The sequence below is a fragment of the Protopterus annectens genome, chromosome 2.part1 (genome assembly GCF_019279795.1).
Source record: "Protopterus annectens isolate FY-2018-M chromosome 2.part1, PAN1.0, whole genome shotgun sequence".
In the NCBI taxonomy this organism is placed as follows: Eukaryota; Metazoa; Chordata; order Ceratodontiformes; family Protopteridae; genus Protopterus; species Protopterus annectens.
In genome coordinates, this window is record NC_056729.1 from 1,297,193,127 (window position 1) to 1,297,265,215 (window position 72,089).

Sequence of the window (72,089 nt, forward strand, 5' to 3'; positions counted from 1 at the left end):
CTGCAAGACTATGGAGCGCATCATCATGGAACTTATTAACAGAGACATTGGGAACCTCCAGACACTCGACCCAACCCAGGTCAGCTTGATTGAGTGCAGATCATGCCTACTGAACCTGTTTGACAACTTACAGTCACCTAGACTTTAGGTGAGGGGTATGGTATTTCACACATACTACCTGGACCTCACCAAGGATTTTGACACCATTCCCCACTCAGGTATTATTTATAAACTCACCAGCCAGTACATACAACTATACATCACAGGTTGGGTTACCAACAGACTTACACACAGAACCAACATGGTAAGCCTAGCAGCCTCCAGGTCCAACTCTTAACCAGTCACAACTGGTGCCCCACAGGACTTAGTCCTGGGACCCCTACTGTTTGCCATATAATTCTCAGAGGTACAGGCAAACACAGGTGGACTACAGCAGACCATGTTTGGCGATTACTGCAAACTGGGAGCCATAATTGACAGTCCAGCTGCCACAGAGGTCCTTCAAGGAGCCTCACATAGACCAACACAGGGTGTCAAAGTCATGGCCTCCAGCTAAAGGCCACAAACTGCATGGTCATTCCATTTTGGGAAAACTAAACACCCACATATTAACACATGAGTGGCAGCCATTTTAATACAGATGAGGTAATGGGTATGTGGGGACTACATTAGATAGTGATCTCTCCTTTGACAATCATATCTCCAAAGTAGTTAGGGTGTCAAAGTCATGGCCTCCAGCTAAAGGCCACAAACTGCATGGTCATTCCATTTTGGGAAAAATAAACACCCACATATTAACACATGAGTGGCAGCCATTTTAATACAGATGAGGTAATGGGTATGTGGGGATTACATTAGATAGTGATCTCTCCTTTGACAATTATATCTCCAAAGTAGTTAGGACATCCTTCTATGTAGGCCATATGATTACTTAAGGGTTCTCATCTAGACATCTTCTAAGCAAGAAACCTTTTTCAATTTCTTCCAAACCTTCCAAATACCTACATAGTCACCAGAAGCTATTATTCCTATATGGTGACATTCATCCCAATCCCGGCCCAAATAATCACCAGCCTGCCATCCCCATAGTAAATCAAGCTAATTCTACAATTCATACCCCCAATCAGAACTCTCTCCAAATAGCCCACCTAAATATTCGCAGCCTAAACAATAAAACAACACAAATGCATACCCTCCTTGACCTATATTCCTTCGATATCCTTTGCCTAACTGAAACCTGGCTAAAAGCAGATACCAAGGATAATGACATACTACCTCCAGGATATAACATCATTAGACTTGACTGGCACACCAAAAAGGGTGGAGGTGTAGCTATACTTTGCAAAACTGAACTACTGGTTACCCTACTAGATACAAAACCACCCTTACAAAACAATAGTGAAATCTTAATCACCAAACTACAAATTAATATTAACAAATCCATTTATATCATTTGCTGTTATATCCCCCCAGGTAACAATATTAATACCCTTGAAAACTTACTGCACTGGCTCTCAAACTCCTTCCCTCAGGAAACTATACTTCTAGGAGACTTTAATATTGATTGGAATTCCTGCATCTCCCAAAAACCCACTTCTCACATAAACCTCTATGGCTTTAATCAAACCATTACTGTCCTCACTCGAATTAACAAAACCAGCTCCAAACAACGCATCCTTGACTGGATTCTAGTCAATAGCAGCTCTATGATTTATACTACAGGCACACTACCTGACAATATCAGTAACCATTTAATCACCTTTATCACCAGACAAAAAATCCCCATCTCCAATAATACTCAAGTTAGAACTACCAGGAACAAAAGCAATTTCAACCAAACTAACTTCCAATTAGAACTCAAAGCATGTAATTGGTCTCCCCTAAAATACTTACCTCTAGACGATGCAGTCTCATACTTTAATAACAAATTCCTTCAAATCCTCAACCTCCATGCCCCTACTAGATTAATTAAAATCAAAGCAAAGCCTGCTCCTTGGCTAACAAAAGAAACCAACCAAAAAATGTTGCATAGAAATAGAACCTGGGCCAAATGGCGTAGTACTAAAAACCCAGCTGACCACCAAACCTTAAAACCACTTAGGAATGCAACAAAGAAACTTATATTCCTTGATAAAAGAAATTATTATTGGAAATTCCAACATAGCCAATGCCAAAACCCTCACAAATTCTGGACAAGTATCAATAAACTACTACATCCAGGTAACTCTAAAACACCCACTCCTTCTATCCTCACTCAGAGCACACCTAACCAAATCACTGATACTTTCAAAAAAATTTTCTCAGACACTGTCACCTCTCTTGCTTCAACTTTATCTCCACAGTCCATGCCAACACCTTATTGCCTCAACAAAAATCCCCCCTCTTTCAAACTGAAACCAGTTTCAATTGATCTTATCTTTACTCTTCTTACAAAACTCAAGCCTTGTACCCCCTCAGCTGACATCCTCCCAGCTGAATACCTACAAATTGCAGCCAAAGTAATTGCCCTTCCTGTCTCCATCTTAGTTAATCAAACCATAACTGAAGGCTTTATTCCAACCCTCTGGAAAGTCTCTCATGTCATTCCTCTTCACAAGGGCGGTAACTCTTTTGAGCTCCCTAACTTTCATCCCATAGCCTTACTTTCTCCTTTAGCTAAAATCTTGGAAAGATTTATACATCATCAACTACTTGACCCATCTTCTCAAAAACAACCTACTAGCAGACTGCCAACATGGTTTTAGACCCTGTCACAGCACTACTACAGCATTCTTGTCATTCACAGACCATATTAATAAAAATCGGAACAACAACCTGCTGTCCTCAGCACTATTCTTAGACCTCAATAAGGCCTTTGATATGGTCAACCATTCCCTCTTACTAAACATCCTCAAATCATTTGCCTTGGATAGTCAAGCTATCCAGTGGTTTAAATCCTACTTAGAAAATAGACAACAAGCAGTTCTTTGGGATAATCAAATATCATCTCTTCTTCCCATCACAATTGGAGTGCCACAAGGCTCAATACTGGGACCTCTCCTCTTTTCTATTTTTATTAACAAACTAAATATGTCCCTTCCTCAATTCATATGTATACAATATGCCGATGACTCAACTCTGATATGTTCAGCATCCTCCCCAATTACACTCCAGACCACCACTCAACAAGCCTTCACAGCAGCTGAAAACTGGTTCTATCAGCATGGCCTCTTACTAAATCCCAAAAAGACTAAATTATTACTTTTTACACCATCACAGAAATCTTTCACCTTTACCTTCGATATAATGTTGAACAATGGCACAATAATATCCCCTGACTCAACTACCAAACTTTTAGGTGTCACAATAGACCATAATCTCAACTTCGATGCCCATATTAACTTAACCATCAAGTCAGTCATTAGAAAACTTGGATCTCTCTACAGGCTCAAACCCTTCCTAGCTACCTCAGCCAGAAGTACTTTAGCTCAGACACACTTGCTCTCTACCCTTCTTTATGCCTCACCTATTTTTACAAACTTATCAAAATCTAATTTCAATAAACGAGCAGTATCTTATAATAATATTACAAGATTTGCCACAGGAGCCCCTTTTAGAACCCATCATTGCTCTAATTTTAAACAACTAGGCTGGCTGGAACTACAAAATCAAATACGACTACAGCAACTTACCATCACCCACAAAATCTTCTATCAACCTTCTAATACCACAACACTTAGTACCCTTATTACTCCTTATAAAAATCTATCGTCCCTGCGCTCCGCTACAAAACTACTAGCGGAACCCTATAAATCCAACAACAAAGCTGGAGACTGCTTGTTCGCCAGCTGTATTGGACCTATCTGGAACAAGCTTCCAAGTGAACTCACCACTATTACTTCTCTACACACTTTCAAGAAGCACCTAAAAGCTCTGCTCAAGTCTCAATGGCACTGTCCTTGTACAAACCCTGACTAAACTATTATTCCCTCTACCCTTTTTCACCCCCTCAAACCTTTTTCTAGGTTAGTATAGTATTTGTGTTTGAACCTTCAAGAAGCAGCTAAAACCTGTGCTTAATTCTCATTAGCTCTATCCTTTACAAACCCTGACTAAAACTTTCTATTTTCTCAACCTTTATATTCACCCTTAATTTAAAAAAAAATATATATATATATATATATATATATATATATATATATATATATATATATATATATTCTTGCTTGCTTATTTTCAGTACTGTAAAGTATTTTTGCTAGTAATACTTATGAACCAGTTTTTTTCTCTGTAACACCTAATTTTGTATAATATTTCTTATTTGAATGTATAACAACACTTGATTTTACTAACCCATTTTTATTGTGGAGTTTTCTCCCCGGGTCGCTACTGAAAATGGACATGTATCCAGCTAGACTAGCCCGGTCAACAAATGTAAAATAAAATAAATAAAAATAGACATACTGAGGTTATTGTGCCCCTTTACTCATCACTCATCAATCCCATCATCGAGTATGATAACCCTTTTGGGATGTACCTCAGAAGACACATCCAACAGCTGGAGGGTCCACGAACGTACCTCGCTAAGAGGATTACTGGCCTCAGACATGTGTCCTATGCTGCCAGACTGAATAAACTCTTGCATTACTCAGTGGCATCTCATTTACTCAGAGATGAACTTTGCTGGCCAACAAAGCCATGTCCAAGTCAGGTTTAGTGGATATGCTCCACCTATGGGAATTCATGTCACAGTGAGCCACACACTGTAATGAGCTACACCTTGCCACAACCATAACTGGAAGATGCTGGAGTGACAGATTCCTGTCACATGTACTCTCCATGCTTTGGAACTACATCCCTGATTACATTATACGGAGCCCCTCACTAACACTCCAGGGAAACCTTGCAGAGTGGATGGGGAACAGTGGATACACCCCAGGGATCCCGCAATTGGCTTTGCTCCACAGAGGGACAGTTAGTTAATCAATGGGGTGGCGACAGCTGACACATTTTGGCTAGGCTTATGAATGGCCTCGGACAGTTAGCCAAGTACCTATCTATGTACCTATGAACCTATACATACAGTATCAGCACATGCTGATAGCTTAATTTACTGTTCAGGTGTTGACTTACCTTGTGTCAATAGCAGTTGTGTGTGCAATAGTTGAGGCCTGCCTATGGAGGATGCACACAGTAGACCACCTATACATGACAATTTACAGGTGGTCTTGTGTGTGTGCCATCCATGTTTACTGTGTGTGCAGGTGGAAAAGAGTGTCAGCCCATAGGTGCCTACACTGTCAGTGTGTGTGCTATACATTCCCTCTTTGCCAAGGCATGGGCATACTGGGCACGCCTCCGTCTGCCTACTGGGGCTGGCTCAGGGTGTTCGTGGTCTGAGTCCCTCTGTGCCTGTGGGGCCCATGTCAATGATGGTGGGCTGTGAGGGCCTTCGCCATTCTGTCCCTGCTGCAGCTGTTTCTGCAGGATCATATTGTGTAGCATGGCACATACTATGAAGATCTGGGCACACATGTCTGGAGAGTACTGCAAGGCTCCACCAGATATGTCCAAGCAACAGAACTGTGATTTCAGCATCCCAAATACACACTCTATGATGATTCTGTTTGTGTGTGTGCCTCATTATGGCATTCTTGCATGTGTGTGTGTGCATTTCTGATGGGAGTCATCATCCACAGTTCCAGTGCATAGCCAGCATCCCCCACCAGGTGGCCATATGGGATGTCCCCCTGGCAAATACCTGATACAGCTGTGAGGCCTGCCAGATGTGGGAGTCGTGATAGCTTCCAGGGCTGCCAGCACACACACCCATGATAATGCCCTGGGCATTGCACACGACCTGGCAGTTGATGGAGGGGGTATCCCTTGTGGTTTATGTATCGCCTACCCTGCTCACTGGGTGGTGACTTGATGTGTATGTGCGTACAGTCTATTGCACCCAGTACCTCTGGGTATTCTGCCACATGGTGGAAAAGATGCATATTGCTGGCCAACTCCTTCTGCATTCAGGGAAAGTATATGTGCTCATTGGCATTTGGTAACATGGCATCCAGGAACTGGTGGAGTACCCTGGATGTTGATGCCTGTGAGATCCCCAGGATATCCCCAGTTGGCCTTTGAAAGGTACATGTGACTAGTATTCTCAAGCTTACACATACCTCGGTGTCCACTGGGATGGGTTCCCCTCTGTTATTTCTGGCTTTGATGCATGGCAGGCACAGCTCAGCAAGTTGCTGTATGGTGTCCCTGTCCACCCCCTAATGCTCTACTATCTCCAGATCATTTCGCCCCTGGTAGGTTACCCTGGGGCTGAACACTATTCTCCTCCTCCATTGCCTGAGGTGGTTGTCACCATCATCCTCCACACCACCTTCAGTTTTCAACACATGCTGGTGAATCAAAGCTATGGCAGCCCCTAACATGTACATATTAAAAGTTCCCCGTCTGTATACACCAATGGTGCAGAGTGTATGGGAATACACAAGTGTGTGTGAGGTGCTTTCACACTTTATACTATTGTGCTATGGATGCTGCTGATGTCATTGGGTGTGTATGTGCAATTCCAGCTGCAGGGTATCTTAATTATGGGTTTTGCAGTGAGTACTGCAATTGTGGGGCCTTTGATGTTGAATTATGCTTGCCTGATGTGATTCATCTGTTGCCCTTTAATTCACTTTTCAACCCGAATCACCTCCCATTGTCAGACATGCATCCAGCTGCCAGATTTCTTGTTTTGTACTTTCCCTACCCAGGAATGTGTTGCATAATGTGTTATGTAGCTGATCTACTGCAATTTTGCTTTGTTCTGCTGTGACAGTACTGTTTTCTTTGCAGTACAGCACCTCCCCTTTCCTGTAATGCAGGTAGCTGCTAGCAGCCTTGTTAGCTGTTGTCAATGGCCCACTGTGGGTTCCTAGGTGTTAAATACTCATTTGTACTCCAGTTTCCATGCTGCAGCATTTCCTTATTTTTTTCCCGTATCCTTCCTGTTTCAGCTGTGGTGCGTGCCGCGCACAGCCATTTATGGGTTTACAGCACATTTTCATCCACGTTCACATGCACATTCAGTTACCTTGTGTGCTCTCAGCTAAGCAAAGCTATGGCTACTTCAATAAACCCCTATCCTGCAGCTTTGCTTAGCAACAGGCAAACCGGATTAGCAATGCTCCAGTGTGCTTACAGCAAAGGTGACACACCCCTCTCTTGATGTCATCTTTATCTCCAGGGCACACCTCGGTGTTGTAATGCTATGCTGTGAGGTACATCCTTACACCGGCGGTGAATTTGTGATTCACTATTACTCCTCTTATTTGCATGGCATTGCCTACTAATTCCTAGTTACTGCCCAGAACACTGTCACAGCCCCTTAGCAACCCTTGCACCATGGTGTGGTGTAGCATGCATGCCACTGACTATTATGGGGAAATTATGAAAAGTGTTACATTGCAGTTTTATTCCATATAATTCTATTTTCATTGTGATCCCGTTTACGCACCGATGCCCTGAGCTTTAACTTCATGTTAGTGTGGGCATAACATTAAATGTTCTTTTTTATATTTTGTGCATGTTTTTTTTATGCCAATGGCTATATATTTAGCCATTGGCATATATTAACAGTATAATACATGTGTTTGGTCCGCTGTCATGGTTCCAATTTTATGTTTGCAAAAATGTAAACCATTTTTTTCGATTTACATTTCTGCATGCTTACACTATGCCTGCACCACTTCCTGAATTGCTATATACCTTCATTTGCATGCTACACTGCTGCACATGCATACAGGTGCCGGGAGCTGTACGGGCGTAGCGTACGTGGGGTAGTGCATGTGGGAACAGTTCGTACCTGGATCGCTCGGCGGCCATATTTGGTGTTAGATCACCGACGCTACACCTGCACCTGGCGCAAGCTTCATGAATCCCGGGGAAAGTGTCTCCTCTTGCTTCATACTGCATTCAGTCACACAAGCATAACTCTCAACCTCTTAGCACAACAAATCTGGAGAAAGCCCCAAAAATAGGGACACATTTTAAATATTGCTTTTATAAACTTAAAAAGTTTACCTCTTATATCATACAGTAAAGTGACTTATCCTATCTTGTACGTTTATTAGAAATTAGTGTAATTTTCTTCTCTTTAATAGTTATTACTTAGTATTTTAACATCCTTTCTTTGTATAATTGTGCATGAGACATATTTGTATGTTACTATTGAAGCTTTTCTCCCCGGGCCTCTACTGAAAATGGAAATATATCCAGTTGGACTAGCCCGGTAAACAAATGTAAAATAAATAAAACAAAATAAATAAGTTCTCCCAGTCAGGGTGCTTATGGTAGATTTTGCCCATTCTCTAATATATTTTACATTATATCCATGCATTTACAGCCTTAATTTTCAGAAGGATATAAAGTCTGAAACTCAAATACTTGTCATTACTGAACTCACTCCTCACTGATTTGCCACAAACCATCATAAAACTACAAATTTTATGAGGAACAGACAAAAAATGTGAGGCAAAAATCTGGATGCTCTGCAAAAATTTGGACAGTTGAGAGCTATGCACAGACCACTCTCACTCTCTCTTAATCTCTTTCACACAAACAGTCTCTTCTCCTTTCATACATGCATTCATTCACTCAAGATCATTATCACTCTCTCTCAATCTCTTTCACATACACAGTCTCTTCTGCTTTTATAGACGACTTCATTCACAAAAGATCAGTCTCACACACAGTCTCCTCTGCTTTCATACATACATTCACTCACACAAGACCGCTCTCACTGTCTCTCAATCTCTCACACATACAGTCACCTCTGCTTTCATAAACTCATTTACTCACACACGCAGACAGAAACATAAACACACACATACACATACATACAGACACAGATGTCTTTCTGTTTAGTTCATTTTTTTACACTCACTAAACAGCAAAAGCACTTCTTAGTGAGTGCAAAATAATGGTGGCCATTCCATTTTCTAAATCCAAGCTCCACAGCAGCAGCTTGATATGCTGCTGTGAAGCTGCAAACTCATTTTTCAGCGGGCATTACTTGTACACTAATACCCTGCTGCTAGAGAACGTTCATTCTCCATCCTTATAAATAGAACCATAAACGAGGGAATCATCCTAGACATCTGGAAAATCTCCCACATAATCCCTTTACATAAAGGTGGTAACTTTAATGATTATTCCAACTACAGGCCTATAGCCCTCCTATCACCCTTAGCAAAAGTAATGGAAAAATGCATTCACCGTCAGCTAATAGACCACTTAACCCAACACAACATACTAGCTAACTGCCAACAAGGCTTTAGGCCATTTCATAGTACCACCACTGCTCTCCTATCTTTCACTGACTCCATCAACAGAAACCATAATAACAACATCCTCTCATCAGCACTCTTTACTGATCTGTCAAAAGCTTTTGACATAGTAAACCACCCCCTACTCATAAAGACCCTTGAATCCCTTTCTCTAGACCCCAAGACTGTTCTCTGGTTCAAGTTCTACCTTAACAATAGACAACAAGCAGTTCTCTGGGATAATAAGCTATCTTCCCACCTGCCGGTCTCCCTTGGAGTCCCTCAGGACTCCATTCTAGGACCTTTTCTTTTCTCTTTATTCATCAATGACCTCTATGTAGCAATCCCTCAAGCCACCTATATAAAATATGCAGATGATTCTATGCTCATATGTTCTGCCAACTCTACAACTGAACTATATTCTCTAACCCAGAAAGTATTCAGCACAGTAGAGGCTTGGTTCTTAAAATGTTGCCTCCTTTTGAACGCCAAAAAGACCAAGCTCTTACTATTTACGCCAAACAGTAAGTCCCCCCCTATAGATTTCTCAATCAAATCTAATAATGGCACGCTTATATCCCCAGACTCTACCACCAAACTGCTAGCAATCACAATTGACAATAACCTTTCTTTCGATAACCACATTAATGTTGTTGTTGTTCTTCGTCTTCTTTTGGCTTTTCCCGGTTAGGGGTCGTCACAGCGGAACTCCGGTCCGCTAATGATTGGCAGTAGATTTTTACAGTCCTGAGGTGCTAGCCCGATGCCCAACCTTCAACGAAGGCATCCTATTTACACATGTCTTTTGAATGCCACTCGACCACAGGGAGGACATGCAGACTTCACACAGAAGGCACTCCAGCCGAGAATCGAATGGGAGAACCTCTTGCTGTGAGGCAACAATGCTACCACTGCACCACCACGGCTTCTTTGATAACCATATTAATAACACCATTAAAACAGTAAACAGAAAATTAGGCTCCTTATATAGAATAAAACCCTTCTTAACTCCAACAACCAGAACTACAATTGCCCACTCCCATTTAATCTCAACTCTTCTTTATGCTTCACCCATATATACTAACCTAAAAAAATAATCTTGTCAAACTGGCTAACTCCTATAATAATATAGCCGGATGTGCCACTGGGAACCCATTTAGAACTCACCATTGTTGGAACCTACAGCAACTAGACTGGCTAGAACTAAAATATGTTTTGATACTTTCCCAAATTACCATTGTGCATAGGATATTGTACCAACCAAACAACACCCCTATACTTTCTAACCTTATTACCCCCTATAGAAATCTCAACTCCTTACGCTCTTCTAGCAAACTACTTGCTACCATAAGCAAGTCTAATAACTTGGCTGGTGGCTCCTTGTTCTCCAACACTGCAGGAAAAAAGTGGAACCTTCTGCCAACTGATCTAACTTTACTCCCCTCACTTCCACTCTTTAAACAAAGGCTTAAGAAAAATCTTAAAACACACTGGCTATGCCCTTGTTGCAACCATGACTAATCTTCTGCTTTCACTATTGCTATCTCTTCACTGCCTCCTTTCACCAATCAATACTGCTTACCCCCCTTAAGTAGTTATTATCACTAGTAAATTATAATTACTTAAGAATTTAATCTTGAATGCACTGTATATTACCTCTTATATCATACAGTAAAGTGACTTATCCTATCTTGTACGTTTATTAGAAATTAGTGTAATTTTCTTCTCTTTAATAGTTATTACTTAGTATTTTAACATCCTTTCTTTGTATAATTGTGCATGAGACATATTTGTATGTTACTATTGAAGCTTTTCTCCCCGGGCCTCTACTGAAAATGGAAATATATCCAGTTGGACTAGCCCGGTAAACAAATGTAAAATAAATAAAACAAAATAAATAAGTTCTCCCAGTCAGGGTGCTTATGGTAGATTTTGCCCATTCTCTAATATATTTTACATTATATCCATGCATTTACAGCCTTATTTTTGTTCAAAACAAGTAGAAAATCATAATACATTTCAGCAGAAGGGCAGAATGGATGGCAGCAGACACCATATGAGGTTTGTTGCTCTTTGATGTCATACTAGTCAAGGGCTATGCCATGTCTGCAAAATATACTGCAGTCAGTGTAAGGGCTAAAAATAAATTCTTCACTGTCTGGTTAAGATGCACTATGGACATCCAAGAATCATAAAATAAAAGAAGGTGGGAAGAAACTGGGTTGATGAAGTAAAGTACAGAACTGAGCACCAGGAAAACCTGCAGAAGAGGGAAGCAGGAGTGTGGGGTAGTGATACTATCACTACAGGTACATTCACTGCCATGTTGTATAACAGGAGTGAAAAGTCAACAACTGAAGGGAAAAATCATGGCTTAAGTATCACGCTGGTTCACAGTGACTAACTAGTGAGTGCTTAAGGTAATGAATTGCTGAGCTTTAAATGTACCCAAAAAATGATTTAGCTCCGATATTAAGTAACTAAGTAACCTCCAAATTTACTAGCTATGTGCAATCACAGCACAGTGAATAAAATGTAATTACAAAGCCTGCATGCCAGTCCCACTGTCTAAAGACATTCCCCTTTGTAACTGGCATTATCTATACTTTGTATCATATATGCCTATCAGCTCATTATACAGCCATCAGTTTTAATACATATATCACACCTTATCTATACTTTGTATGATATATCACGCCTATCAGCTCATTATACAGCCATCTGTTTAATACATATATCACACCTATCAACTCATTATACAGCCATCTGTTTTAATACATATATCACACCTATCAACTCATTATACAGCCATCTGTTTTAATACATATATCACGCCTATCAGTTCATTATACAGCCCTCTGTTTTAATACGTATATCATGCCTATCAGCTCATTATACAGCCATCTGTTTTAATACATATATCAAGCCTATCAGCTCATTATACAGCCATCTGTTTTAATACATATATCATGCCTATCAGCTCATTATACAGCCATCTGATTTAATACATATATCACACCTATCAGCTCATTATACAGCCATCTGTTTTAATACATATATCACGCCTATCAGCTCATTATACAGGCATCTGTTTTAATAAATATATTACACCTATCAGCTCATTATACAGCCATCTGTTTTAATACACATGCATAAAATTAGACCTGTTAGTAACAGCCTGCATTTAATTGCTGGAACCTGTATTCTGAAAGACTGCTTTCCAATCTATCTGCGAATATAGACAGCTGAGTATATTATTTTTGGTTTTAGAGTTTGTACTGTTAATTGTTGCTTAGATCTCTGTTGAAACTGTTTTCTCCCTTTTCTGAGAGACTGCTTTCCAATCTATCTGCAAATATACAGAGCTGAGTATATTTTTTTGATTTTACAGTTTGTACAGTTAATTGTTGCTTAGATCTCTGCTGAAACTGTTTTCCCCACCTCCCCCTATTTTCTGCCATGTCTTCAGTTGGTATAACTGTTTTTCACAGCTTGTGGTTATCTAACTCAAGGATCACTTGCATAAAATTATACCTGTTAGTAACGTCATGCATTTAATTGCTGGAACCTGTGTTCTGAGAGACTGCCTTCCAATCTATTTGCAAATATACAGAGCAGAGTATATTTTTTTGGTTTTAGAGTTTGTACTGTTAATTGCTGCTTAGATCTCCATTGAAACAGTTTTCTCCCTGTTCTGAGAGACTGCTTTCCAATCTATCTGCAAATATACCGAGCTGAGAATTTTTTTTGGTTTTAGAGTTTGTATTGTTAATTATTGCTTAGATCTCTGTTGAAACTGTTTTCTCCCTGTTCTGAGAGACTGCTTTCCAATCTATCTGCAAATATACAGAGCTGAGTATATTTTTTGGTTTTAGAGTTTGTACTAAGTGTTACTTAGATCTCTGTTGAAACTGTTTTCTCCCTGTTCTGAGAGAGTGATTCCCAATCTATCTGCAAATATACAGAGCTGAGTATATTTTTTTGGTTTTAGAGTTTGTGCTGTTAATTGTTGCTTAGATCTCTGTTTAAACAGTCTTGTTCCACCCACCCTCCCTATTTCTGGCTTGTAGTTTAAATTTGGTGGCTTTTGCAGTTGCCCGCCCCACTATAGATTCGATCTGGGACACCCCCCTAGTCCCATCTCTTTATCACATTCTACCTACTAAACTCTTTCTGCACTTGCTTTTAGTCCTTTTTAATTTAATTGCATTTTTTAAACTGTGTTTGGTCTAATATTGCTACATACTAAAGTGTGCTAGCTTGCACTGCATGTGAATTGTTTTTACTACTGTTTTAGCTACTTTTCTGTAAAAAAAAACAAAAAAAAAACTGTAAGCATGTTCCCTAACTTTCCTGTAACTAGTGTTCCAGATACAGATTTGCTGTGTCCAGGACTGTATGTAAGCTTCTGAGCCCCCCAAGCCTTTCTGTGTTGGAGGGAAGCCTTCTAGCTTATCAGTGGGAGTGGTAAGCACTAGGTAACCTGTATACCACATAAGGAGTGGTTCTGGCCCAGAAATTGTAGTTACTGGCCGTTTGGGAAATCTCTTCCATCTCTCTCAACTTTCTGATTTGAAAGCCTGCATTTGCACTTGTTGCTGTCCTGTAACTCATCTAGTGCAGATACAGATTCTTAGTTTTAGCACTTAACTTTGCTTATTCATGCTCAGCACTTGTTCAGAACTTGTAAGCACTAAATAAGCTACTAATTACTATAGCACTCAACCTTCCTCATTACCTAGAGGAAAACTGTTTTTGTACTTACTTTTCTCACTTGCTTAGAGAAAAACAGCTCTTGTACTCACTTTCCTCACTTTTCTAGAGGAAAATAGTTTTTTATTCAGGCATGTCCAAGGGTCAGCTCCCAGTGTTCTCTCCTGTCTAGCTGATGAATCTGGGCATCTTGAGACAATGTAGAAATTGCCTCATGTACACGTACAACCCTCTCCTCCTACCACCCAAAACTACAACCTGTGAGAGATGCACTTATCTAGCCAAACTGGAGGTAAAGTTCTCTCCAACCAAGACTGAACTTGACAGTCATGAGGAGAAGGTAAACATTTGCACCACACCACACTCATCACATAGTCTCACTAAATCTACACCACCAAAATCCACACATAGTAACACAAAAACATTTGCGGAGGCTCTCAATAATAATCTGTCTAAGCAACAGAGACCTCCAAAGCAGAAATGCAGGCAACCTCCATCCCCCAACACAACCCAAATGACACATAGCCCACAGACTCAGTGTGCCACTCAACCACAGCCAATAAGGCAAAACAACATACCCAACACACTAGTCATAGGTGACTCTATAGTCTGGCACACTGATGTCCCACTCACCAGGCTAAACAAGTAGAAGGTTACTGTCAGCTGCCTGTTGGGTGCCAGGATCCATCACATAACCCACGCACTCAGGTCACTCCACAACAAGTACAAATATGACTCTGTCATTGTCCATGTTGGTGTGAATGACCTGAGACGTACCTCTCTGAACTACATGAAAAGAGACATGGAAGAGCTCTCTGATCTTGTAGCTCAGGCAGGTATGACCATAGCCCTGAGTAGCATTCTGCCATCGCCCAGAATGATACCGCAGTACAAGGACAAAATGATTGACTTCAACAATTGGCTAAGCTTCTGGTGTCATTCTAAGGGGATCCAGTATCTGTCTGCTTGGGATGACATAGTCGACAGACCACAATGCTTTGCCACAGATGGCCTCCACCTGTCACCCCTGGGATTCCAGATACGGGCTAAGGCTTTTGCTGCCCCTATAGTGCCTTTTTAGGCAAGGTTCAGATGACAAATTCACCACCGTAACAGGAACAGACAAGCAAAAACTGAGGGTAATGCTACTTAATGCTATAAGTCTAAATCTCAAAATGCACTCACTCGAGGGACTCCTTAAAATGGAGAACATCGATATCTGTGCAGTGACTGAGACCTTGTTCAAGGCTCCAGAGAGCACCCCTGTACTACCAGGCTATAACTCATACCACACTTTTCGGCCATGTAACCTGGACCGAAACACCAAAGGTGGAGGTGTGACCATATTCATTAAGGATATCCACACCTCCAGGCTAGTTACTCAGCATAATGCATCCGAGGTTATCCAAGTGCAACTAACTCTGTGCAAAACTGCAATCCAAATTGTAGCTTGCTACAGATCCCCCACCATGCCCCAGGATTCCCACTCCTCTTTTCTTGATGTACTGGAAAATATTAGGGTTCAACCAAACACCCTAATAATGGGCGACTTCAACTACCCCACCATTAACTGGGAAAACTACTCATGTACCAACTCCTTAGCTCAACGCTTTCTGGAATTCATAAACTCCAATGCCCTGGATCAACTTAGCCACACCCACACCAGGGGCAACAATATCTTAGACCTAGTCATTACCAACATGAGTGACCAGTGTTCCACACCTGAAGTCAACTCCTCTTTGGTCCGATCTGACCATAAACTAATCACCCTTGATATCCACATCCCGCCTCCAACCCCCATTAAGAAAACCATGGTAAAACATTTCTCCAAAGTCAACTTCATGCTTCTTAAGGCAGAAGTTGTGAACTTCATGACACCCATGCAGATGGACAATACAGTTACAACTGCTGAATCCTACACAAATGCAGTCTATAAGCACTTACACAAGTGCATGGATCGTGCTATCCCAAACAGAACCAAGATGCTATCCTCCAAAAAAAGGAAGCCAATCTGATGGTCCCCTGCCATAAACAAACTGTACAACAGAAGGAAGAAACTGTTGCAAAAGAGAGTAAAATCCCATGAGTGGAGGAGCTCCCTAGTCAGCCTCAGTAAGAAGCTAAGATCCCTTATAAGATCCTCCAAAGCTAGCAAACAAAACAAAATCACCACTAATTCTAAGGGCAACCACAAAGCTTTCTATAGCTATGTCAAGAATATCGATGGCAACACCCAGATCTGCTCCGAGTTACAGCACAACGGCACGAAAATTACAGAACCAACTGATATTGCCATCATCCTGGCAGATAGGTTCATTGCTAACTTTGCCCCCCCCCCCCAAAGGGCCCATATCTATACAGGAAGAATGCAGAGTCCCTGTAATCACAACTACGCAGGTAAAAGCTGCACTCTCTAAAGCCAAAAACACAGCATCCATGGGACCGGACAACATTCCAGGCTGCGTTTTACATGAACTTCAGAACGAACTGGCTCCCCACTTAAGCACCATGTTCAATAATAGCCTCGCATCAGGCTTTGTGCCAACTGAATGGTGCACAGCAACAGTTATCCCACTCCACAAAAGGGTAGCCACCACTGATCCCAGCAACTATCGACCTATTAGCCTGACGAGCCTGGTCTTCAAGGCCATGGAACGTATCATCATGGAACTCATAAACAAAGACATTGGTAACCTCCAAACTCTGGATCCCACCCAGTTCGGGTTTGTGAAAGGCAGATCATGCCTCCTGAACCTGATTGACTTCTTTGAGGCAGTCACCAAAGCCGTAGGTGAGGGTAAGGTGATTCACACAGCCTATCTTGACCTTGCCAAGGCTTTCAACACCATCTCCCATTCTGGAATTATAGCTAAACTCACTAAACTAGGTAAAAATCCCTACATCACAAGATGGGTTGCCAACTGGCTCACTGACAGAACTCACACTGTAAAAGTTGCAGACTCCAAATCTGACCTCAAAACAGTGACAAGTGGAGTACCACAGGGTTCCATCCTGGGACCTCTCCTGTTTGGTATCTACTTCTCTGAAGGACAGGCTAACACAGAAGGCCTCTGGCTAATGAAGTTTGCAGATGACTGCAAACTAGGAGCCATAGTCAAGTCCCCAAATGATGTGGACAACCTACAGAAGGGCCTCGCTGAAACAGATGCCTGGTGTCAGAGCCATGGCCTCAAGCGCAATGCCAAAAAGTGCAGTGTAATCCCCGTTGGTAAAAACTCTGCACCCATGAACTACCACATAGGCAGCAATCTACTTAACACTGAATGTGTGATAAGAGACCTCGTGACCTAGGTGGACAGTAGTCTCTCCTTTGATAGTCACATCACCACAGTAGTCAGGAAGTCCTTCTACATGGCACACCTCATCATAAAAGGGTTCTCATCCAGGAAAAAAGAAGTCATTGTTCCCCTCTACTCGTCACTCACTAGACCCATTATAGAGTACAATGCCCCTTTTGGAATGTACCTCACAAGACATCTGCAGCAGCTGGAAGGGCCACAGAAGTACCTCACAAAGAGGATTACTGGCCTCAAACAAATGCTCCACACTGACCGTTTTAAAAAACTCCAGCTTTACTCCATAGCATATCGCCTACTCTGAGGTGATCTCTGCCTAACATATGAAGCTATGTCAAACCCAGAGCTGTTGGACATGCTACACCTAAAGAAATCCCAATCCCTCCAAGCTACATCTCTAGGGACCTAAACCTTGTCACCACAATAAACAGGACATGCTGGAGGGATAGATTCCTGTCCCAGAGACTTCCCATGCTCTGGAACAGGCTACCCATCTATGTCAAGCAAAGTTCTTCATTAGCACTCTTAAAGAAAAATCTTGATGAGTGGATGGGAAATAGGAAATACACCCTGGGGATCACTTCTGTGTCTCTGCTCGACAGTGGCACTGGAAAATAAATTTCTTAGGTGGCGTAAGCCAGGAACCTTGTTGGCTAGACTTACGTAGGCCCTTGGGCCGATAGCCTAGTACCTACCTATGAACCTATGAACCTACATATATCACGCCTATCAGCTCATTATACAGCCATCTGTTTTAATACATATATCACGCCTATTAGCTCATTATACAGGCATCTGTTTTAATACATATATCACGCCTATCAGCTCATTATACAGGCATCTGTTTTAATACATATATCACACCTATCAGCTCATTATACAGCCATCTATTTTAATACATATCTCACGCCTATCAGCTCATTATACAGCCATCTGTTTTAATACATATATCACACCTATCAGCTCATTATACAGGCATCTGTTTTAATACATATATCACGCTTATCAGCTCATTATACAGCCATCTGTTTTAATATATATATCACATCTATCTGTTCATTATACAGCCATCTGTTTTAATACATATATCACGCCTATCATCTCATTATACAGGCATCTGTTTTAATACATATATCACGCCTATCAGCTCATTATACAGCCATCGGTTTTAATACAACAATGGTCAAATTTCAGACCTTTGTAAAGGGAGACAGCAACATATTTCATAATATACAGATATTCTTTTTGATGAGTGGGTATAGGTATAGACGTTGAAACAGTTGGTGATGACACCTGGAAATACTTTACTTTTAAAATGTGGCCTTTATTTTGCCTACTTCAGAATGATGGCTGATATCATTAACCTTGATTGGGAAGTACCAAAGCTGCTTTGAAAGAATTGTTACAGGTTATGGGAAAAGCATACTGGATAAGAACAGCATTATTTTGCTGACTCCATGTGTTGTTATCGAAATTTGAACAGTAGGGGAAGGGACTAAGAACTCTTATTTGGATGACCAATGGTCTTACCATCAGCAGACATGAGAAGTCTTCTTTAATACCCCCTAAATCTGATTTTGTTACAAGGTACCTTCTGGCTATTCACATTAAAATGTTTGATAATTAGTCTTCTGCATTCTGCCAGACAGTCACTTGTACAGTTCCCGGGGCTTTAGATTTCATGTGTCTTTATTGATAACTGTAAGGGAAAGAGCTCAGAAGTACAAAACATTATCCAGATCATTACATTTTAAATGAGCTTTACGATTTATTACAAAATGCAAAAAGCTATTTTTAAAGTTTACCCAGCTAAACAATTTTATGACTGTAATAAACTAGTGTGCCTTGTAACCATAACAAAAACTGACTACTTGTCTTGTGTGTGTGTGTGTGTGTGTGTGTGTGTGTGTCTGTGTGTATACATTTATTTATTTTTTTTTTTTTTACATTTGTTAACCAGGTTAGTCCGACTGGGCAGCAGCTCTTTTTCAGCAGATGCCAAAGGAGGAGAAAAGCTCCAAGTAGTACATGTAACAAAGGTAATCAAATGAACAGAGTAAACTAAAACATTAAGAATTAAAAAATATGTCAAAAAAGTGAGAGAGAGAGAAAAACCATGGTAGAACATGTGTAGTGACTTAAAACATATTAGAGTTCAAAAGGTATACACAGTACAAACAAGAAAACTAAAAATGGTCAAATGCATGCAAAATGAAGTGAAGAAATAAATTATAAATGTACACTATAGACAGGATAATCCCAAGGCACAGATTACTATCCAAGTCTGCAAACTGACTATTAATAGATTTGTAAGAGAGAGAACTGATGGCTGCTGCAGGAGTATTAGAGTAGTATAAGAGGAGGGGTTAAGTTGGGTGATTGCATAAACATGACCATTATTTTCAAAGGCTATCCTTTAGAGCTGTTTTAAAAGAGTTAGAGTTTGGGATTTATCTAACACTAAGTAGTAGTTTATTCCAGGCATTTGCCATTGCGTAGCTGTAGAGAAGTTTGCCAATATTTTTGTTGGGCACATATACTTGGAGAATATGCTGTTCAGAGCTATGGAGGGCACGGCTGGGAGTGTAGAGATGGATGAAGGAAGAGAGAGACGAGAAGCTGGGGTAGTAGGATTTGATGATGAAATTCCAGACACTGCAAGTTTTTTAAGGCTAGGCAGTAGTGACAGCGGTAGGGCTGCTTGGAGGCAAATCTTGCAATTTTATTATAGATGAGTTCCAGTTTACACAGAAGGTTGGATTGGACTGAAAGTGTATGAAAAATAGTGCCTGCATAGAGTAGGGTGAAGAGTAGGATAGCTTGTGCAAGGGAGAACACATAAGCATTTGTGAGGAATTTTTTTATGCCTTTACAGCAGGCCTAACTTTTAATGGGTCTTTTTAATGCACTGCTGAGTATGGAGATTGAAGTTTAGCTGGTCATCGATAATAACTCCTAGAAGTTTTGTTTGCAGTTCAACAGAGATGATAGTGTTGTTTCGAGAGGAGACAGTAAAGGTAGCTTTATGATGTAGGAGAGATTTAGGGAGGAATAGGAGAAATTTAGTTTTCTTAGGGTTAAGTAGAAGTTGGTTGGAAGTTAGTCATTTTTCAACTGAGTGCAGAGAGTCTTGGGTGAGGATATGAAGATGGGAGATATTGTTAGAGGAGATGATTGTGGAATTACTAACATATCATATTATTGAAGAGAGTGGAGAGGAAACGTGGAAGTCATTAATGAAGATATTAAATAACAGGGGTCTAAGGATGGAGACTTGGGGTACCCCTATTTGTACAGGTAAGAAGAGAGAGAAGTTTGATTGCCATTTAACAGGCTGGAATCTTTTGGAGAGGTAGCTGGAGAACCAAGAAAGTGCAGACTTGGAAACATTAAAGGTAATTAGTTAGAATTAGATAGAAGTCATTTGTGGGAAACAGTATCAAAGGCTTTGGAGAGGTCCAGAAACAGACAAGAAACTAACTTATTGTTAGTATTGTGATATGCTAATTATACACATATATTAATGAATACATTTATAGTCAAGCATAAAAACATTGAACACATATGGTCGAAAACAAAATGGTCAACACTGCACTATGCATGCACCAAGAAATGGCCTCAGTGCATGCAATTTAAAACCTAAAAAAAAACAAAGTAAGACATTGTTTTTTACAGGAGGGGCAAGCCCACCTGCACCCCAACCCCTTGCTATTAACTATGAGACTGCACAGTCCCTGGGGAAAGGAATATTCTCCTACCCGGGGTTTGTCGAGCTTGCAAGTCTGTCAATCAACTGCAATACACACACACATAAACACACACACACACACACACACACACACACACACACACACACACACACACACACACACACACAAGCACACACATACATATATATATGTGTGTGTGTGTATATGAACTGAAGTGTTTCCATTAATTATTCTGACTTGACTTCAGTTTTAGTCATCATTCTGCATATTGCCATAAGCTCTGTTATAAAATAAACACGTACTGTAAAAATGATGCAAAGTTTATTGTATTGTAAAACAATGTGCTGTCTTAATATTGTATAAAATGTATCTTGTTACAACTCTGTCTGAGCCTGGGTCATAGCTGAAAAGGGTCAGAGTTATCATTCTTCTTACCCAGTCAACAAATGAAAATAAATAAGCATGTAATCATTTAGTTCAAATTGATGAAAATCTAATGTACGATTAGAATTAAATACTTTTGCTAGCATATCACAATACTAGCATATCACAAAATAGATACTCACCTCAAACTACTGCCCTGGCCCTTACCTATTCCCACTTTCGAATAGTAAAATGAATACAAACGGTATTTCCCTCTCAACAAGCTACAAAAGCCCACATGCCAGCATGTTTTTTTTTTTTTTTTAATTCATTAGACTTTTGAAACAATTATGGGATTTTGCATTTTAATGGCACAGTCTATAAATCTGAACCTTCTACATCGCATAGTGTGTTTAACTGTGTTTCTAAACTTTATAAAACATGTCTGCATAGCACCATTCTTTGAATATAATAAATGATACCATTATCAACCTTTAGAACCTATTAGAACATGTACACCTCCAAAATGATGCAGCTTTCCTCTGCTAGCACAAACATGAAAATAAGTCACACAAGTTACATTCTGGCACATTTTATGACATTCTGGGCTCTCAAGGCCAGACAGCAATTGTTTGTCTCTGGTGTTTTTGCAACAACAGGGGTCTGTATTATAATTGTAACCCATGGGAATTGTGGAAGCAGAAATCAGCTAAGCCATGAAATATTTTTATATCAATTGGCACAGTTTTTGTACTTGAATACTTTTTTGCATTTCCTTTGTGGAAGCAATGATTGTTGCCAGTATAGCAGTCTATTGAGTTTATGGTTTGACCTTTTTTCCCTCAAGATACACATTCTCTGCTATGGGAATCTTTAAGCCATAAATCCTAGTCTGACATTGTGACATGCAATCACTGAAGCTACCTTTTCAGTAAGGTTAAATTTTAGCTGGACAGAATCAAAAATAAGAAGTGTATTGTACAGGTACAGTTCTTCTTTCAGTTAGAAACTACAGTTTTAAAATCCAAGGCATTTTTCTCAGTCCACACAGTTCATGCAATGAATATTTCATTGAAGATTTCATAGAAGTTATCTAGGTAGGTCTAGCCCGGTGAATCTCAAATGAAATACAGCAGTGATTTAATTCAATATATTCACAAAACGTTTTTACACTGTAGAATTTTTTAACAGACCATTAGTACTCCGTGCCTTAGGATATTTGGGCATGCATGCAGAAGAGATGTCTCGACACTATTCACTTTCTATATAGTATCTAGGTACATGCAGATTTATAACACAAGAGTACAATTGTTTAAGGTATTAGGAATTAAGTTCAAATATCATGCAAGTATAGATTAGACAGTCTATGTAATAATCTTTATAACAGATGTGACATTATGTTCACTTTGACTATATATAGTGTCCTATTTTATCAGTTTCCCAATAGAAGAGATACATTTGTTTCCAAGATATTAGGTACTGAGTACAATTTTCATGTAAGTGCACAATAAACAAGTTATGTGTTACATCTGTATGGTCAATGTGAGATGATGTTCACTTTTTCTATAATCAATAATGTTTTCCCCCCTACGGTGGTAAATTAATTGCAAGGCAGATTTTTATAAATGGAATATGTGTAAGTGCCAGTGTTAGAAAGATAAAATAGTTCAGCAAATAAGAAGCTCATAGGAAAAGGCTAAGGTTTATAGAAGACAGAGTGCAGCAGTAGGGTGGTGGTTCAAGTTCAATCCTGCATCATGGCTAATAAAGGAAAATAAGAACTTAATGCTACAGTGTAACAAAACTTGAAAATAGATTCTCAAAAACAGAACACAACATACATTTCATCTTTAAAGGCAACAGGACAGAATACCAAATAAAACATGACAGGCAAACCTGTTATCATCATCATCATCACCAAACGACTTTTTCCCATGTTCTACATGGGTCAGGGTGTCATGTCAATTGTCCCCATCTCTCTCGATTCAATGCCACTTTCCTGCCTTCTTCAAGACTCATGTCTGACTGTCACAAATTTTCTCTCACATAATCCATCCACCTCTTTGCTGGATGCCCTCATTTCTTCTTACCTTCTTCCTGTCTGTGTCAAATTTTCCTCAGCACATTGTCTTCTGCATTTCTGCACACATGCCTGTACTTCTGTAATCTATTCTCTTTGACCTTTTCTGCAGCTGGAGCTACTTTGGCTTCTGCTCTTATGTCCTCGTTTCTTTACCTGTTCCCCAGTGTACATCCTATCACTCATCTCGGGCACTTCATCTCCATCACCTCTACATTCCTAAACTGCTCTACCTTTACTGCCCAGATTTCTGAACCATAAAGTAGTAATGGTCACACCACTGTTTTGTACCCCCTACTTTTCAGCTTCGTTGACATTCTTCTTTCATACACTACACCTGACACTCTATGCCAGTTGGCTGCATTCTCTCTGATTCTAGCCTTTAACTCTTTATTCAGACTTTCTATCTACTCAACCACCCCTCCCAGATACTTAAAGGTGTTAATCCATTCCACTACCTTCCTTTCTATTTTAATTCTCAGCTTCTTCTTAATTTCCCCATTTGCTGCAATTACAACTATCTTGTCTGTACTCAGTTACATCCAATGTGCCTTCAGTTTTGCATTCCATAACCCTATCGTTTCCTGAAGCTCTTGCTCAGAGTCTGCCTATAGTGGCACATTGCCTGCATACAGCAAATTTGCTGATCTGTCCCCTCCACCCTGTTTACTAATGTAGTCCATCACCAGTATGAACAGCAGTGAACTCAGAGCTGAAACCCAATACAAACCCACTCCCACTGGGAACCCCTCTATGAGACTAAGCACTGTTTGTACTTAGGTTCATAGATTAGGTTCATAGATTAGTACTAGGCTAACTGCCCTTGTGGCCTAGTGAGCCATTTTAAGCCTAGCCAATTATCCCTTGTGAGACTCAAACCCTGCACCTTGCATTCGTAAGACAAACACCTTAATCATTAGGAGTCATTGGGTCCTTGTACACATCCCACACTAACTCTACCAATGTTTCTGGGACCTCAAACTACTGCAGAACTGCCCAAATCATTTCTCTTGGGAACTTGTCATATGTCTTCTCCAAGTCTAGGAATGCCCAGTGGGTCTCTAGCTTCTTTTTAACTATCTGTCTCACTACAAACATCAGGTCAGTTGTGCAGCATCCTGATCTGAATCCAAACTCCTCAGTTCTCATTTAATTTCTACTACTCTGCATAATAGTTTATCAATCGCCCTCTAGAACATTCATGCAATGTGACAGGAGTTTGATATCTCGGTACTGCCCACAGTATGGTTATTCTCCAGTCATCCGGGATACATCTTTCTGTCCACACTGCAATAAGTACCCTCGGGAGCCACCCCCCCCCCCCATCTCACCCAACACCTTTATCATATCTGCTGTGACTTCATCTAAGCCTGCTGCTTTCCTTGACTTCATTTTACTTAGTGCTGTTCTTAATTCTTCTATGGTGAGTTCCTCCTCTTCTCTTATTATAGGCTGTACCTGGGGCAGTACAGCTTCTGTGGGATTTTCTTCATTCAGAAGCTGCTAGAAACACTCTTTCCATCAGCCTTGATGTCCTGTGGACTGGTGAGCAGGTTATTGCTGGCATCCATTATGAAAAGTGCTTGACTATCTTCTTTATCTTTCTCTCTTTGCCTTGTAGCCTGATATAGTTTCTTTCTGCCATCTTTTGAGTAATTTTCCAGAAGCTGGCAGAGTGCCTATGATGCCTTGTTCTTTGCTATTGCAACTTCTCTCTTAGCCTCTTTTTTTAGCCAACCAGAATTCCTTCCTAGCCTGGTCTATCTTTCTATTTCCCACTTTTTCTGCAGGACTTTCTTTTATGACTTCTTGGATTCTGCATTCCACCACCAGTTTTCCTTATATACGTTACTTCCATACCTGGCTCAGATGCTTATCTGTTCTGTTCCCCTCACACATGCTGTTTTAAGGTGCTGTCATTCTTCTTCAACATCACCTATTTCCTCTTCTTCTTGAAGTGCTAGAGCTCTGAGCAATTCCTTGTACTGTTGTGTTTTCTGTCCAATCAACTTCCAGGTCTTCAGCCTGGTTTCTGTTGACCTTAGAGCCTTCTCTGACCACTGCTTGCAGCTGATTGTGGCAAGCAATGGTTTATACTATCTGGTGACTGTTTCACTGGAGATGACTTTGCAATTGTTGGTTCTACCCCAGTGCCTACTTGAGTTGCATGTTGGCCAAGGATCTTGTGACTGTCTGTCTTGCTGACCCATTTGTTTGCTCAAGCAAGCCATTTGCTAGACAGAATTCTAGAATGATCTATCCTTCTTTATTCCTGTTGCCCTGCCCATGTAAACCCAGGCAGTCCTCATATCCTGTTCTGTCTGTTTTTCTGTCTGTCTCGATATGTGTATTCATATCGCCATTATAAACACCAATTCATATTGTCCTGCATTTTTCAGTAGGTCCTACAACTGCTGTCTGAATGCAGTACACCACAATTCCTACACCATTTCAAGCCTGCCCTCTTTCTGAGTAGTAAACTCTGTATCCAAAGTGAAGTGGCTTTGCTGCACTGCCATTTCATCTTCTCTGTTAGATACATAGGATGTACAGACCCCTCCTTGCCATCATGTCACTCACTTCCAACCTCCATCCTATTAGTGAACCTACACTCTCTGTAGCAATTCTTAATTCATGATTAGTCTTACATTCAGCTTTTGCTCAACATAACTTTCCTAGGTTACCCAAGCTGGGCAACTGGACACTGGCTGGCCAGTAGCTTATGGACTCAGGGCTGCTGGGCTTTATGGCAGGCACACACTGGCCAATAGGGGAACAGACACCCCTCCCACCATTAGCATGAGTCCCGACTCCCTTGCTTAGGTTAGAGTAGGCCATCCCTCAACCCACTTATCACCAGCAAATACCCATGCCTTCTTGACAATATTAGTGAATATGACAAAATAACCTCCATTTTACACCATTAAGTGGCTAGCCCTGTCACAGCATGCAGTCTGTAATCCATGTACTTTTACCTTGAGGTTACTGAGCACTACAGTTGATGCCCAAAGTGGTTGGTCTATACAACTCTGCCTTGTGTTGGGCACCATCTAGAGTCTGTGCTGCTACCCACAGTTCCAATCTTTGGTGAGTTTGAGATGGAAACTCTCAGCATATTTTTTTGTCTGAGGTGGGATGAACCCTACAGAGGCACAGGGAGAACATGCAAACTTAAACCAGCTATTGCCCAAAAGGCAGGATCAAACCTTGTGCCCTGTGCATGGGAGACAATGACCTTAACCCTTATGCCAACAGGTGTCACAAGCAAACATATTACGACATCCTCCAAACCAAACATCAAAACAACCCAAAACACTTCTGGACATCCATAAACAAACTTTTACATGGAAGCCATACTACCACCCCCACCCATATATCCAACAGTATGACTGATTCAATTCCCAAACAGTTGCCAACTATTTTTTACAGGCATTATTGTCCCTCACAAACATTAATACTTCCATTATCCTCTCAGAACCTGCAGCCCCTGCTAAGTATCCCCAGCTGTTTGACTTCAAGCCAGTACCAACCTCCACCATTAATAATTTCCTGCATAAGCTAAAATCAACCACCCTAGCTGCTGACCAGCTCCCTTCAGACTACCTAAAAATGAGTTGTAGATGCAAATGCTTTTACAGTCTCTATATTGATAAAAAGATCTATATCCAAAAAATAATTTCCTTCCATCTGGAAAAAATCCTTTATTATACCTTTACACAAAGGTGGCACATCTACAGAGTTTAATAACTACAGACCCACTGCAATCCACTCCTCTCTAAAAAAATACTTGAAAAAAATATATTCATGATAATCTTCTAAATCACATTAATTAAAAAATCTGCTCTTGGAAACACAGCATAGTTTCAGACTCCACCACAGCACAACCACCGTCCCCCTTCACTTCATCAGCACTATAAACCAACAAATGAACAATGATAACTTAATGTCAACTGCGTTCCTAAACTTATCCAAAGCTGTCATTGGTTCATAGGTTTATGGGAGGTTACTAGGCCAATGACCGTAGAGCCTTTACAAGTCTAGCCATGTTAATTCCAAGTATCCCCATTTGTTTGTTTTGGGTAATTCATAGAACAGATTTAAGAAAAGAGTGGGTCTGTGATCATAACCGGCTACCCCTGTCCATGAGGGGCATGTGAATTTGTGGTCTCCCATCCAGTTATTTAGGTTCCATTTGAATAGGTTCAGTGAGGAGCTCTGTTTTACATGAATAGGAAGTCTATTCCAGAAAGTGTCAGTCTCTGGGAGACATATCTGTCTCTCCGGCATGTTCTGTTAATGTCACAAGCTAGGTTGAGATCCCTAGAGTGTGCCATTTGACTTGCAGATGTGCAGCATTTCCATTAGGACAAGGCTAGTGATTCCCCATAGGGCAGGCAGAAGTCACCTCTCAGCACTATAAGATACAGAGTAAAGTGACAGTGTTTTCAGTCTGTCCATGTAGGTCATGGTTTGGGGTCCCTGTATTTTCTTAGTGAGAAACCTCTGAGGTCTCTCCAGCTGCTGCAGGTGTCTGGAGAGGCACATGTAAAAGGGTGCATTATACTCTATTAATGGTCTGATGAGGGCTGAGTACAGTGGAGTTATAACATCCCTTGACCTGGATGCTATGCCCCTGCTTATGAGGTGCGCTATGTAGAAGGCTTTCCTTACCACTGTGAAAACTTGGTGGTCAAAGTTCAGATTGCTATCAACCTGTGTTCCCAAGTCTCACACCACTGGGTTGAAACTTGGGGGATGGGGTGCTGTCAATATTGTAATTTGTAGGGAATTCTGTTTTGCCAAAGAGAATAATAATGCATTTTTTTGAATTCAGTTTTAGACCATGGCTTTGGCACCAATCATTTGTGTTAGCCCTTCTTGTAATATGCTGACATCATTGGGGGACAGTGATTGTTCCTAGTTAGCAGTCATCAGTGAACTTGGTCAGCTAAAAGCCGTCTACTTTAGCCTGGAATTCTGAGAAATAGATGCTAAACAGCAAGTGGCCCAGCACAGACACCTGTAGTACTCCACTGATGATGGGTCTACTGGTGGAGGTGGAGTCACCAATTCTGGCACAGTGTGGATGATTTGGCACCCATGTCAATGGAAAATATATGCATAACTGCCGAATAATACACCAGTGCACTGTACGTATTCATACAGTGCACTGGTGTATGAGTCGGCAGTCATGCATCTATTTTCCATTGACATGGCTGCTGTGAAGTTAGCCACCTCTGTTTTTAGGAGCATCAAAGTCAGCTTTGGAGAAGTTTTTCATGGTGGTTACCTTTGAAGGGGGTGTGGGTGAGATGTGGATTTCCATAGTGATTAGTTTGTTGTTGGATCTAACAGGGAGGAATTGACTATTGGCGTAGAGCTATGGTTCCCCATATTAGTAATAACCATGTCAAGGATGTTGCTTCCTCTAGTCAAGGTAAGAATGAGCTGGTCACCTGGTATGAGAGTGTTGAGTTGGACCCTAATAGTTTCCAGGGTACTTGGGACCATGGAGTGAGAGTCTTGGGACATGGTTGGAGACCTATAGCAGGCTATGACCTGATTCACCATCTTAACCAATGTTAGTTGTACCTGAAGCATCTCATATGCTTTATGCTGGGCTACTAGTCTGGAGGTGTGCATGTCCTTTATGAATATGGAGACACCACTGCCTTTGGAGCTTCGGTCCATGTTCTGGGGCTGAAAGGTATGGAATGAGTTATAGCCTAGTAGTGCAGGGGTGTTTTCTGCTGCTTTAAACCAAGTCTCTGTTACAGTACAAATGTAGATGTTCTCCATTTTGAGGACTGCTTCTAGCACTGCATCTTGAGATTTAGACTTCTAGCATTGAGCAGCATGACCCTCAGATTGCATTTATTTATACCTGTTACGGTGGTAATTTGGTCTTTGGAACATCACCTACAAAAGGCACTATAGGGGTGGCAAGAGCCTTTGCCAGTATCTGGAAACCCATGGGTGACAGATGCAGGCCATCTCTGCCAAAGCATCAAGGTATGTCAATCATGTCATCCCAAGTAGACAGAAACTGGATCCCCTTAGAATGACACCAGAAACTTAGCCAATTGTTGAAGTCAATCATTTTCTGCTTGTATTGTGGTATCATTCTGGGTGATGGTAGGATGCTGCTCAGGGCTAGGGTGATACCTGCCTGGGCCACATAATCCAAAAGCTCCTCCATGTCTCTTTTCATGCATCTCAGGTCATTCACACCCACATGGACAGTGACAGAGTCATACTTGTATTAGTTGTGGAGTGACCTGAGTGTGTGCATTATTTGTTGGATTCTGGCACCTGATAGACAGTTGACTGTCATCTTCTCCTTATTCAACCTAATGAGTGGGGCATCAGTGTGCCTCACTATCGAGTCACCTATGATTAGTGTATCAGCAAGCTGTTTTGCCTTAGGAGCTTAGGTTGAGGGACACATTGTGTAGGTGAGCTATGTGTCTTGTGGTTTGTGCTGTCTTGTGGTGGTCGAGTGCATTTCTGTCTTAGAGGTCTCTGCTGTTTATGTAGATTTCTATTGAGAGCCTCCATGAAGGTGGGTGTATGGTTTGTGTTTTTATGTGAGAGCTGTGATGGTGGGTGTTCTGGAGGACTATGTGTTGCATGTGGTGTGGTGGAGGTGTTGACCTTCTCCTCTTGACCAGCTATTCAGGTCTTGGATTTTGAGTGCATGGCTTCCAATTTGGATATATAAGTGCATCTCTCACAAGTCTGAGTGTTGGGAGTTAAGAGGAGAGGGTGTATCTTATACATTTTTAAGCACTCTTTTATCCATGAATGTCGGATACTATCAAATGCTTTTTTGTAGTCAATCCAGGCCATACATAAATTCTTCCCCTTTTTACAGTTCTCCACTAGGACATTATTTAACAACAAATGGTCCTTTATTCTGTATGACTTTCTTTTATTGCCCTTTTGTTCTGTTGCTATAATTGAGTTTTTTTTCTAAATGACTATAAAATCTGTTGGCTTCAATTCCAGTGTATAGTTTATATGCATTGGAAGACATGTTATTGGTCTATAATTTTTAGGGTAGCTTGCAGGTTCACTCTTAAGTAAGAGCATTGTTTTTCCTGTTGTTAGTCAGGTTGGTGTCTGGTCAGGGTGTGCATATAAATAATTCTTACTCATGGCTAAATCTTCGTGCAAAGATGTTAATACTTTTAACCAGAAGATAGGTACGGCATCTGGGCCTGGGGTTTTCCATTTAGAGCCTTTTCTTAATTTTGTTTCAGTCTCTCTGGTTATTACCTCATCCCATTTCATATCCTGTATCTTTAAACTTCTTATTCTTTCTTTTGTTTCTTCTATCCATTTAGCATCTTTGATATGTTCCACAGGATCTTCATAGATACTTCTCCAAAATGTATCTATTTCTTCTTTTTTGACGGTCTTTCAATTTCTTTTACCTTATATCCCAATTCTCTATAAAACTTTTTTGGGTCATCTTTAAATTGGTTATTTTGTACTTTTCCCTTATATTTGTCTATGTATCTTCTAGGTTTTTCTGCCTGTGCTGAGATTTTTAGTTTGTTTCCAATAGTGAATGATAGATCCTGATCGGTTCTAATACTGCATATTTCTTTTATCACGTCTATCCTTCTGAGTATTTTTTTTATCTGTTCCCTCCTCTATACTCTTCTAACAGTGACACATCTTGCCTTAGTTGCTTTATAGTTTTCTCTATTCGATACTTCCATGATGGTATTTGATTTCTCCCCTTTCTCTCCTTCACTATCCTGTGTTCTTGTGGTAGAACTTTATCAGTTATTAATTTAGCTGCACAGTAATATATCCTCTTTACTTCTGTTATATCACGAGTCTCTATAGACAGTCCTAATTACTGTGTTCATTTGTTTTATCAAACGTCTGACTTTTTGGATTGTATTGACCTTCTGCAGTCTATTTCTTTCATTGATCTTAAAATGTCTATCTCTATTAAGTCAAGCAACTCTTCTTTTAGCTCGGTTTCTTTTAGACTGAGGGCACATTTTCCATTTCCTGTGGGCATTCTATAGAAATCCTCCCCCTGGATCTGGCCTGGCCCCATTCTTGAAATGTTTCTGTATTTTGAAGATTCTACACTGTTATTTTTCCAGTCCTGGCACCAGTGCACCTACCAGGATTGGCCACTTTTTTATCCTGGGTCTTGTGGACCCAGCTATACGTTTTTAGCTTTTGACCTACTTCTGTCCATGATATATGCTTTATAAACACAGTCTACATATATAGCTCAGATGGCTTAGTGGTATATTGCTGTTGTGGTGTGCAGGGTACTGGGTTCAAGACTTGCAAGGGCTGACTGTTAAGGATGGGAGGTTGGCATAATGGTTAAGGTATTTACCTTACAGGCATAAGGAGGAAGCTACTACATGATAGAGCAAAATCCCAAAAAGGGAAGGCATCTCGGATCAGTATTAGCAAAAAACTACGGGCACTCATAAAATCGTCTAAGGCCAGCTTCGAGAGAAAAATTGCACAGGACACCAAGGATATTCACAAGGCTTTCTTTAGTTATGTTAGGAACCTGGGTGGAAATTTGCAGATATGCTCAGAATTAGTCCAAAATGACAAAAAATACACCGAGCCCACAGACATTGCCAACATCCTAGCTGACAGGTTCAGTGCAAACTTCTCCCCCCTCTCCCCACCAAAAGGGTAAATATCTATCCCAACAGAGTGCTGCCCCCCCTGACATCTCAGATGCTCAGGTAAGAGCCGCCCTCTCCAAAGCAAAAAACACAGCATCAATGGGACCAGATGGTGTCCCGGGCTGCGTCCTACATGAACTCCAAGAAGAGCTAAACCCAAACATAAAACTACTGTTCAATCTTAGCCTTACTACAGGATATGTACCCAAAGAGTGGCGTACAGCAACAGTGGTCCCTCTCCACAAAGGTGGTGCCTCAACGGATCCTGGAAACTATCGCCCCATAAGCCTGACTAGCTTGGTCTGCAAAGCTATGGAAAGGATCATCATGGACCTCCTAAATAAAGATATTGGGGGCCTACAGACACTGGATCCTACCCAGTTTGGCTTTGTTAAGGGCAGATCCTGCCTCTTAAACCTGGTCGATTTCTTTGAAACAGTCACCAAGGCCATTGACAAGGGGAAGGTGGTCCACACAGCCTACCTGGACCTCGCAAAAGCCTTCGATACAATAGCCCACTCAGGCATTATAGATAAGCTCACCAGCTTAAATATAAACCCCTATGTCACTAGATGGGTTGCAAACTGGCTCAAGGACAGAACCCACATGGTTAGAATTGCTGGAGCCATGTCAGACTCCAAACCAGTTACAAGTGGCATCCCACAAGGCTCAGTCCTGGGACCTCTCTTGTTCGGTATATATTTCTCGGTGGTACAGGCCAACACGGAAGGAGTGTGGCTGACCAAGTTCACAGATGACTGCAAACTGGGCACCATAATCAACTCTCCAGCCAACACAAGCATCCTCCAAAAGGGCCTCATAGAAACAGACAACTGGTGCCAGAGCCATGGCCTCAAGCTAAACGCCAAAAAGTGTATAGTCATCCCCTTTGGCAAAACCAAAGTGCCCTCAAATTACCACATAGGTGGTAATCCATTAAGTACAGAAGAAGTCATTAAGGACCTGGGGACCCAAGTTGATAGCAATCTCTCATTTGACAACCACGTGGCCAAAGTGGTGGGAAAAACATTTTATATAGCCCACCTAATCATGAAGGGATTCACATCTAGATCAGGGGAGATCATCGTACCTCTTTACTCATCCCTCATCAGGCCCATAATTGAGTACAATGCCCCTTTTGGGTTGTACCTTACCAGACACCTGCAGCAACTGGAAACACCCCAAATGTACCTCACCAAGAGGATCAAAGGGCTCAAACAGATGCCATATGCTGCCCGGTTAAAGAAACTCCAGCTCTACTCAGTGGCATACCGCCTGCTCAGAGGCGATCTGTGCCTGACGTATAAAGCCATGTCCAACCCGGAATTAATGGACATGCTGCACCTCAGAAAATCCAAATCCCATCGAGCTACGCGCTCGAGAGACTTGAACCTCAGCACTGAAATAAATAGGACATGCTGGAGGGACAGATTCATAACCCAGAGGCTCCCTTCACTCTGGAATAAAATCCCAGTCCAGGTTAGGCAGAGCCCCACATTGACTCTCTTCAAGAGGAATCTTGATGAGTGGATGGGAAATCGTAGGTTTACCCCGGCTATCACTTCTGTGTCACTGTTAGACAGAGGCACAGTATACTAACCTCAAAAAAAGGCATAGCAAAATTAATTTAAAATGGGTGGCGAAAGTCAAACACACTCTGGCTAGGCTTATAAATGCCCTAGGGCAGATAGCCTAGTATGAACCTATGAACCTATGAACCTATGACTGTGATGTGTTTGTGTGAGGGACTGTTAAATGTGTGGTTGTGAGTTTCCCTTGTGTGTCTGTTTGTGCGATTTCGGAGTTAGTACATTTAAGTAGGGGGGGGTGGGGGTGCAGCCCCCCACATGTGGTGTACCGGGGGGCTTGCCCCCTTGCTTATCTGTAGTGTAGGATGATATGTTTGATTGTGGGGGGAAGTTGTGTGTACGTGTATGTGTGTGCTGTATGTGTGTTGTATGTTCGGTATTTTGAATTTCGTACTTCTGGTCTTTCGGTATTTAGGGGTTTCGGCTGCATAGTCTCGGGATTTTGAAATTCAATTTTTCACAATTTCAAGATTATGTAGTGAACCCGTTCATATATATATATATATATATATATATATATATATATATATTTATATATACATATAAATGTGTGTGTGTGTGTGTGTGTGTGTGTGTATAAGGGTGTGAGTGTCATTGTAGGTCTTCACTGCTGTCCTAGAAAAACACTGTAGTTTCCCGCCAGCCATAAAAGTAGTTTGTATAGTACTTAATTTAGCACCTTTAGTATGACTTCCAGTTATGCTTTGAAAAAATATTTGATAATTCTTTATTAGTAGCAATGGTTTAGTAGCTAGGACACTTTTTATTTTTTTTTATTAAAATGAACTCTATTGTTACTGATATGACTTTTTCTTATTTATTAGAATAAACCCAGGCAGTTTGCCATTATTTTTATATTCTCATTCCAATGTTCATGAAGCTACTGACTCTGTAAGCTTCCATGTTGCAGTTGTTAAAAAGTTAGCTCCATTGAAGTTTACAAAGCAATTCATTTACAGCCAAAACTATCTCAGGGAGCCCTATCTCAATGTTTGTATACTGTGGCCACCATTCAATAAGTTAGTTACCTGTAAGAAATGCTTCAATATTCTAATGCATCTTTTTACTAGTAATAAGTATAACTTTTTATATTGTTAATAGACATTTTTAATAGTCCATATGAAGTTCTCGATCATTGATTGTTTTCTTAGTCTTTCCAAAAAGTTGCTGGAACTAGTTATCTTTGCAGTGTGGCTAATGACTTGAAGTTCTGTGTGTGTGATAAAAATTGTACCTAGAAAAGCATGTCAAGGATGTAAGCAGACCAGTTTACATGTTCTGATGGATGGAGGTAATGTCAAAAGAGTTTTGGCCCTCTGTGTAAGTGAAGGGATCAAGGGAAGAGAAACAAGTAAGTTTCAATGCCGAACTTTTGCTTGCACTGGAATTGAACTGCAGCAGTCAGTACCAGTTAAAGTTGGGTCTACATCATGAGATCGAAACCTTTGGTAGTCGAATACCTAAAGATCAATCTCTAAATATTGAACTGTAAAAATAGCAAACAGACGTTTCCATACAGGGAAACAAGTCATTTGGCTGTTTCATGGATTTTGCCCTTTTTACAATGCAGACTGATCTTGGAGTTGGTATATTTAGTTAGGGGGGTGTGGGGGGCACAGCCCCCCCACATCAGGGAGTGTGGGGGCAAAGCCTCCACTTGATTTCTGTTTACAACTTTTTTTTTTTTAGTTTGGCCAACGGCATTGTTTCCCTGTGTGGAAATGGCCATTCGCAATTTTTACAGTTCGATATTTAGTGATCGACCATAGGCATTTGATTACCTAAGGTTTCAATGTAATATAAACCCGTTAAAGTTGTGTGGTCAATAAAATGAGAAAGTACAACATAGCCATTATGCAAAAATTAAGACAGCAGTTCTTCATTGCAGTCAGATGTTATACAAGCTTTATGAGTTGTGACAAATATGCATTTCAACTGTCCTTGAATTTTCACATTGCTGCCTGTTTATAGTGTTATCTGTGCAGCAGAGAAAAACTAGGCTGTAAACAGGGCCGGTGTTAGCATTTTGGGGGCCCCCAGCAAATGTCAAGTTGGGGGGCCCCTTGGCACTTCCAGTATAAGTATCATCCTGTCAGTGCCACACCCTCCTAAGAAACGTTGTAGTCTGTGCTGCAAGCCTTTAGGAGTAGTACGCACAGACAGACCTGTAGCTACAAGCTCTTACATTACAACAGGCCTATATACCACACTTTGTTGACCTGTCTAACAAAGGGACACTTATAGTTACTGGCATTTAATTGTAACAATGATACATTACAACAACTCTATGTACAGGTCTGTTCTTAAATGAAGTGATGACTAGGCCTACTGTTTCAACACCCCTTGCACACCCTCCAGCCCTCTCCTCTGATCCCCCCTCCCTTTTGGGTTCATCATACCATACACATTACTTTTTTCTTCCTTTTCTCACATTTTGCCTTAATCTCAGCTTCGTCAAGAAGCCATAACTTTTTATATACTCTGAAGTGCATTTTACATTTTTTTTTTCTTTTCACACATTTTTTTCATCCCGTAATGGTTTGAACAGAAATTATAATTAAGGAAAGAAATCCACTGTTGCTGTTCAGCTTTAGTTTTCCTTGCATCTTTTCAGCACATCTTTCCTGACCAAGACAGCACAGTAATAACCATTTAGGAAATAACTCAATTAAGCTTGTGCCCCCAAAGTCATAGGGGTTATATATGTGCCCTGGGATGCATTTTAGAGCATTTTCTCAGCATTTTACCCTAATGGTGGCCTAAACAAAAAACATGAAAAAGAAAATAATTTCAGTCTTATTTTTTTTTTCTTTCAAGGAAGACATAAGTTGTGCCCAAGGCCTAATGTTCAAAGCTGACAAAATAGCAGCTCACAATCAACTAGCAAGCCAGTTGTGGGAATACATAGGTCTTATCTGGGAATATTGCCTCCTTCCCTACCCCCCCACAAAAGACAGTCACCGCGTATACATCCCTCTGGTGTTAAACTAGGATGAAAGCAGAGGTTTAAATTGCTTTAAACATATATTTCAAGTGACTGTTGATATACGTATACATAGCATGCTTCCTCACCCCTAACCCTCAAAGTCATCCCCATGTATACGTACCTGATGTGTGACTGTGAGAATGATTTCAGTAATATATTCTAATTTGTTTCTCCTAGACATTACACTACCCCTACACAAGCAATTGTAGCCTTCTTTTTACACTTCTGAGGTCTGTGAGAAAAGTAAATAAGCAATGGTCACACTGTCCTCAGCTCAAACACAAGCTGTAATGACTTCATTTGTACACGTCTAAGGTTTGACTGTGATGAAAATTAAAGTTGTAATAACCACACAATCCCCAGCCCCCCATAACCTACAGCAGCTTTCTGTACACACACATTTGTGCAGGGTTGGTTTTAGAATGGGTGTGGTAACCAGAGGCTATTAGTAGCTTTATCCTAAATGGGTCATATCTCAGCATTGTTCAGGTTAAACAGCTCAGTCAGAAAATCAATACATTTTTGTCCCCATCTTTCTTCAACCAGCAACAGCTTTTTTGAGGTTCCCCACAGAGTCAAGGATGATTAAAGGAGCCCCCAGTATCCATTTTTACGGTCTGGTGAGTGGGGGCCTCCAGACTCCAAGAAGATCTAAGTGACTGAACGTTCTGTGATGTATCTTATGTCTTACTTTGGAAATATAATTACTTGTTAGGTACATTTTTACTGATACCCAGAAGAATAATGTCTGTGTCCTGGCATTATTGGGTGCGTGCACAGACAAAAATGAGTGATATTTTTTGCACACACATGCAGACACACACAAGCATAAACCATAACAATACTAGTTTTGTAGTTATTTCAGGAAATAACAATATATTGTGCAACACTGGTGCTGCCACACCAGATCAGTGACTGTTGTTTATGATTTGTCAAACAGCAGCAGAGGTAAGTCACTTATTTCCCTCATTGAGGAGTAATGCATACTCATCACTGTCCCTGATTTTGCACACCTTCCCTGATTTTGTTTATACTTCTGCTTTCTCCTTCGTAAAAAGTTTGATTTGCTGGTAAATCATTCAGGATTACAAACAGTCACAATCCAGACATTTGAGTTTTATAGTTATAGTCAAAACATACATGTTGATGCAAAAGGTGTTATTCTATTAAATTTTTAAGCGAATTAGAGTAATATTTTAAAATCTAGTCCCGATTCTGAGCCTTTATATTATTATTTTTTGGGATTGCACTGAATTGTTAACCAAAGGAATTGATAGTTATAGTATATGGTGTTCTGTTTGTATTTATAAAACTCCCTGAAAGAGAAAACCATCTCTGAAAATCAGAAGTATCAGCTCTTCTTAAAATTCAAAATTTGCACTGTCATAAGTCACTCTAGGCTGCTGATCTCTCTAGTACTTACCTTGCTCATGTTCATTATCAACTTCATCCTAACAGGGTAATATCACAGCCCTGTTCAGGTTAGAGAGCATAATTAGTAAATTAATACATTTTTTCTTCCTTATTTTTTCCCAACCAGCAGCAGCTTTTGTGGGGCCCCCACACAGTCACAGATGATTAAGGCTTGCAGCCACAGGTATAGCATTGACCTAAAGCTGGCTATGTATTTAGTTTTAGTGGAGAACATGTGCAACAGCAGGATGTAACTAAGCCAGGGGCACTATGTCAGTGGTAAAATATTTAATGGAATTCTGATGCTGGTTACTTGACAAAACACTGTTACTACAACCAGAAATATCTTTGAATTTTAAAGGAGATATCGTCTTCTTCTTCTTTCAGCTTTTCCCGGTTAGGGGTCGCCACAGTGGATCACCTGTCCACTCATGATTGGCAGTAGAGTTTTTATGGTGTCGAGTTGCCAGCCCGGCGCCCAACCTTCCACAGAAGGCACACATGCACACACTCATACCTAGGGTCAATTTAGAGTGTCCAATCCACCTACAGCATGTCTTTGGGATGTGGGAGGAAACCGGAGCACCCGGAGGAAACCCACGCGACCACAGGGAGGACATGCAGACTCCGCACAGAAGGCACCGCAGCCGAGGATCGAATCAGAGAACCTCTTACTGTGAGGCAACAATGCTAACCTCTGCACCACCGTGGCCACCCTCCAATTTTAAAGGAGATATAAATAAGAGTTATTATCCATGTGGTTTATTAAGTATACAAGAATGCTACTAGCTTTTGTTGGTTTGACAGACATGTTACAAAATATCAGGATAAGATAACTTGCTGTGGTTGGGGGCCCCCAGGGAACAGGGGGCCCCCAGCGACCGCAGGGTTCGCTGGTGCCTAAAGCCGGCTATTGCTGTAAACATTGTCATATTTCATGTGGAAATTCTGATTCTGCTTTGTTCACATGGTAATGTTAGCAACTCCATTGAATTATGGATATATATTTTATCAGTTTTTTGAGTGGGCAGAGATTGAAGCATTGCTGGTTTAAATATTTTTTAATCTAGAAATGCTGTCTTGGTGTTTCAGTTTATTTTCACAAATATTATTAGCTGAGGGTATGAAAATCTTTTCCAGTGTATATGCACTACCAGACTGCTGCTGAATAAATATGCAGTTTTATGCAAAATAATAGACACATCTTATGAATAATAAGCATCTGGTAAGACAGATATTGAAATAAACTAGTTGCTATATGCATTGCCAAAGAGGCACAGTAGAGTAAATCACTCGAAAGTTACCCCCAAACAGATCCAGCATGAGTCCTCCAGTTTTAAATAGTTAAAAATATTATTTGGGGGGATATTTGCTTGTGGGAAAAGGGTTGAACAGCACATCATTTAAACATTGTTGCAGCAATTTAGTTGCTGTGCAAGCCATAACTCAGCACTGAAAAATGATTGTTAGTTATTCATCACAAGGTAAGTGATGTTGTTCTTCATGGACTCTTTTCACTCACGAACCTGGGTGCAAGGGTAAATACTGCACATAGGTAGAATTTGGAATGGCTAATCAGTTTTCTTAAGCAGGTGGTAAGAAACCAGAGTAGTCAAAGAAAACCTATGCAGAATCAATGAGTACATGGAAACTTTGTACAAACATTAACAGGACCCTGGAGATAGGGCATAGAAACTTTAATCACTGAACCAGTTGCTTAAGAGACCTATTTGTTCATTACTAATGTAGTCAAAATAATTTATTATTGATATCACTGCCTGTAGCATGTTTTATAAAAATATCCATGACAGATATTTGTACCATATTGACCTTCCTGCATATCTTGTTTCCTAAATACTACAGCTTAGACTGAAGCTATAAGAGCTCATCCTTTTTTTAAGTTGTCATGTAGGGCACCTACCTATTTGCCCCTTCCCTATTTTGGGGGGTTAAAACTCCTGGAATATGTTCCATTAGTAGACCTACTACAAATACCATTCAGTGTTGGACAGTTCATAGATGTGTTTATTATATCCCAGAAAATGATTTCTGAGTGAATTCTTATTTTCACGTTCCTAGACAACCATATGACCTTCCACTACTTATGTGTTTATTTCTTCTACAGTAAAGGAAATCAGTCATGAGGTTTATGCTTTAATAAAGATTTCCAATATTTGTTTTCAAATGTCACAGCTAAATGACAGTACAGAAGAACACACTATTTAATACAAGTGCAGTAAAACCTGTGAGCAGCCATGCTGTCTGACTTCCATGACTCTAGGTTCTAAAACTCTTTTTACTATGTGCAGACTATGGGTATTGATGGCCCACTTCAGAGGTTCTTTATGAACATCAGAGATACAGTCAGTACTCATATTCAAGTACATAACAATAAGCAGAAAACACTTTGAGAAAAAGAATATGTCCAATGGGCTGTCCTGTTACTATATTGAGAAATGTTTTAGTAGATGATTTCCTCAATAACACTGCAGATGAGCAAGAAGTAAATGTGCATCTTTTGAAAATTAAAAAAAACAACAATGGTTTCAAGAATAAAGTAATAGCATTCTTACTTGCTGGCATAAGTCAAAAGTATTGGTCTAAGCCTTCAGTACCCAATATACAAATACCTCCTCTCATAATACAGAACAAGCATGCCAAATATGGAACACTTGCTTACAACTTTAGCTAGAAAGCTCACAGCATGATTAAAAAGTGTTGCATTGTACTTAAAAGTTCTGCTGATACCATATTCCAAGGAAATATTATTCACTAAGCATATGTGCTAACAAAAAGTTAACAATGTATATGTGACAAACCCTTTCAATGTGAAACAGAAATATTAAAGATTCAAAATGTGGATCTGCTCCCAATGAGGTTCTTTTAAGAGTTATAACACAAATAAATAAAATCAAACACTATGAGATTTATGTGTTAAAATACAGTACTGTGTTTACCATAAATATCATCAGATTTACATGAAACAAATGTGGCTATCTCACCTTAATGAAATACATAGGTTGTTATTCATAGTCCCATGTGTTATACAAATGCATAAGACAAATGTGCAAATAGTATTGCTATGACTGTATGTAAGTAAGAAAACTGTGAAAAATCGACAATCATTTTTAAAAGTTTTCAGCCTTCTAAGAGAGCACCCAGTATAGAGTCATATATCTGAATGCACATAAATTGAACTGACAAATGTAGTTATTTGGAGAAATGTCCCATCCATTGTGCACATTCATTGCATATATGTAAATTCACAAATGCAGTTATCTATTTTTGTAGATGCATGAGCGCTGAGCAGCTTGAGTCTTCCAAGACCTTTCCACAAGAGTTTACTCTGGTAACAGCTCAATATCATTGGCTAGCAGCCTATCAAAACATTTTATAGGCTTGAATTCACACTGAAGATGTCCTTATACTGGCACCCTGTTGCGGTGCTTTTAAGTTTGGAAAAGAGATAGCTGGGACAGTTGGAAAAGGGGTAGAGAGTAGACAAGGTTAACAGAAAAGGAATGCATTAAGAGGGCTGTGCTGGATGATATGGGAGAGGAAGTGTAACACCTTTCGGTCGGGATAGACTCCCATATTCTGCAAATACATATAATTTTATAAGGTAAGTTGTGGAAGGGAAAAGAGAGTTTGTGTATGAGAGAGGACTGGGGAATAGATAATGAATGTTAAGACATGAACATAAGACATGTAAGACAGGAAGGAATATTTTTTTAGTATGATAGGTAGATAGGGAGACAGGGAGACAGACATGCAAATGGTGAACAGACACAAAAGGAATGGTGGTAAGGGCCTCAAACATTGTGCCATCTCAGTCCAGAGAGCATCAGACATTCCCCTGTCCTTATCATCCTTGTAACAGTGACTCCAACAGTGAGTGGGTCAAAGCCTCTGGTGGCACAGTGATCAGAAGTGATTGGAACAGACAGTCCTGCATCTGCTGGAAGAGATGTTGATAGAGTCCCCACCACCTCTCCACTGCTCTCTCTGCTACAACCTCCACCAAGTTCTCAGGCTCAGGGTGTTGGTTCTCCAGATTGGTACACTTTGGGGTACCCACATGGTGGACCCAGCACTCACACCCTGTGAAGCAGTCCCTGGGTAGGCAGGGGGTGGTGATGATCCATTGCAGATTTGTGTCAGCTGAGGTCAGGTGCCTGAGGATCTACTGGATGTGTAGAAAAAAGAACAAAAACTGGGAAAAAAAGCAAAACAAAAAAGAAGAAAAGAGAAAGAGAGCTGGAGGCAACAAAATAAATCATAAATGTTTAATAAATGCTTTTATAGGATCGTAGGATTATAGGAGATTACTAGGCTATCGACCCAGAGGTCATTTTAAGCCTAACCTTTTCAACCCAATGTAATACAATAGAAGTACTTGTCAGTACCCAAGATTGCATTTAGTGATGACTGCCCATGTCCAGGGGGGTTGTGGGCACTATCCCTGGTAAGAATTTATGGTGCTCAATCCACTCATCCAGGTTCCTCTTGAAAAGTGTTATAGAGCTGCTCTGTTTCACATGAATTGGTAGCCTGTTTTAAAGACAAGGTAGTCACTGAGAGATAAATCTGTCCCTCCAGCATGTCCTATTTAAGTCACAGGCCATATTTAAGTTCCTGGAATGAGTAGCCCTAGACCCATTTGATTTATGGATATGCAGCAAGTTCATTCGGTTTGGGTCTTGGCTTGCTCTGTAGGCCAGGCATAAGTCTCTCAGCATTCTGAAAAAACAGTGAGCCAGCACGTGCAGTTCTGTCGAACCCAACTTTATTTTTAAGCAGATTCCATTAAAAATAAAGGAATCCTAGTAACCAAGCATACCAAGCATACCGGTTTCGGCCATATCATGGCCTTTATCAATGCTATAAATTCTATACAAGTCAGGAAACCCGACCCCTAGTAAGCAACCAATATATACTCCACATTTAAAGTGATACATGTTCTTATACAATAAATAAATGTGTTGGAACAAAACAGCACTTTTACCCACATAATGATATACTTCAACATAATAAACATGTAGAATACATTTATAATCATAAATATCATCAGAAATGTTATAAGAGAAAGGGAATATATCATAACCAAAATATTTGGGGGGCCTTGAATAATAATCAGAAAAATTTATCGAAACAATTTTTATATATGAATAACATATATATGTTTTATATATAATAATAAACCTCAAAATTTATCATAAATATTCATTCCCACTAATATCACAATATTGGTTCAGGCTATCCAAATACTATATGATATATACAAGAATTTATAATATCATAAACTCAACTCAGTAAAACCTGGAAATGGTATATACATCCTCCATATTCCTGTTAGTTTTGAAATATCCCTTGAACCAAAATTTGTAAATGGTACATAATCCCTTTATATAGATCATAATGTATATACATGACTTATGAAATTCTATTCTAACATATTTAAACTGGGTCTAAATAAACCACCCAATTGAATTATCCACCTATTTTCCATTTGATTAAGTTTTTGATGCCATCCGGCTTTAAAACTCCTATGAAGGGTTATCCTGTCTATAACAACAAACCGAAAAATAGCCGAAGAATGTTCCAAGGTGTGTTTGAATAAGGCATTGGCAACACGTTTATTCTTAATTGCACTTAAATGTTCCCCTATTCTAAATTTGACAGGTCTGGACGTTTGTCCGACATAGAATGCAGAACAACTACAGGTAGCCAAATATACCACCCAATCTGTGCTGCAATTAGCAAAAACCCTTATCTCAAAAATTCGGGACGTATTTTTGCTAGAAAATTCTTTGGTTTGTTGCAAATGTTGACAAGCAGCACAATGACCACAAGGATAACACCCCCTTAGTATTTCACCACTTAAAGTTCTTTGTTGTGGTATATTTGGAATGTATCTTTTATAATGTGTGAAGTGAGAATTCATATTTCTTCCCCGCCGGTAAGAAAACTGGCAGTTTTCCGGCAACAACCTACCTAAAACCTCATGTGACAAAAGAATGCCCCAATGTTGGTTAATGACATCCCTGAAACGATTGGTATTATTACCATAGGTAGTTACCAACCGTATTGGTTGATTGTAATTTGCTTTCTTACAATCCCTGTTATTTGTTTTGTAACATAATAAATCCTGACGTGTCATTCTAATAGTTTGTCCTTCAGCTTTGGCTAATAATTGAGATTCATACCCCCTTTGTAGAAACCTGCGTGATAAATCCAGACTACAATCCAAATAATCTTCATCAGATGAACAAATACGTCTGATTCTCATATATTGAGATTTCGGAATATTGCGGATGGTGTGGCGTGGATGAGAACTCTTAGCATGTAATAAAGTATTGTATTTGGGAAATTTACGATATATAGTGGTCGATAAAGTATTATCTACAAGTTTAGAAACCTTAACATCCAAAAATACAATCTCTGAAAGTTCAATATTAGCCGTGAACCGAATGCCAAGAGTATTATTATTCAAATAATCCACAAACTGTATTAAACTTTGCTTATCTCCACGCCACACCATCCAGCAATCATCTAGATATCTCCGCCAGATGTCCAGATGTTGTAAAAATTTATTATGTTGGTCATCATATATATACCTAGCCTCATAGTACCCCATGAACAAATCTGCATAGATGGGTGCAAAGGAAGCACCCATCGCGGTGCCCTTAATCTGCCAATAGGCCTTACCTGCATAATAAAAGATATTCTTCCGTAGTACAAGTTCAGTGAGCTTGATCAAGAAGTTGTTAAAGGCTAAAGAATAAAGGTTGGATTTGTATAACCAAAAGGAAACAGCTAGAATTCCCTGATCATGTGGAATACTTGTATATAATGAAGCCACGTCAAGAGTACAAAGTAGCCAGTGAGATTCTAGTTGGGAATCATTGATTATATTTAGGAATTCGGTGGTATCTTTAATACGAGACCTAATAAGCGACAGTAAAGGTTTCAAATACTGAGTCAAAAAAGCTGACAATGGTTCCGTTAAGGAACCTCTACCTGAAACTATAGGTCTCCCAGGAGGATGTAATGGATGTAATTATATAATGAATGATTGGAAAAGTGTAACTCTTTCATTATACACTCTCTAAAATGGACACATGTTTGTTCATGGGGGGAACAAAATTAGATTTTTAGCTTTCTTTTGTACCCTCATCATTGGTTTCAGAAACTCAGTTATTACAAGATGTTGATGAATTTTGTAGAATACTTAACCTAAAAATCTTTTTTGCAGATCAGGAAAATACTCAAAGATCATCTGATTTTAGGTTTAGGAAATCTAATTTTGTTCCCCCCATGAACAAACATGTGTCCATTTTTAGAGAGTGTATAATGAAAGAGTTACACTTTTCCAATTTATATGGGCTTACTGAAAATAATTTAACAGCAGTTGAAAGGCAAGCTTTGGTTGAGCTTGGTAGTAATCATAACATAGTAATAACTATGGCGGATAAAGGAGGAGCAGTTGTAGTTTTGGATCATTCATTATATAATCAGGAAGCTTTGCGACAGTTAGCAGATTCTAGTTTTTACATGGTACTAAATGTGGATCCGACCCTATCTTTCAAGAGAGAAATTGATGATTTTTTGGATTTATCGGTGCAACAAGGTATCATTACTACACAGGTAGGTGTGCAACTTAAGGTGGACGAGCCTAGTTCTCAGTATCTATACATGTTACCGAAGATACACAAAGATCCATTACATCCTCCTGGGAGACCTATAGTTTCAGGTAGAGGTTCCTTAACGGAACCATTGTCAGCTTTTTTGACTCAGTATTTGAAACCTTTACTGTCGCTTATTAGGTCTCGTATTAAAGATACCACCGAATTCCTAAATATAATCAATGATTCCCAACTAGAATCTCACTGACTACTTTGTACTCTTGACGTGGCTTCATTATATACAAGTATTCCACATGATCAGGGAATTCTAGCTGTTTCCTTTTGGTTATACAAATCCAACCTTTATTCTTTAGCCTTTAACAACTTCTTGATCAAGCTCACTGAACTTGTACTACGGAAGAATATCTTTTATTATGCAGGTAAGGCCTATTGGCAGATTAAGGGCACCGCGATGGGTGCTTCCTTTGCACCCATCTATGCAGATTTGTTCATGGGGTACTATGAGGCTAGGTATATATATGATGACCAACATAATAAATTTTTACAACATCTGGACATCTGGCGGAGATATCTAGACGATTGCTGGATGGTGTGGCGTGGAGATAAGCAAAGTTTAATACAGTTTGTGGATTATTTGAATAATAATACTCTTGGCATTCGGTTCACGGCTAATATTGAACTTTCAGAGATTGTATTTTTGGATGTTAAGGTTTCTAAACTTGTAGATAATACTTTATCGACCACTATATATCGTAAATTTCCCAAATACAATACTTTATTACATGCTAAGAGTTCTCATCCACGCCACACCATCCGCAATATTCCGAAATCTCAATATATGAGAATCAGACGTATTTGTTCATCTGATGAAGATTATTTGGATTGTAGTCTGGATTTATCGCGCAGGTTTCTACAAAGGGGGTATGAATCTCAATTATTAGCCAAAGCTGAAGGACAAACTATTAGAATGACACGTCAGGATTTATTATGTTACAAAACAAATAACAGGGATTGTAAGAAAGCAAATTACAATCAACCAATATGGTTGGTAACTACCTATGGTAATAATACCAATCGTTTCAGGGATGTCATTAACCAACATTGGGGCATTCTTTTGTCACATGAGGTTTTAGGTAGGTTGTTGCTGGAAAATTGCCAGTTTTCTTACCGGCGGGGAAGAAATATGAATTCTCACTTCACACATTATAAAAGATACATTCCAAATATACCACAACAAAGAACTTTAAGTGGTGAAATACTAAGGGGGTGTTATCCTTGTGGTCATTGTGCTGCTTGTCAACATTTGCAACAAACCAAAGAATTTTCTAGCAAAAATACGTCCCGAATTTTTGAGATAAGGGTTTTTTCTAATTGCAGCACAGATTGGGTGGTATATTTGGCTACCTGTAGTTGTTCTGCATTCTATGTCGGACAAACGTCCAGACCTGTCAAATTTAGAATAGGGGAACATTTAAGTGCAATTAAGAATAAACGTGTTGCCAATGCCTTATTCAAACACACCTTGGAACATTCTTCGGCTATTTTTCGGTTTGTTGTTATAGACAGGATAACCCTTCATAGGAGTTTTAAAGCCGGATGGCATCAAAAACTTAATCAAATGGAAAATAGGTGGATAATTCAATTGGGTGGTTTATTTAGACCCGGTTTAAATATGTTAGAATAGAATTTCATAAGTCATGTATATACATTATGATCTATATAAAGGGATTATGTGCCATTTACAAATTTTGGTTCAAGGGATATTTCAAAACTAACAGGAATATGGAGGATGTATATACCATTTCCAGGTTTTACTGAGTTGAGTTTATGATATTATAAATTCTTGTATATATCATTTAGTATTTGGATAGCCTGAACCAATATTGTGATATTAGTGGGAATGAATATTTATGATAAATTTTGAGGTTTATTATTATATATAAAACATATATATGTTATTCATATATAAAAATTGTTTCGATAAATTTTTCTGATTATTATTCAAGGCCCCCCAAATATTTTGGTTATGATATATTCCCTTTCTCTTATAACATTTCTGATGATATTTATGATTATAAATGTATTCTACATGTTTATTATGTTGAAGTATATCATTATGTGGGTAAAAGTGCTGTTTTGTTCCAACACATTTATTTATTGTATAAGAACATGTATCACTTTAAATGTGGAGTATATATTGGTTGCTTACTAGGGGTCGGGTTTCCTGACTTGTATAGAATTTATAGCATTGATAAAGGCCATGATATGGCCGAAACCGGTATGCTTGGTATGCTTGGTTACTAGGATTCCTTTATTTTTAATGGAATCTGCTTAAAAATAAAGTTGGGTTCGACAGAACTGCACGTGCTGGTTCACTCTTTTTTCAGAATGCTGATGGATTGTTTGGAGCCGTGCACGTTGTCCGGCGTGCGCGTATCCTGGTGTGGAGTTGCTTAACAGGCATAAGTCTCCCCTAAGAAGTCTACATGATATGAAGTATAGTGACAGGGACTTTAGTTGGTTTGTGTAAGGCACATGCTGGAGCCCTTGATCTTCTTTGTTAGAAACCTCTGAGGACTCTCTAATTGCTGTAGGCACTTTGTATGGTACACGCTGAATGGGGCGTTATACTCAATTATGGGCCAGATAAGTGCCGAGTATAGGGGGGGTTTATAACTTCTTATGCTCTAAATTCTAAAAGCAATGCCTTTATTAATAAAGTGTGCTATGTGGAAAGCTTTCCTTACTATGGTAGTCAAAGTTAAGGTCGCAATCAACCTGTGATCCCAGGTCCCTTACCACTTTATGGGTACTTAGGTTATTGTCATTCATATGATAGTGTGAAGGGACATTGTTTGTCCCGAAGGAAATGATAATGCTTTTGTTTGCATTCAGTTTGAGACCATGACTAATACACCAGTCACTGGTCTGCGTAAAACCCACTGGGAGTATACTGCCATCATTTGGGCATTCAATGATTGCACCTAGTTTGCAATCATCTGCAAACTTGGTCAGCCACAACTCCTTAGTTTTGACCTGAACTGCTGAGAAGTATATAACAAACAGTAGGGGGCCCCACACTGAACCTTGTGGCATCCCACTGGTAACAGGACCGCTGGTTGATGTGGAGTCACCCACTTTAATAGTGTATGTCTGGTTTGTGAGCCAGTTGGCAACCCATCTTACAAAAAAGGGGTTTACATTTAGTTTGCTAAGTTTATTGGTAATGCCTGAATGTGGGATTGTGTTGAAAGCCTTTGCCCAGTCAAGGTATGCTGTGTGCACAGATTTGCCCTTATCAATGGCCTTGGTCACACTTTCATAGAAATCCACCAGATTTAACAGGTAGGATCTACCCTTCACGAAGCCGAATTGGATAGGATCCAGGGTTTGGGGGTCACCTATGTCTTTACTTATGAAGTCCATAATTATACGTTCCATGGCCTTACAGATGAAGGTAATAAGGCTTATGGGTCCATAACTCCCCGGTATTGCTAGGCCACCTTTGTGGAGGGGGAATAACTGTAGCTGTTCTCCATTCTGTAGGAACAAAGCCTGCAGTTAGGCTATGATTGAAAAGGGTAGTTAGTGGTGATGCTAGTTCATGTTTCAGCCCATTTAGAAGACAGCCTGGGATGTCATCTGGTCTCATAGAGGCTGTGTTTTTTGCCTTTGGACAGGGCTCTGAGCACCTGCTCTTCAGATATGTAGGGTGTGGGGGGGGGGGGGGTTGTTGTAAGTTAGGAAAGCATAAGGGAGAGACATTTTTGCCAAACCTATACATTAGCAGGTTTGTTATCTCTGTGGGGTCAGTGTGTAAAATTTGCAGAATGCTCTTCTGTAAACCACAAACCCACATTGACTGGGAATTGAACCCATGTTAACTGCTCAAAAGGCAGCTATGCTTACCAGTATACCACCAATGCTTTTATTTCAATGAGACAAAAATCAGGACAGGAATGTTTTCATTCAGGAATGTTAAACTATCAGTAATGGAATACATGACTGCAAGTAATTACTTAACAGTAAAGAATAAGAACTTCTGGTACAGGTTCAAGGAATTTTATAACTTCAGAAGTGTCCATCTGTGTTATACTGTGTTTCATTTACCACAATTAGATAACAACATGCATTTCTGTAATGAAATGACATAACCCTCATTGCATCTGTATTTACTGACCAGTAATTCTCATTGTCAGTATGCCAAGTTGCAATCTATGGTTAACTAATTATTCCATTTAATTCATTTTTTTCTTATTTTTACTTTTGTATGTTTTTCTTGACATGCTCAGGTGCACTCTACCTCATCCTACATTGTAGACATTGGACAAGAGGTTCAGGCTGTGCACAAGAAACATGTGTTGAGCTAGACTGATAAAAAAAAAGTATTACTGACACTGACTGTGTATGCAGTGTGCTTCAAATGAGTGCAATATTTCCACGTGATATTATACAAGGTTTCTCCATATAACTTTGATTAGACAAAAATAGCTATTCACTTTCTACTGCATCTTTGTCAGTCACCATCTGCACATAAGTATGGTCTTACCACACAATGAGGTCACACGTGGACAGACACAAGGGAATGTCAAAATGCATGATGGATGAGTAGGCCAAATATCACGTGTCCCAAGAAAGTGCTGCAGGCGTTCATATGGATTCTCCCATAAAGAAGTCAGTTAGGCCTTCCATGCCATGAGGTAGAGTGTCTCAGTCAAGGTCTAGTTCCTGCAACACTGTTAAGTCAATATCAAGAGAAACCCTTGCATCTAGTAGATCCCATCTTCAGAGCAGCTTACCATCAAGCTCATATATTAACACTTGTTCAGAATATCTGGGACCATCACCAACACTATATTTGGGAGATATTGTTTATGACACCTCCAAAATGTAAATGAAATGTTGAACATGAAGAATACAAAAGTTACTCACCAAAAATACCTAATGTGTTTGTTAGTATCCTCACATGGTGAACATATATTTTTACAAAATTTTACCAGGGTGACACTAATATATAGACGTATTGTATATATCATGGAGAAAGGTAAGTCAAAAAAAAAAAGAAGAAGAAGACTGGCTGCAGAGATCCCAGGATGAAAACAAAGGTCTTATCCTGGTATATACACTGGCAACAAGGCTGGAAATAGGGAAGACAGTTGCAGTGAGGACTGTGCAAATACAGTAGTGTAGAAGTAGCTGAGAAGCACTGGAAACATAAACCACAAAGCCAAAGATAAAAAATGCCAAAGGTACCAAAAAGTACATGAAGTAATCCAAGGCACCCAGGAAAACGAAGCCACCCACTAAAATAACGGTCACAATTTATTTAGCCAAAATAAAACAAACATTAACGCTCTCCAATGAACAATAAGTTTTTGTTTCAAACTTCATCAGATGTGGACTACTTCTCTCTAAAACTTCTTATATACCTTTCAGTAACATACTTAATTACCAATTAATTTAAATATCATTTAAAAAGACATTCAAAGAAGACTATATAATACAATGAAATAAATGCTAAAACATGCTAAAAACATTCCATTTCATCATAAAAGATGTATAAATATATTCTATATAAAATACCATAAAAACCTTTAGCTAAACAAAATAAAAAATCCCTATAAAAAAGCTTTATAAAAAATTGTGGAAACTTGTTTAAGATGTATTTTAAATTAAATATTGCTGTTAAAACTATATGAATACTACTTAGTATTACATTTGAGCTCCCTCTTGTGGCTATTATTGGTATGCAAATAATTTAAATTAAAGCTTAAATCCATGACACTTTAAAATGTGTAGACCTTTCTGCTAAAATATATTCAGTATTAGAAACATTAAAAAATCCTTAAAACATTCTAACCCCGCTCAGCCAATCCATGATCGAGATCATTACTCGAGCCTAGGAGGGGCGGAACCAGAAAGCTATTTGCACAAACAGCTCCAAACGGTGCAAAAGCAACAGTAATGCGAGGAACTGTGCTAGAAATGGCAGTAATAGTTTGAATGGAGCAAATCGGATGGAAGAAACAACTTCCAGCTAACACCAGGAATATTAAGAAGTGTGGATGGCAAGGGTGAGATGAAGGAAAATGGAACAACCACTATACCACCAGGGCAAGAAAAACAGACTTTCTCTGTAGTCTTTGTGAGGAATAAAACGGGTATTAAGGACTGGTTGCAAGTTAGCTATACTGTTAATTTTAGAGAAAATGTGTTTGAATCAGTCCCAGTAGCTGATACATACAAAAATAAGCTGGATAAATTATCTAAGTTGATGTACAAATTCAAAACTTTGGATATAGAGAATGCTCATCTTAGGCAATGTGTTTTAGAGGGTATTGTGCCAAAAGGGTTGAGAATATGTAAGTATCCCAACAATGTGATCTCTGGCAGTATGTTTCATAAAGAATAAATTGATATTTTTACCAGATGTGGGCTGGATATGTTAAAATTAATGGTTAAAGAGAATGACAGAATGAAGGAAGAATTACAGAAAGAGATTGAAAATTTAAGTGCATGTATCTAAAGTGATTTAATACATACTATTCCATCAGAAAAAGAGACGTATTACAACATTAGGTCTGAGATTGATGGTAAATGTGATGATTTGGTAAAAAGAAAAATAAAGAAGTTGGAAAGAGATATAAATGAATATAAGAATAATTTGAGCTACCCCATCCCAAAATCAAACCATAGGTTTTGGGAGAAAAGTAGAAATAATGAGAGATTTACATCAAATCCTGAAGAAGAAACCCAGATTAGAGAACAAGTGAATGCATTAGATGATTTTTCTTAGTACCCCACCCTGCGAAGGTCAGAAAGAATAAGAAAGAAGGATAATAATCAATACCAGCAACAACAAAATGTTTGGTGTGGAGGAAAAAGGGGGAGATACTGAATATTGATAGTATTCCCCACCCCGACTTGGAAAATGATGAGGATTTGATAAAACAGGATGAAAATAATGTGTATAGGTTTGTGAAAATGGTTATAGTATATATAATTTTAGTGACATAGAGCTTCACGGAGAACATTTTAGTCTTCTGTCAAAAGGATTGAAATTTATACTTTAAAGAAAGGAGATTCGACAAAAACCTTATTAGATGTTAAAATGCTTGCAAGGAAAATTAATTTAGATTTATTTTTTCCTCAGGACAATGCCCCCTATCAACATAGGGAAGCAAAGAAAAAGCATATTTTTAATCCCCTCTACACCCACAAATTAAGAATTTTGAACAGGTAGTGGAGAAAGAGATCAGAAAAGGTTATTAAAGAAAGGAGATTCGACAAAAACCTTATTAGATGTTAAAATGCTTGCAAGGAAAATTAATTTAGATTTATTTTTTCCTCAGGGCAATGCCCCCTATCAACATAGGGAAGCAAAGAAAAAGCATATTTTTAATCCCCTCTACACCCACAAATTAAGAATTTTGAACAGGTAGTGGAGAAAGAGATCAGAAAAGGTTATTCTAGGGTGAAATATAAAACAAATTTGAACCCTAGCAAGAATAGTGTTCTAACTGATCTCAGAAATAACAGAACTACAAGGGTTATGAAACCTGATAAGGGAGGGATAACTGTTTTAATGGATACTCTTATATATAAAGGTAAAATGAATAATATTTTGATGGACACAGATATGCTAGTGTGTCAAGAAACAAAATTAATTTAGCATACAAAAGAATTGACATGGCTTTAGAGGACTTGCTTTTGGAGGGTTTAATAGATCAGAATACTCTCAACTATTTAAAGGTTGAAAAACCCAGAATACCCTCCATATTTGGAATCCCTAAGATTCATAAGACTGCGTTAGATCCACCCTTAAGGCCTATTATTTCGGCCAAAGTTTCAAAAACATTTCACTGGCAAAATATGTAGATATGAAGTTGAAAGGCCCATGGTTAAAGAGAAAAAAACATTCTAAGGGATTCCTGGGATCTTTTGAAAGAATTGAAGCATAATTTGTTTAAAGATTAAATGTCATTCTTAACTATAGATGTATTTGATATATTTTCCAGTATCCCACACTCAGAAGGTATTAAATTACTGGAAGAAATTATTTTTGAAGACAGTGAACTAACACATAACAAGTACATTTAATGGAATTAATTTTGAAATATAACTTCAGATATTTTAAAGGTGAATTTTACCACCAAATAAAAGTGGTGGCGACGGGTGCAGCATGCGCCTCTACATAAGCTAATTTGGTCCTAGCTAAATGGAAAGAAAAAATAGTTTTGAATTTGACTTCTAAGGATTGTTGGACAATGTACAGAAGGTTTTTGGATGACATCTGTATTTTATGGGTGGGTTCAAAGGAAAAGATACAGGATTTTAAAAGTTTTTTAAATAATAGTACTTCTTTTTTTTAGAATTCACTCATAACATCTCCCAAGATAACCTTCAGTATTTAGATGCTGAGATTTGTAAGGAAAATAATTAGTTTAAGTCTAAAATATACAGGAAGAGTACCTTCTCAAATTCATGCCTACATTTCAACAGTGCTCATCCAATGCACTATAAAAATCATAGTAAAAGGACAGTTTATTAGGTCATGTAGGATGACTTCAGATAGTGAGGAGTTTGAAAAGGAGATGTTTTTTTAGAAAAAATGTTTAAGGCTAGGAATTATCCAGAATGTATGATTGAGCAAGTAAAAAGAGAAGTTTGTGAAGGGAGACTGGATAGATTTAAACCTATTTTAGGAGTGAATGTGGAAAGAGAATTTGTTAATCAGTATAAAAATGAAGAAAATTTTGGAAAGGCACTAGTTTTAGAGTACAATGCAAATGCCAAGATGACAAGAAAAATTATGGAATTGGAATGGGTAAGTTTATTGGTATTACAGATTTGGATAAAATATCCAAAAATAAGTTAAAGACTGTTTATAAGAATTCCCATAACTTGAAAAACTTGATGGAAAATTATTTTGAACAGGAAAAGGTGAATAGGAGAAAAGTTCCTCAAAAACAGAATACAAGGTATTAACACACTGTTCTATACAGATCACCTTAGAGTCCTATCTCAGTATTCGGTCTCCTGTAGGCTATTGATAGGCAATCTCTGTTTGGCATTGAAAGCATCCTTAGATTCAGCCCTGATGGAGCTTTTGCACATCCACAGCAGCACCAGAAACACTAGATCCAGGGATTTGAACTTTGCTTGTGACATAAATGGAACAAACTGGTGAGACAGATATGTGACTCAAAGGCTCTCCATGCTCTGGAATAAGATGCCCATTCATGTGAAGCAGAGTCCATTCCTAACCCTGTTCAAACATAATCTTGACCATTGGCTAGTAACTCACAAATTCATTTCTGGGTTGGTCCCCATGTCTCATATAGAAAGTGGCCAACAGTAAACATTCCCTTAGGAACATTAGATGGGTAATCATAAACTCATCCCTGAGCTGGCCCCCATGTCTACTGTAAACATATGCTGATAGTTAACTTTCCCCAATTAACAAATAAATGAAAAAAGATCAAACTCTCTCATCAAACTGATTACACAACTAGGAGGACTAATTTAGTCCAACAAAGTAACTTTTAAGGTAAAGATAGCATTCCAGGCCAAGGACAACCATAAAGCTTTCTTTAGCTATGTCCAAAACCTCAAATGCAGTGCAGAACAGTGTGCTGCACCCTTGGTAAATGGAGCCACATTATTGTAACTGGGACATATAGCAAATCTGGCTGACAAATTCAGCTTCAACTTTACCACCCTCTCACCCCAACAGCTGACACCCCCCCAAAAATGTCATGTAACATAATCCCTCCAGCTATCAGTAGGGAGGAGGTCTTAGAGATACTCTCTAAGGCCAATAATACAGGTGTGATGGAGCCCCAGAGATATCCCAGGATGTCTCCTAAATAGCTTGAAATGTAATTTTTTTTTATTTTATTTTACATTTGTTTACTGGGATGGTCTGATTGGGTCAGAAAGGACCCATTTTCAGAGGAGGCCTGGGAAGAAAAGCTCCAGTTACAGACTGTAAATGTTCAAACTTTTATAAGCAGTGAAAGTAGTGCAGTATAATAAACAATATAAATGAGCAATAACAGAAAAATAGAAATACAAGTAGTACATGTATTGAGATGGATGGGGCAGATGGGTAAACATTTTACAAGTAGAGGTAAACATATGTACAGTAAAATAGGAATACAACTAGTATGTACATTGTGGTGAGGCAGATGACTAAACATTTTTACATAGTAGGAGATAAAACGATTTTATGTGCAGCTGACTATCACATTAACATAATAGATGGTGGGCATACATAGGTTAAGGAGATCGGCTAGATGAGATAGGGATATAAGAGGGAGTTGGAGAGAGAGTGGGACAGAAAGGCAGCAGGGAAGGAGGGATGAGGTAGGAGGAGAGAAATCGGGGGTAGGGATAGTAAGAGAGAGGGAGGGATTGGATGAGGTAGGAGGAGAGAGGAGGAGAGATTGTGGGAGGGGGATAGTAAGAGAGAGGGAGTGAAAAAAAATGAAGGCATTGTTAGCATGGAGTAGGGAGATTAGCCCGCATCAGTGCATGGGCACTGCCTGGACTTATACATATTCTATTTTAATGAAGTCTTGAAGGCTACTGGGTTGGACGTACTTCTTATTGGTAGTGGCAGTGAGTTCCAAGCTTTTGCAACATAGTGAGAGTATAGGCTTTGACCAGCTGTTTTAGTGGTTTGGAGATAGTGAGGAGTTTCATATCTTCTGACCTAAGGGTTCTGTTTGAGCTGTAAGATATGATAATGTTATTTAGAGCTGGGCAAGCTAGTGGTTTGTAGACTATGTTGTGGAGTGTTAATAGTTGGATGTAAAGTAGGTGGTTGGGGAATTCTAGCCAGTTTAGTTTTTGTAATGACGTACAGTGGTGTGTTATCGTTTTTGAGTTGGTGGCAAACTTGACCACTTTGCTATAGCACTGTTACATTTTCGATCTAGTGGAAATCTGAAAGTTGGTAATTATAGGTGTGCCACAGAGCAGGGAGGGTAGAAGGAAAGGTACCTTAACAGCTTAACTCTATTTAACTTTTACTTCACAGGATCACTTAAACGTAGCTATATACAATGCAGATCTACTTCACAGTACTCTAATAGCCACAGAGATGCTCTAAAACACAGATCTATTGTTCGTTTGACTCAGGTTAGATGTAATTAACAGTAAAAAATACAGATAATTCAGCAGTAACTAAAAAAGATGCATTACAATCTAAGGCTAAAACTTACATGGTGAGCACACTGTAACCAGGACGCCAAGAAGCTGCTTCACTCTCTGATACATTATTTTAAAAATGGCGCCAGTTGTCTCCCAAATGATAAATAGGTTTTGTTCGGCTACTGTGCAAGGGAAGGGACCATGGAACAGTCAAGGAGAGAAGCAGATAATGAAACATGGGCTGAAATCAGTAAACTGAACTAAAATGAGATAAAATACTGACTACCTAAATCGTGCAGGGAAAGAAGCCTCAGAAACAAAAAATATATATATACATCAGTTTCAATATAACACTGCAGGTCAGTATTCCAAGTAATAAACTTTCCATTCACTTTCTTATTGTTGTATACTTCTGTTCTTTTACAAATCCTTCCAGGCATTTGAGGTTATTAACACAAAAATGAGACGCCTGAAAAAAAGACTACCGTATAGTGGAAGATGGGGGGGACCTAGCTACAGTATCCCAGTTAGTGTGCTTGCCACTGCCCAACCTAAGGTCATGTCGACAATCTGAATAATGTTTAACAATAGTAAGCAGTACAATGCTAGACTTTTGGTGACTGTTCACTTGAGGTATGATTCTGTTGAGTAAGTGGGGTATTCAAGATAATCCACACCAGGAGGGGGGAACACACACGCTTGGTTTGTATAGTGGGAAATACTAGACTTTGATGTGCTCCTTGCTTGAGGTACGATCCTGTTCAGTAAGAGGGGCATTCAAGACCATCCAAACTCGGAGGTGGAACACACACGCTTGGCTTGTTTAGTAGGAGTGGTGAACACACTGTAACCGGGACACCAAGGAGTCGCTATGCTCTCTGATACATTATTTTAAAACCTATCAGGGTCAATGGTATCACAGTTCAGCCATATCCAATGCATAAGCTTCATGCCACATGAATGGAAGACTGCAACAGTCATCCCTCTGCACAGTGGTGGACCATCAGTGAACTTCAGGAACTACTAACCCATTAGTCTGACTAGTCTTATATGCAAAGCCATTGAATGAATTATCATGGAAATGATTAACAAAGATGTAGGAAACCTTCCGACATTGGACCCAAACCAGCTTGGTTTCATCAAAGACAGGTCATGCCTTCTGAACCTGTATTGTATGTCTTACTTTGAGAAAGTTAACAAGGCAATGAATGAGAGCAAAACCATGCATACTACCTACCGTGACCTAGCTAAAGTGTTTGATACAGTACCCCACTCAGACATTGTCAACAAACAGAATGAGGCATAAACCCCCCTGTGTAGCTCACTAGATAGCCAGCTGCCTTACAGACAGAACTAAGGAAGTTAGGATTGAAGAGACCATGTCCACAAAATTTCTGATCACCAGTGCAGTTCCCCAAGGGTCTGTGCTAGGCCCTGTCCTTTTTGGCATATATTTCTCAGATGTCAAGCCCAATGCCAGTGGCCTCTGGCTTATCAAGTCTGCAGACGATTCAAGCTGGGAGCAATCAAAGAACACCCCCCCCAAAATACTAACATTTTACAGGAAGGTCTAACACAAACAAATGACAGAAGCCAAAGCCACAGCTTAAAACTCAATGTCAAGAAATGTACAATAGCACCTTTTGGGAATCTACTTCATTGGTAAAACTCCCCTAAAAGTACATGCAGTAGTCAGGGATTTGGGTACTTGTATAGATAGCAACCTGGTGTCAACCAATAGATATCTAAGGTTATAAGGTAATAATTCTACGTCACTCAACTTATATGTAAGGGCATGGCATCTAGGTCCAAGGAAATCATCACACCACTGTACTCAGCCATCATCAGACCCATCATTGAGTATAATGTCCCCTTCTGTATTTACCTGACCAGGCACATGCGACAACACGAAAACAATACAGGGAGTAAATGCAATGTCCTATGCAGATCACCTCAAAGCCCTGGCTCTATTTTCTGTTTCCTACAGACACCATTTACGCCTGTCATATGAGCCATTCATGAATCCAACCCTGATGGACTTTTTGGATATCTGCAAAATGAACAGCACCAGAACTACTAGACCTAAGGATTTAAACTTCGCTTGCAACTTATGGGACATGTTGCAGGGGCAGTTATGTATTTCAGAAAATCCAGATTCTCTGGAATAGGCTTCCCATCCATGTGAAACAGAGTCTTTCCCTAACCCTATTCAAATTCAACCTAGACCAGTGGATAGGAAATTGGAAATTCACCCCTGATCTGACATTTATTAGATAGACAGAGGCGGCCATTAAATCATTCCCTAACTAACATGCAACCCTTAAAATAGCCTCTAAGGCACAGTAACTCATGGGTTACATTTGGTGTGGATGGTTAGGATTATAAAGGCCCCCATGGTTATCAGCTTAGTATACACCTATGAACCTATGATCACTGAAATTGCTACACCCAGAAATTACAAGGTCACAAACAAATTCACAAAAAATTAGGAAACAAGAGTAATGTGGAAGAAAGATAATCAAGCAGTTTCAAGAGTAGTTGGAGCAACAGACCTAATAAAAAAGAATTACAATTGTATGTAAATATGCTACCAATACATGTAAACCCAGTATGGAATGCAGAAGGAGACAACTCTGGGCACATTGCAGGTGCTCGGAACACTCTTGGCTATCATTAAAAACTGAAACAATACTAATGGTATGAACTCTAATCATACCCTGAATTAGGAATGGAGTCCATTCCCATTGTCTATTAGAAACCCACAACACTTGAGAAAGTAATAGGGTGCAGTAGTACAGTGAGCCTGTGTGCCAAATATGAGAATCATGGGCACTGCTATGATGTTAAGATGAAACATTCATGATGTTCCCCTGCTTACCACAGTTCCTAACAGTTAATAGAATGGTAGCCCTTCACATTAAGTTACCAGTCCCCCTGTGGTACAGATGGGGCCCCTATAGCAATATGAATGCAATCTATTGTACCAAGGACCTCTAACGCATGCTGCTCCATAAAAGACATGTATGGTAGTGACTTAACCCTGTGGTGGCAATGGGTAATAGATATACTCATTTGCATGAGCCAAGAGAATATCAAGGAACTGTTTCAGTATCCTCAAAGCGGAAACCTGTGAGTTACCTAACATGTCCCAAGTCTGTCTTTGAAAGGTCCCTGTGGAAGTACAGTGAGGGCTATACATACCTTGGTATCCACCTGGATAGGAAGTATATGCATTCCTCCATTTCTTATCTGTGGGCCATACAAGCCCACCAAAGCTCTAATGATATCGCTGTCCATTCTAAACGTATCCAAGTAAATCCTGTTCAGCAAAGTTCAGGTGAGTTATTCTTTGCCTATATGTTCTACTTCTGGGCCAGCAAGTGCAGATCAGTCTACCATTCAGTGCACCTGGTTTTGGTGCAATGCATAAAAGCAACTTAAAGCAGAAAACAGGCTTCCAGTAAAAGTGAGTATTTTCACGGAGTGCATATAAATAGAAATTGCATTGATTCATTCATATAACACATATGCACAAAGTGCAGATATGCATCAGAAAGTAACTATGAATCACAACAGGTGGGAAGAAGCACTAATTACACTTGTAAATCATAGATGTTTCACACCTTTCTCATTTGCATCCCTTTATTTCTTCATTTGCATGAAACTTTCAGTCATCTTCTAACCAGTTAGCTTTGGTACAGCTTGTGTCTCTAAATCATGCTTGAGTATAACCAACACAAATTCTCATCATGATTAAGAGTAACGACTATGCATACCACGTATAGTCTTAACGAATAGCTTGAACATGAAGAAAAATGTACTACTACAGATACATTGTTAATATTGTTTTCTTAGATGGAACTGAAAATGACAATCACCACATGCCAGCAACAGTAATAATCAAGTTGGATCACGGTGCCCTACTGAAATCTTGGGCATATGGACAAGCCCTCCCACCCCAAACACACACACACACACACACACACACACACACACACACACACACACACACACACACACACACACACTCATCATGTCAAAACTACTGATTTACTAATCTTCTGTAAAAGAAAAAGGTTCATCCAACCAGCCTACACAAGTTTAGAACAATAAGCTGATTTGTTTGCTTGTTTCCTTATGTACCATGAATATTTCTAGTCTCACAATTACTGAAGACATTTTGCAGTTTTATTATGTGGCACAAATATGTATTTAAAAATAGTAAGACTAATTCAGGGACATATGGATGTTAGAGTAATGTTATTATATATGTATATCACAGTAGAGTTTTATGATATACTTATGTGTGGATCTTCATTACTTGCTCTGTCTCACACCGTCAAAGACACAGTGCATTTTTTTTTAATTATTCCTAAAAATAATGAGATACAAATGCTTTCCTTAAATATTTGAGCAGTTTGGTTGGGTGCCTATCACATTAACCCACTGAGTTGTGCATCTGAACCAGTGGCACATCAATCCACATGACAGCTTCTTATTGACAGTGTGACATCCCCACTCTGGGCCAGTAATCAAGGAGCCTGAATCCTCACCACTGACACTGGAGAGGGACATTCATGTAGAACAAAAATGGATACATCCTCTATTTCCAGATGCAGCTGTCTACATCAAGCACAATTTCCCTTAAGAACACACAGGTAACACACTCAGTCTGGGGACTGATTTTTCTTTCTCTCTCCAGATCCCCAATAAGACTCCCCACTGACACAGCTGTAGAGTTGAGTCCTCAGCTGATTGTCCAAGCCAAGTCCTCCACCACTCTCTCTGGGAAACCAGTGCTTCTTCTCCCTGCTTCCAACAGCTGACACGCTCTCTTTGAGATTTGATTTGCACACACACACGCACACCTGAGAAAGGCTAGCACAAGTTTATTATCTTTGGCCCCTTCTGCCCAGACTATAAGGTAGCTACTGCCACCAGACACTCCAAACCCAGGTACTCTAAGGCTCTTACAAGGGTACCCAATTATACTGAAAGAAATTAATATTAATACAAATGATAGTGTTTGGCCAATGCAGTAAGTCTTTCAGGAGTGGCCACAGAGTCACCAAATAGATATGAGTACTCTCAAAGGTTAAAATATTCTCTAAAGGACCAGTCACAATGAAAGGTTTAAATAAAATTAATAATAAATAATGAAATAATATGAAAATACTAAATGTCTATTTATAATAAACACCAGAGTTTCAGACACAGGAAATATAAAAATAACAGAGTTGAATAGATTCACACAGATACAGTAAAAACAGTACTTAACTAATCTCATTATATTTTCTTGACTAAACTAAAGAATTACTATTCCATAATTCAATTACTACAGCAAGGCAAGATGAAGTTGGTGAGGGGTCCTTCCTTGTCAGGTTACAAGAGCAGAGTACAATGAAACCAGTCTCACCTAGTATTAAAAAATCATTTTTGTCCTAGATTACAGAATGACATCACATAGATCAGGACATCTGACTTCTGGTCCCCATGCTACCCCCCCCCCCCCCTTGGCAAAAAGCTGTCAGGATTTAGCACATATATAACAATACTACACACAGAGAGAGCCTTGCTATGATCTTCTGCAACTCCTGGAAGTTATAAAACAATTTCAAACCTCCACCCTTCCAGAATAGCAATTAGTTCACCCCAAAGACAACACATAAAGCTTTGTAGTACAGACTTTTTGTCTCTGGCTGCATTGAGAACTGTAAGATACAATATTTATGGCCTAAGCCAGGTAATTTAAGTTTTATTTATTTTTTTATTTTATATTTATTTTATATTTAATTACCGGGTTGGTCTGACTGGGCATTCAAGTGCCTGTTTTCAGCAGAGACCCAGGGAGAAAAGCTCCACATACATGACAATCTTAAAAAATACAAAATACAAAAGCTCCATATATATGATAAAAATGCAAAAGGCGGAGATGAGTACAGATTAATAGAGCAAACAAACAATAGAGCAAACACTAGTATATCATGGCATAGTATGATGAGTTACAGGAGTGTACAATATATAGAGTGTACAGAAATAAAGCAGAAAATATAATGTATTGAGTAAGAAAGTGCAGTAATACTATATACATTTATATACATACACTTAAAAATACAATTCATTATGATAGTTTCTTTTCTATGTGTTTGACCTTTGAGTAGTGCCAGTGGAAGATTTATCTGAATGGTGGTAGTAGGGCTAGCCATGGTCAGCACAGGTACATTGCCGGATGAGATTGAGGTGGGCTTTTAACTGTGTTTGAAAGAAGGGACTGCTACTTTGCAATCTGATATCTAGTGGAAGAGAATTCCAGATTTTAGCAACTGTGTAGGAGTAGAGGGATTCATCAGCACTGTGTCTACACTTAGCTACTTCAAGAAGGGCTTTCTTTGTGAATCTTATCTGGCGAGCAGAATTGTGAAAGTTGAGTAAGCCTGAGAGATCAGGAATCTTGTTTGGGTGGTACAGCAAGTAATGAGCCATGGTAAGTTGGTTATAGTTTAGTAAGGTGGGGAGTTCTAGCCAACCTAGCTGTTTAAGTGAGTGACAGTGGTGGGACTAGAAATTAGAGATGGTTGCGAATCTAGCTATTTTATTATAACACATGAACAATTTGTGTAGGTCTGTCTTGTTAAAGTCTGTTAATGCAGCGGATGCATAGAGCAATGTAGAGAGAAGGTGAGTTGTGGATATAGCAATTTTGGTGTTTTTGGTTAGATAGTTTTTACAGTGGTATAGGGTTCCACGTTTTTTATGAATTTGCATATGGTTTGTGCTATATATTTGTCAAATGTTAGGTTTTGGTCAGGTATTACACCAAACAGTTTAGCTTGTGATACTGAGGAGATTTGTGTGTTATTGGCAGAATTTATAGAGAAAAGAGCAGAAGAGTCAATAGTTCTGGTAGGTGGAAAAGCACAAGTTGAGCCTTTTTGGGGTTAAGTATTAGTTGTGAGTTTTTTAACCAGTTTTCAATATTGGAGAAGGCCTCTTGGGCTTTAGTCTGGAGTGTTTGGAGTGTGGGGGCTGACCGGATCAGTGTAGTATCATCTGCATATTGGACTATTGTATCTTGCTGGGTTGTGGTGTGGAGAGTGTTTCTAAAGATATTAAATAGTAGGGGTCCCAGAATGGATCAATGTGGTACACCTACTGTTACTGGGAGAAGGGGAGAGGGAATTATGCCACTTAACTGCTTGTCGGCAGTTGGATAGGTAGTCTTGAAACCAGAGCAGGGAGGGGTTGTTTAGGTTGAGTTCGGCTAAGATAGTAAGTAGTTTGCTGTGGGATACTGTATCAAATGCTTTGGACAGATTAAGGAAGGTGGCAGACACTAGGTTTCCTCGGTTCGTATATTGATTGACAGTGTTGGTGAAGGATATGAGTGCTGTGGTGGTGTTATGGAATGGGTGAAAGCTGTGTTGGGTGTTGGTGAGGAAACGATTTGTAAGAAAATGCATCATCAGCTGAGAATGGATACATTTTTCAAGGATGTTTGATAGGGGGATAAGATTGCTATAGGGCGGTAGTTGGTAAGTTCAGTTGAGGGGCCACCTTTGTGTAAGGGTATTATGTAGGAGGTTTTCCAAAGGGCTAGAATTGTATGCTCGTTGATAGACTGGTTGATAAGTATCGAGATGAGGATAAGCTATAGCACTAGCGGCAATTTTGAGGTACTCTGCAGGGTGTTTGTCGATTGCCAAAGTGGTGGGTTTTAGTTCAGTGAGGTGCTTGTATATTGTCTTGGTAGGAACTGGATTGAGAGTGAATGAGTTTGGGTTGCTGATTAGTTGGAGAGAGTGCAAGGCTGGCTGTTGCTAGTTAAGTTAAGGATGGAAGAAGTGAAGTAGTTGTTAAATTGGGTAACTATCTCTATATTATCTCCTCTGACATTGGAGAGAGGGATAGTGGGTTTGCCTCGTTGTAATACTTGGTTGACAGATGCTCAGAATTTTTGGGGGTTAGTGGTATGTTGCACTTGTAGCTCTGTGTAGGGATTTTTTTTTATCTTGCCTTATCTGTTTTTTTGCTGTATTACATAGTTCAAGGAAAATCTGCCTGTTGTGATTGGTCTCATTGTGATGCCAGGTATCCCAAGCTTTATCCCTAAGTTTGTGAAGGGTTCATGTGCTTTTAGAGAGCCATGGGGCTGGGTTTGTTTTTATTCGAATTGTCCGTATGGGGGCCATCTGATTTAATATGTTTAAAAAGGTGGAAATGAAGTAGTTCACTGCCTTGTCTAGTGTGAGGGTCGCTAGGGGTGCCCAGTTGCAATACCTTAGTGCATTAATGAAATGGTCAGGTATGACATTTTTGAATTACAGATGTCATGTAAGGTGGTTGTTTTAGTGGTTTTGAGGTGTTGTCTTAATATGAATGTGGGTGAGTGGTCACTAAGGCCAGTTGGTACTGTACCATACTACTGGGCAGTAGATGGGTTATTTGTAAGGACCCAGTCTAGTATGGATTCCTTGTTTGTATTTTTGTCAATGTGGGTGGGTGTTTGAACTGAGTATAGGAATACAGGTTGATGTAATTAGGGGGGATAGTTGTGCTGATGGATTTCCAGTCAATGTTAAAGTCCCCTAGGAGAAGTGTTTCCTGCGGGAGGTTTGTGGATGTCCAGTTTGGTATAGACTTGAGAGTAGGTATGTTGTCATCTGGGGGTATGTAAATACCCACTAGGTTTAGTTACTTCTCTTGATTGATTTCAAACTATTTTCAGAGTTAGGTGGATTGAGATTAACCTCTTGTCTACCAGTATCCTTTGTTAAAACATATACATTTAAACACAATAATACATGTATATTTTTTCTGTCCAGTGGGGCACAATATTGGTACATTTTTAACACAAGCAGCTTTGATATAATTCTTTAAAAACATCCAGCTAGCTGTGCTGGAATATGTTACACATCCACTGCCCTGTTTCTCCTAGCTTTGCTGGCAATACCTCACAGTGTCACAGTACAAACAGAAATTAGTGAGAATGCTATACTTATTGTTACAGCTCTCTCAAAGCAATGGTGATAACTGCTGTGGGGAAGTTCTGCTGCACTCTTCAAACCCCTTGCTTTTGTCCTTGTCTTGTGTAAGATCATACACATCTCTAATTCAGTTAGATACTGTCTGGGTTTTGAACCAATCTGTTGAAATTATGCATGCATACAGGCCAACACAAAAACAGTCCATGTTTGGGAACTTGCCAAAGATTACTGTTATCTTTGTCCCAGAGTCTTGAGGCAAATGCCTCAGGCATATGATACTGTCCAATTTTCAAGGTAGTTTCACTATAATTGGAATACATTATCCAAATGGAGAATGCATCAGTGCAAGGAGATGTGTGGTACTAAAAGAGAAATCTTGCAAGGAATTCAACAAACCCTGTAAGAACTGCATGCATATATTCCACTATGACTGCTTCAGTTACAAAGTCCCCAAGGAACCAACTCACTAAGCAAAACTTTTCAGTAAATTAACCCCATGAAAAAGTTAAATGTAACAGTTTTGCAGGTGAACCAACCTTCCTGCACACTCCATGCCCACCCCAATTTATATACCAACTTTCTGGTTGCATAAAAGTGAGGAATGTAGAACTCTTCAAGAAGAAGGGGGTCAATACCATTGCACACTTAGAAACCTTACAAGCAGAGATGTCCTCTGAAAAACAGTGACTGGAGATTTGACTTTCACTGAGATGTACTCTGCATGTCAGTTCTGTGGAGACTTCTAAATCAAGGATATGTAGAATGGCCAGATGTATATGACATAACATACAGAACAGTCTACCTAATAGGCAGTTGGCTAAATACAATGGTGTACCCCACCTATGCATTTGATGTAAACAAAGATGAGTTAAGTAGACTTCAATAAATAAAAGGAATGTCAGTGTATTATCGAAGACAGCAGAATCAGAAAAAGTAAAGTAATAACTGCCATTTTACTACCCTTTTTTCTGCAAAAAATGTATTAGCAAACACGTCTCTGAGATGAAAATGAGGTGCTCAGATTTTTGGGTGTTCTTTTGGAAGTGGCAGATATGTTCTCACATACCTTAATAATATTACAGCCAATGCCATTCTCAGAGACACTACTGAAGTAGAAATCAAAATAGTCTGCTGTGTACTGTGATAAGATTACATCAAGTGGAATGTAAACAGCCCATGCGGAATGCAACTGAGAAAATCTTGCAAATTATGTAATGAAAAAAGTCACTGGATGGTACTTTATATCTTTAAAACAGTTAAAGTAGCTTTTGTCTTTCAGATAGTGCAGAGTATTAAGTCTCTGAGCTGTTAACATGTTGTCAAGGTCACAAGGTTTGATTCTTTCCACATACATTGCCTCCTTGTCTCTACTAGCAAGTCACTTATCAGACTGAAAAGGGACACTTGTGTCCATTGGGCCTACCAGTTAACAACTACTGTATAAATAATAGTTACGTCAGATTCTATGATGGCAGAACCACAGTAGCTGAAGTGATATTTGTCATATCTTAAGGATGGGAATCTGTTAAGTCTCCCCCATTAAAAGAATCTAGAATCTTCCCTACCAGTAATATAATGCTTAACCCAGGCTTGTTATCCCTGTGTCATCCCACCACACAGCACATACAATTCAAGGCATCAAAGCAATGGTGTTATATGTGGAAGGCATTAGTAATACATGGGCACTAGTGTAAAGTTGGCAGTCATGTTCAAGTCTCATTTTATTTATTTACCAGGAAAGTCCAGGACATGCAGACTCCGCAAAGAAGGCACCCCAGCCAAGAACTGAAACAGAGAACCTCTTACTGTGAGGTGACAACGTTAACCGCTGCACCACTGCACAGCCTGGAAAGACACATCAGAATTAATAATTGCATGTTTGCTAATAACAAGTCAAGATTAATGGCTGATAGAGGGATGTTACCACTGACAAAAAAATAATAATAAGTTGAACATAGAAGTGAAACTGATGAAAATGAATGTCTTATCGGATAAAGAAGGTCCAAATGGCTTGCTACACAATTTATTGTAAATGTTCACACTAAACTTTTTGCAGAAGTTTTGCATATTGCACTGCCCTCATTAATTAATTTTTGTGATTTAGTACTTTAAGATATCACTCTTGGTGTTTCATAAACAATCTAATCATTTTGGCAAACTGTAATATGATCTGTCTGGGACAAAATACGAATCAAGTTGACCGGACCATAGCTGTGTTTAGCATGGTTCATGCTAGATACAGCAACATGATTAGAGTGGGATCCCTGTTAGATGTTTTTTAGTAAAACTGGCTGCAGATGTCTGAGCAGAGAAGTGTTAACCAATTCCTCGTGTAACCACTGGCCTTTTATTTCTTGGTTGTCTTTAAAATAAAGACAAAAGTAGATTCTGTCTTGATCAACGATCGGCCCTTGCTTGAGATGATGGAGTTATGTTTCTCAAAGATCTTGGTACCATTGGCTGGTCCACCTTTGCAGGAAATCTGATCCTAAAGTGACCCATCAGTGATTCTTCAGTTGAGGTAGTATAGAACCCCTTGTTTCCATATTGCTTATGCAGACTTAAAGGGAGTTAAGTATCCACTTTTATCTGCTGGCTTCAAGGCATGGCTTAGATGGGCTTTGTCTAGACCCGAAGTAAATGAAATACCTAAGACCCAGACAGTCATATGATTCAGTAGACAATTAGAAAATAATGCAGAATTGCTATGAATACGGGCAAATCCCTTTCCCATCAGAGTCTGTTTTAGAGATCTGTTAAAGGTCTTAATTTGTGAAATCACCAACACTTTTATACAGCTGAAGACTGCAAACCAAAGGTCATATTTTATCCTTTGAAATTCTAACCTGCCAGGCACTCTCTACTCCTGTCACTCCTCAAATAGAAGGTTCAAGTCTGGATGGTATTTCATTGTCTCCTTTTGTTTTAGAAACAATTAATCCAAAACAGCTGAGAAAATGCTAGGCAAACTGCAAAACTCTGTTACACTAGATCCCCCTCCTTTCAACTCTGCTTACTTAGAATGACAGCTCATATAACATCTAATCCTTTGTCTCCTAGATTTATTTTAATGATTACTGCCAGGACTATGCCCTCAATAATTAAGCATGCATTAATTACCCCACTACTGTCCCACTCCTCACTGCCCCCAGGGTTTTCCCCTATATCCAATTTATTGCAAAATTGCTTGGAACCCTTGCTTATGTCTATATCTTTGAATTCATTTGTAAGAAAATATACTTCTCTGTCATTTGCAGTATGACTTTAGAAAGTATTACAGTAGCTGTAATGCCATTGCAGTATCACATACTCAATCAGCAGTAATGTGGAAATGTTACTATTATGTGTGGGGGCTTTGCTGATAAAAACGGACATTTGAGTCAGTTGACAATTCACCAGTTTGGTGACCTATTCTTTGACAGAACCTGCCCTTTTATTCACAAGTTAACCCTTTGGGTTCAGTTTAGCAAGTCATCCATTTGTAAACCCACTTTGCCTAGACTTAATTTCTAGCAATTCCTATTAATGTCTTAACACCTGTTGCTGTATCATCTTCAACGGTGGTTTCCTTAGGACTGCATTTCTCCCACATAAGCTACAGCAGCACCTAGTTATTTTAAAATAACATTGTACACGTCATTTTTATGCCACCATGTTCCCTTTCCTGCAGCTCCACTTTTCCTTGTGGTACAAGTAAATTGCAAAATTCTGTTTTCCGCTTATAGACTAATTCCTGTAGCACTATTATATTTCATTTTTCACACAACCCAGGATCAGCTTGTACTGTCTTGACTTCACTAGTTCCCCTACATTTATAGCAATCTCTCACTCATTTCCTTCCTTTGGCCTTCCTTTTCATCCTTGAAACCAAGTAAAGACAAATTAGTTTTCATGCACCTGTTCCTCAGTGGCTTTTCAACAATAGTTAAGCCCTTAATTCACAACATTCCCATAGTTTGATCCACCTGCAGTTTGCACTATCTTCCTTCATCAGCATGATGCTATACACGCAATCACCTCCCCTCTCACTTTTCTGCTTCTCATATTAGCATTTTCATTCTCCCCTTAATCTCCATTCCACTACACCAAGCTTTGCCACATTTTAAACTCCTGCTACTTCACTTAGAGCAGAAACGTTATTGTTCTGAGTTCTTGCACCTCCAGAAACAAGCTTTATCCATGTAAGCAGCTTTCTTCTTTGGCATCTTCATGGTGCCCCCAAGTATGCTTTCACCAAACATTTTATCGAGAAATATAGTAGTAGAGTAACTAAAAGGATGCCATGTCCATTTTGCACGTGTTCATGTGAATACCTAAATGCATGCATGAATTAATTTTAATACACAATTTAACTTCAAATAATAGTGCAGTTTTTCAGTATCGTCACTATACTGAGTTTGAGCAAGGTCTAAATGAAGTATAATTTGTGCAGTAAGGCCACCCTTAAGGATAAACCAATTAGCAGGCCACATAGGGCATCAATCTTTCTAGGTATGTATTTTGAAGTGCAATTGTTTAATATATATGTTTCATTTTTTTTACATATTTTTACAGAATCCTCACTTGCTATACATACACAGAGATACAGCCCACAGGCTGCTATTGCTGCATTGGATAGCAACATCACCCATCCCATCTTCACTCTCTCCTCCTCCAAACAACTTCTAAAGTGACTGCTTTACAAGCAGTGGCAACTTGTCTGAATAAACAAGATGTCTGAGCACCTCCCATGCTGCTCTCCATGTTTTTCTAATTATTAGCATATAGGAGAACACCCCCTTCATCCCTTCAGTAATCAAACATCAGCAGATTAGGTTCTTCGGTATCAGAGTTTACTCTTAAAACACTCGATCAGCTCTCCTGTGCCACTGAGGCTTTCCAGCAAAAAGAATCAGTCATGCTTTGCCGCCCTTTAATATGTGTAGTGATTGGCAATCCTGGCATGTGACTTGGCTTCTGCTTTGTGTGCTTGATTGCCTAAGTAAAGTTTAGGCATCATTGCTAGGAAGTGCTTTACTTCTGATGACTGTTTACTTTCTCTTTCTGTATTAGTTATTGGCACAGATGTGAGGAAAATCAGTTGTGAATTTGGAAAGATTTTTTTAAGTTATTGTTTAACTGTTTATTTCATTCTCAGTTTATTTCCTGGTCCCATTGTGTTAAGTTGGCTAAAATAACACGAGAGAGGCAAATATGGAAAGCTGGTGAGCACTTTTTTTTCTTTAGGTATAAGCCATGATGAAAACATTTATTTTTAAGAATATCATTTTGCCAAGTTTAACAAAAACATAATCCTTATCTTAAATGAAAAGTAAAGAGAATGCTCATTACATATTTTCAATATATATTTATAATACAGACAGAGTATGCTAGACAGAAAGAGAAAGACTTAACTATGGTGTGATGAAAGGGGGCGGCTTTATATAATTGGTTTCTTGAATCAGAGTGGCAACTAGGTCATTTGTTTGGCACACTGTGTGCATCCTTGACTGGTACCCCCCAACCTGAAGTTGAGGGCCATAAAGAAGCCTGTTATTTCTGTAGAGCATATACAAACTCATGCAGGCTTAATGCTACAGTTACTAAACAGAAAATGAATTCAACTCTGAGATGTAACTGTAGCAATGAGATTACGCAACCTCTTTGTTGCAGCTACTAAACACAATAAGCTACTAACTGTCTGCACTAGTTCAATATCCATTTTCATGTAAGAAGCCACAATATCACCCTGCAGCAACTGCCAGTCATGCCCCGTAACAGATTACCTCAAGGACAGTTTCCCCTTTGCCCCACCCTCAGTATAGTTCTAGAAAGATCATGGATGGAAGACCAGAGCATTAGCCAAAAGTAGACCAATGACCACATCAACAAGCACAGGTAGATTAATGACTACACCCATACTCATAGATGGAAGTTACCCAAAGAGGGATGGGTGGCTGGAGCCCTACAGAAGAAAGAAAGATGACTATAGCTCGACACCAGCCAAGATGAATGGCACACCTCATAACACTAGATGGATTATTCACTCCAGTAGCATACCAACAGACATGGATGAACATTTGATTTTCACAAAATAATATATCTGCATCCACAAATGGAGGACTCTGGTTTGAGGGAAAATTCACCTAATGAGTCTGTACAGACCTCT